General features: G+C 37.6%; 1 protein-coding gene across 1 annotated transcript; it reads right to left on the bottom strand.

Moving 5' to 3' along the window:
• Nucleotides 1–39398: 39398 nt before the first annotated feature.
• emc2 (ER membrane protein complex subunit 2) lies at nucleotides 39399–71529 on the bottom strand. Its single transcript, XM_051865536.1, has 11 exons — nucleotides 71458–71529; nucleotides 70242–70355; nucleotides 67591–67655; nucleotides 64892–64977; nucleotides 63430–63487; nucleotides 54538–54623; nucleotides 54311–54370; nucleotides 49665–49746; nucleotides 48676–48786; nucleotides 46616–46720; nucleotides 39399–39955 (listed from the first exon to the last, which is right to left on the bottom strand). Exons 1-11 carry the CDS (start codon nucleotides 71495–71497, stop codon nucleotides 39869–39871), a joined length of 894 nt encoding a protein of 297 aa, XP_051721496.1. The 5' UTR covers nucleotides 71498–71529; the 3' UTR covers nucleotides 39399–39868.
• Between the last annotated feature and the right edge of the window lie 560 nt (nucleotides 71530–72089).

Below are 72089 nucleotides of genomic sequence, written 5' to 3'. Positions count from 1 at the left end.
TTGAGTTTGAACGAGTATTAATGCTGCCTTAACATGCTATTGGAGATTTCCTATTTCCCACTTCTGAAGTCATGATTACGAGCTTGTCGCATTCAAGTGCTTTGTTAAAGAACAGGAATCATGGAGGACACCAGGTTTATTCTTGCCTAATTGGGAAAATTCATTGGTCCCATTCATTGACAACCATATAAACATTTACTGCACATCTAAATAGTCAGCTTGCTGACAATTCTAGTCAAATACAGGCTATTTTCGCTGTGTATAAAACATACAATGCAAATGCAAATGATTATTCATATATGAAAATGTGCACTAATTTAACAAGACAAGGTGATGTACTGTAGCTGTTGTGAAAAAAAAAAAAAAACTAATAAAAAATACCAGTCACAGCAGCAATTGTTCTCCCCTCCGCCATGTTAAAAGTTTATGGCATGGCCAACTCAGGAACTTGGGTTTCAAAATTATCCCTGAGCTTCCCAGTGGTAAATATGACTTGAGAGGGTGTTCATGTCCAATTTTTAACTAGAAATCTTGTATTTACGATAATTTTGATGGCATGTGAAGGCAGCATAAGACACTCCACGCTGTTCTCAGCAGGTGAAGTATTGTAAAGCAATACTTGTACTTGTACTTCATACTCATAAAGGCTGGTATGCTCTATTGTGTGCGAGACAGCAGATTAAACAAATCATACTTCATATTTTATTGTTGTATAATATATATTATTGAGATAAATTTATGCCACCTCCAGAAAAATGTTAAAAGTCATCAAGTCTTTTAAAAAGCAATTTAAAAAATTGTTTGTATTTTTAATGATATATTTATCAATATAGTAGTTATTTTTTTTCCATAGGCTATATTTCTCTCTCAAAAATTTTGTCCTATCATGAATGTACATGTAAATGTCATTCACTCAATCCTGATTTGATCAAAATCATCTTGCTGGGAGGCTATTTTGTGTTGCAAAGAGAATCAAAATACCTATTAAGATAAAAGTATTCTTTTTAGAAACTCAAAGACACGATTACATTGTGTTCCTTAAAAATATTTGTTGCTTTTTCATAGATTATGGAATTATGATGATAAATAACATCACAGTAGAGGCAGTGCTCTTTTCAGCTTGGAGTATGTTCTGACTGATGTTCTCAGCATGACATTTTAGTACTATTTTGATTGAGTGTTTGTGCTGTTCCACAGACAGATCTCATGTACTCACCACATACTCGCACACAGAGGAATGGACTGGCAGATGCATTTGATCCTCAGAATAGAGGAGGAGAAGAAACTAAAGGGATGACTTCAGCCACAAAGTCACTTTGACACAGCGAATGAGGAATCAGGTAACGGGATCAGGCTTCATTAGGTGACTTCAGGCAAGCTGGCAGTCAGCCAGGTGAGCTGGACGCACAAATGGACATTGATTTTTCAATAAGGGCCCCCCGAGCTGTCAGCCAACCGTACCACACCGATATCCCTCCTCCTGGGGATCGGCCCTCAGCTACCTGACTGGTGGGTCTTACAGGCACTCACACACAGCCCACCTGCCTCATTATACCTTCATCCTAACTGAGAAGCAACCATCCCAGCCCCACTTGGAGAAATTGATGTCTTTTTTCTGAGAACACAGAGAGAATTGTGGCCCAGGACAGGAAAGGTCAAAATCTGTTGACATCTCAGCCATATATTTTTGAGCTTGAGGTCTGTAGCGGTTGTGTTGCTGTTCCTCTTTTCCACGGCTGCAGGGGCCAGACACCTTTAATGTGTCCCATCCATCAGGCCGTCTCCTTGACCGCGGGGCACTGCTAATACTGGGCTGCCCTCCACCTGAACCCCCTCACCCAGTGGGAAGAAGTAGTTTGGAGAGGATTTATTCCATTGCTTTTAAATATGAATTTGAGAGTAACCGTCTACACAGCATAACTCTGAGTTTGCATAGAGAAAGAAGCAAATCTATGTGCCATGCTAAAATATGATGTCTCCAAAGGCATTTTGTCCAAATATCAACCTTTGCCAGTTGCCAGATTGCAATCAATGAGATTTGATAGATGTTACTTTCATCTTTTCGAGAAAGCCTCTAATAGGCCTTGGAGGAGAGCAGATGAGAAATCAATATTCACAGCATTGTAAAAATTATACAAGTTTCACTTACATGTAATTATCAGATTTCAAGCCGATTTACCCTGACACTGCTTAATGAAATCGATTATCTGTTGTGCAAAATAACAGAGGGTCTTGCGATCTATATTCAGGCCGCCGCTCCCTCGCAAGCTCATAAATTATGAAAATGCAGTGAAAAGTGGATAATAAATAATATTTATACTAGCTGTGAGGTATAAGCCATCAGGAACGTAATAAAACTTGACTTGGCTAATGCTTACTGAAACGGCGCTACTAATGAAAGGGCGCTTGTCAACAACTATGAGGTCATTGCAAGCCGTAATGAGATTACCTAATCGTAAATGTGAGAGTCAGCTCATGCAGATTTAGGGGAAGTAAAAAAAAAGTTAGGGATAACAAAAAAAAAAAAAAAAAAAAACAACTGTGCCAAATAACTTGCTCTCACTTTGAAAGATGCAGTTGTATACTTGTGAGGAAAAAGGTTTAATAAGAAATAAAGTCACAGCTGTGAAATCTGAAGTCACATTTATGAGATATAATGTCATAAATTTGAGATATTAAGTCAACTTTGAAAAATGAAATCACAACTGTTTTGATATGAAGTTTATATAAGCACAATTATGCAAATATAAGCTGTAAGTGTGAAATATAAAGATACAACCGGTAGAAACAAAAGTTGCTGTTATGCAAAAATATAGTCAAAATTATGAAATGTAAGTTGCAATTGTTATATGTCACAATTATGTGAAATAAAGTTGCAATTATGCAAAAATAGTTACAATTGTGAGATATAAGTTGCTATTCTTAGATATAAACTCACAATAATGAATAAATAAAGTCGCAATTATGTGAAAATAGTGAGATAAGTTGCTATAGATATATATTCACAATTATGATAAATAAATGTGCAATTAGGCAAAAATAGTCAAAACCGTGAGATATAAATTGAGATTGTTAGATACAAAGATACAAAGAAACAAAGAAAGATGGTGTACAATCACAATAATGAGAAATAAAGTTAGGGGCCGTTTACACACCGTTTTCATCTAAAAATGGATTTTTTTTTTATGCGTTTTGGCTGTTCATCTATGCGACAACGGCATTTTGGGGGCCTTTGGAAAATGGGTTTCAAAGTGTGCATGCGTATTGCGTGAACAGTCTATAGACTTGTTGTTTTTCTTTACAAAGTGACATTGCCAACTACTGGACTGGCATGCATAATACAGCATTTTACAGGCATTTTTAATTTTTGTGGATCCGTGTGAAAGGGGATCATTTTGACAATGTTGTCTGTTCACATTTACGTGAAGGAAAAACTTTTCGGCTTTTAGTACATTGTTGTCGTGTAAACGTATAAGATATAAAATCACATTGTGAGATAGAAATATACATTTGTTTGCTATAAAGTCACACTTAATCAAAAGTGAAAGATAAAAGTTACAATAAACAGAAACAAAGTCAGATTGTAAGCTATTAAGTCACAATTACCTTTTTATCTTTTTTTACTCTTAGGCAGAAATGAGTTCCATAATGGACCCAAGGTTATCTGTATCTCCTCATTTTGAATGCCATTCGATAACATTCCAAAAAGACTTTTAAGGCAATAAATAACAGGATGCATCAGTCGCCAGCTGCCTCACGGGATGTCAGGTCATGCACACAGAGCATGCAGCTTCTCCCTCTATTTGTCTAAAAGATTTACCATATTTTGAGTGTGTGTTAGAGAGATGGCAAAGTGAACACAGCACATTAATGATGTGAAACCATATTATGTCGGATGAGTGTAAATCACGCCCTCCTGCCGACGCCTTCAGGTATGCAGCAGACCATTTCGGAAATTAGCAGGTCATGTCAACAGTCCTCTGCGTGTAAAACTCCATACTTTCATTCGATATTGGGCTGTAAAAGAATCACCTACGGGTTTTTGGAACCGACTGTTGGTTTGGCATTGGGCGAGTGCAAAGTGTAATATTCACATCCAGCCAGACGTGGAGTTTTTTTTTTTTTAATGCATTTTATTTGAAAATTATTTGCCAAAATAATCTTTTTTCCCTTTACTGAACCCATCGCTCGCAGTAAAGTCAGCAGACTAGACGTAAACCTCTCTTTAGTGTTCTCTCTTAGTGTTCACTGGCTTTTATTGTGCCAAATTACTCATACTTTTGAATGTCATTTTTTTACTTGGATAACTATACAATGAACTGATTTAAAGTTTGGAGACCACCTGAAAACCATGACTGTAATGGCTTTTGCTGTATTGAGTTCACCAATACTGCTTAGAACATTATTTCCTATCCTGTTCTTTGTCAATACAAGTGTTATGCATAATTCATCCTGAAAACAGATCAAATTGGCCTACAGTTTCATGGTGAGAGAAAAGTCCTTAAATACCTAAAAGTGACCTCTCACAGGTTAAATAAATAGATGCTCATGTAATATTGGGTCATAATGTGTTGTTTTCTCGGTCGGAGCATCGAATTTGTGTGTGTGTTGGTGGTGGTGGGGGAGGGGGGTTGATTGGTGCGAACTTTAACCCAAGGGAATAATTTAAGAGTAGCCCAATTCCACTGGAAAACCGTGGACTTGGCGACACTGCATGCTGTTAAAACCTGCATGATGTTTTCTTTAGTGGAAAAAAAAAGGATTAATTTTAAAGAAAATCCTGAAAGTGAATGAGAAAGGGGAGTGGTAAGCTGCAAAATAACAATAGAGCACTGTAAAGGAATTATAAAAGTTGTCTGTATGACACATTCGGTATATTAAAAGTCTTCTGAATGCCTATATGACAGCTTGTGATGAACAAATTGAAATTTCAGTTTCTCACTGACATTCCTGGCCATGTTCATGAGAGAAGAGACAATGCCTTATTTGTGAATGAATGTGTGTCAGATCTTTTCAATTAATCAGTTCAATTTATAAAACTCAAATTCATTCACTCACTCAGTAAGTTCTCACTGAATCAATGATTCAGTCAAATAGCAGCTCATTGGAAGTGAACATTATCAATGAATAATGACTTACTTCAGTCTGTCACAAAAAGCTACGGTATACGGCTTCAGAAGTTTTGGAATTTAGTGCACAAGGCATATGGACTACTTTTATGATATTTTATGATGCTTTTGGGCTAAAGTGTAACCCAAATGTATCATAAAACATACATTTCGATAGTCCACTTTAGACATTCCACTAACTATAAATAACTGCAGCAACATGTCAGCTAACTCTCATTAATTTGCTACTTCATGTCAACTAACTCTCATTAAAGTATTAGTAGACTGTTAAGTTAGGGTTAAGATTAATAAGTTGATGTATTTGTAAAGTTACTTATAATCAAGTAGAATGTCTGTTGCTGGGGGACATTAGCACATATTAGGGGCCGTTCAAATATCGCATCTTTTGAAATAACGAATTTGCGCGTGCAAATGTAGGCGCGCGACAGGCACGCTCATAATGGAAGCGACGTGGTCGCGACGCGCATGCAGTGCTTTTTCAGGCGCATCGAGATGAAAAATTCTCAACTTTTCAGAATGCCGCAAGTGCACCGCAGGTCATGTGACAAGAACCAACTGATCAGCTTCGGCCTTTCCATAACAAAACATCGAAAGCTCAGCCAAACAGCTTATCATAGCTGTACAGGGTGGTTTTTATATCTCATCTCCATAAATATATCTAGTAGTAAAGCTAATGCAAGGGCTAGAAATCAATTTATCCTTTGCTGAAACTTCCTCGTCCTCGTGGAGAGCGCAGTTCATGGTTGCATAGCAACGACAGATGCCACGGGAGCGCAAGCACTTTGGTTAAGAAGGAGAAAGTGGCGCGGCCGCACTTTCCACGCATTTTTAGACGCTATGTGTGAATGGCCCCTTAAGCAGTCAGTCTACTAATACTCGAATGACTGGTAGTTGACATATAATTGCAAAGTTACTTATAGAAGAATGTCTAAAGTGGACTATCAAAATAAAGTGTTACCTGCTTTTGATTATTGTAGCTTAAAAGCTCCAGTCCCCATTAAAGGTAGAGTAGACAATTTCAGAGAGGCTAGCTTTGAAGGCATAAGATCCCACCCTCCCTTCAGAGAGCTCTCCAAAGCCACACCTCCTCCAAAACACATGAATGCGAACAGCCAGAGCAGAGTCTGCAAAGCGTTAAATTACCTGACATCTCAACACACCTAACATCACAATAATAATGAATGTAAACAATTTACAGAGCTCGGATTTGTACCACCGGCTGCTGCAGATTCATTTTGCCGTTGATAGTTTTGCCAGAGAAACGCATAAATCCGAGTCTGAGGACATGAACAGCTCCAAGTAGAACGTCACACCATCTTGCCATCTTGTAATTACGGTTACAACATGGCGTGAACTCAGCATAAGCTCGTTGTTTGTTTGCTTGTTAGTTTGTTTTTTGTTCAGGAGAAACTGTAAAACAAGTTTGTTTGCAGCGCTTGGTGACTGTCTGTCTATGCAATGATTTGATAAACATTTTTTGGTCCTGAGACTTCCACAGAAGATATACAGTATCTCACAGAAGTGAGTACACCCCTCACACTTTTGTAAATATTTTATTATATCTTTTCATGTGACAACACTGAAGAAATGACACTTTGCTACAATGTAAAGTAGTGAGTGTACAGCTTGTATAACAGTGTAAATTTGCTGTCCCCTCAAAAAAACTCAACACACAGCCATTAACGTCTAAACCGCTGGCCACAAAAGTGAGTACACCCCTAAGTGAAAATGTCCAAATTTGGCCCAAAGTGTCAATATTTTGTGTGTCCACCATTATTTTCCAGCACTGCCTTAACCCTCTTGGGCATGGAGTTCACCAGAGCTTCACAGGTTGCCACTGGAGTCCTCTTCCACTCCTCCCTGACAACATCACGGAGCTGGTGGATGTTAGAGAACTTGCGCTTTTGAGGGGACAGCAAATTTACACTGTTATACAAGCTGTACACTCACTACTTTACATTGTAGCAAAGTATCATTTCTTCAATGTTGTCACATGAAAAGATATAATAAAATATTTACAAAAATGTGAGGGGCGTACTCACTTCTGTGAGATACTGTATGTGCATTTTTTAATATTTAGATCACTTCTATTATTGATTGCTATCAGGGTGTGAAGAGAGTTTCAATGACAAAAGTTTAATTTTTGGTTAAACTATCCCTTTAAAGGTTGTGAGAATATTTCTTATTCAGCAACTGAATAGTTTTTCTTGACATCCTGGAAGATTTTTTTGTTTTGTTTTGTTTCAACATCAATTATCCCATGGTACTGCCCTTAGCAGCCTCTTTTTCATGTGATCTACACAAACACATGCACATATAATTGCTCTAAAATTCTCCTTCACTATCTGGAAAGGGTTTTGCAGCTCTTGGTCTGGAAAGCCACTGAAGTTGGCATTAAGCTGTTGGATGGGCCCGGCTCCCCTCACCTCATACGATTACCCACACATTTCTCAAACAAATTTCATCTGAAAACTGTCTAGATTCCTGTAGCAATTAAAGCATTTCTCTCATTCCCTGTTCCTTTTCCCCTGCTCCTTTGGCAGGAGGGGTGACCATGTTGGTCAAGTCATCTTGAGGCTCGCCAGCCAACGCTGCCAATGTCGATTTGCAGGGCTGCTGAAATCCGACAAACAAAAGGAGAGGCGAATTATTGTGCTGAAGGGAAGTCTGGGGTTCTCAGAGTGTCGAAAAATGTGCAGGGTGTGCCATTGTTTCTCAACCGCCAGTGGTGTTTTGGCAGGTCTACGGACCCTTCTCTTTCCTCCAGTGAAAGAGTCAGGCAGCTCTGTCAAAAGTCTGAGACAGGAGACACTGAGAGGACAAAGTGAAAACAAGGAGCATTTGTGGGCTAAGAGTGATGTTGGCGGAGAGATGGAATGGAGTTATGGAAAGAGGAGCTTTGACTAAGAATGAAGGCTAAAGACTGCCACATCACATAGGAGTCCAACATCCACGTATATCAAAAACAGCCATGCAGCAAATACCACAGACTCATGCAATACTGAATTGTGGTTTGTTTTGACATTAAAATGATTTTCAAGGTATTCGTTTAATGTATCATTATTCAACCTCATGATGCAATACAATGTTAATCGACAGAGGCAAGTGAGACTGTAAGTCTCTGACACATGCAAAGGACATTTCTTATTTTTCTTGTGGGTATGTATGAGAAAGACAAAAAGACAGAGAAAAATGGATGAGTAAAACAGTTCTGTACTTTTACATTTTTTCCTCACTTGGTGATAACTTCTTACATATGAACGGTCACAATCTTTGACCTTTACATGATCTTCAAATCACAACTGTCCAACCTGCTTGCATCATCGCTGATTTTAATAAAATAAACTTAAAATAAGTACAATTATTTAATAATATATTTTAAAAATATTAAAAGTACAATATGATTTTACCCATTATATAAAAAGAAAACACATAAGTTTTTCATATTTAACAATAAATACTTAACACTGCAATATACATTTATCAATAAATGTAGGGGTTTTAAGTATGATGAATTACATTTTTTTTTTCCAAAAATAAAATAATATAATATTATTTACATTTAATAATGTGACATATTTTATATAAATACATATGGATGGATTTAAAAACATCAAAGTATTGTAATTTATATTATATTCATATTTATCTACATAAGTATATGACGTCAACATACTGTAACTCCTTATCTGCAGGACTAAAGTGTTGCCTGTTTGATGTTGCAGGACGTTCCAAACACATTTTGTCAAGTGAACTTCTACAGATATCCCCTGCTAAGTGAGCAAGGAGCAGTGAACTGCGTAGGGACCCTGTGAAAAAAATACACTACTTTCATCACACTGTGTACATCACTAAGCTGGATTTCCATCCATATTTCCACGTGAAGCAAATCGTTTCAAAGATTGCACAAAACAATAAAAAAACAAAACAAACAAATGCGAATTAGGTGTGTTTCCATCAGGTTTTCAAGCAGATGGCGGTGGTATTGGTAACCTAGTAACCAACAGTAAATAAAACATCAGCGGTGTTTATTCACGTGGGTTTAATGTTCGCTATGTCAGAATTTATTTGGCAAATGTGTTTCCATCTCCCACTATTCGCTTTAACTCTTTTTCACACAAGCGAGCATAAAATCCTTTTTGCGAATTAAGGGATTTTTTTCTTCATTTCCATCATTCGTTTCTGATGAGATACTTAAAAATGTGCATAAAAACAGGGTAATGGAAACATAGCTACTGATAAGTAGGGTACACTTTAGAACTACAATACTCATCATCCTCATCACATACTACAACTCCTACAATGCTTACACAACTTCAATATATCTCCATTTAAACCTACAACATAGTAACAGGAGAGTTGGGGTTCAGTATGAGCTGGTGATTATCAGTTCCAGGTGGTAAACGAGTAGATCTAGATAATTATTAAATACCTGTATGATGAGGCCACAACATGCAGACTGGGAACATGAAAATATTCCCACCTCAGTGAGAGGTCAGAAAAGTTCGGACTATTTATTCCAGAGTTTTAGTGTTTGGATTATGTTTCTGTTTCTCATGGGGAAGGTTTACACCCGAAAAACACAAACCTCCTTGTTTGAACGCTCGAATGCAAATTGACTGAATGATGTTATACTGAGAACTTTTAAATGGCCACTGCGAGAGCCATGGAACGTACTAATATTACCTTTGAAAAGGATACATATTTTTGGAACGCCAGTACAGTGGAGCAGGCCCACTCAAACCTGCTTTAATGGACGCTAGAGTGGAGTTGTGTGTAATTAAGGGGAAATGAAAGTGAAGGCGATACTGACAGCAGCGAACCTCGCTGTGCTAATGTAACACAACACTTCTCAGTTTAACACAGCAAGAGCAATATGAAAAACATCTGTTTCAACATCTCCTACTTTCCAAAGCACTTTCTCAAGCTGATTGGTGTATAAGAGTACTGATTGTGTTTAGCTTTTATTTGGCTGTTGGGTAGGTTGAAAACGGTGAAGCTGTGGGTAGTGGGAATCTTTCGGTCTCAATTCACTCATTCGTTTTCATTCATTCCTCCATCACCATTGTATCTGAACTAGTTCACATTTTCAAATATTGATATTAAGAAAGGAAAAGGCTGGCAAGGTATGGTTTTTCGCACATAGAGAGGATGTCTGACAAAGCATCCCCAGGGAAAGGCTTAAATCTGAGGATAAAGCTCTGAAGTTCTCAACAACAAAATAAAACCTGGCTGTATCAACATGACTGGTTATAGGCATAGCGTAAGCTTAGGTAAGAAGTGCAGAGGATAGAGCAAAACAAATTGTTGGTCTGGAATTACAAACCGAAATCCAGAAATGTTGGGACGTTTTTTAAATTTGAATAAAATGAAAACTAAAAGACTTTAAAATCACATGAGCCAATATTTTATTCGCAATAGAACATGGATAACATCAATGTTTAAAGGGAGAAATTTTACACTTTTATCCACTAAATGAGCTCATTTCAAATTTGATGCCTGCTACAGGTCTCAAAAAAGTTGGCACGGGGGCAACAAATGGCTGAAAAAGCAAGAAATTTTGAAAAGATTCAGTTGGGAGAACATCTAGCAACTAATTAAGTTAACTGATATCAGGTCTGTAACATGATTAGCTATAAAAGGGATGTCTTAGAGAGGCAGAGTATCTCAGAAATAAAGATGGGCAGAGGCTCTCCAATCTGTGAAAGAGTGCGTAAAAAGATTGTGGAATACTTTAAAAACAATGTTTCTCAACATCAAATTGCAAAGGCTTTGCAAATCTCATCATCTACAGTGCATAACATCATCAAAAGATTCACAGAAACTGGAGAAATCTCTGTGTGTAAGGGACAAGGCCGAAGACCTTTATTGGATGCCCGTGGTCTTCGGGCCCTCAGAGGACACTGCATCCCTCATCAGCCTGATTGTGTCAATGACATTACTAAATGGGCCCAGGAATACTTCCAGAAACCACTGTCGGTAAACACAATCAGCCGTGCCATCTGCAGATGCCAACTAAAGCTCTATCATGCAAAAAGGAAGCCATATGTGAACATGATCCAGAAGTGCCGTCGTGTCCTGTGGGCCAAGGCTCATTTAAAATGGACTGTTTCAAAGAAGAAAAATGTTCTATGGTCAGACGAGTCCAAATTTGACATTCTTGTTGGAAATCACGGACGCCATGTCCTCCGGGCTAAAGAGGAGGGAGACTTTCCAGTGTGTTATCAGCGTTCAGTTCAAAAGCCAGCATCTCTGATGGTATGGGGGTGCATAAGTGCATATGGTATGGGCAGCTTGCATGTTTTGGAAGGCACTATGAATGCTGAAAGGTCTATAAAGGTTTTAGAGCAACATATGCTCGCCTCCAGATGACGTCTATTTCAGGGAAGGCCTTGTGTATTTAAGCAGGACAATGCAAAACCACATACTGCAGCTATTACAACAGCATGGCTTCATCGTAGAGGAGTCTGGGTGCTGAATTGGCCTGCCTGCAGTCCAGATCTTTCACCTATAGAGAACATTTGGTGCATCGTTAAATGAAAAATACGTCAAAGACGACCACAAACTCTTCAGCAGCTGGAAACCTATATCAGGCAAGAATGAGACCAAATTCCAACACCAAAACTCTAGAAACTCAAAACCTCAATGCCCAGATGACTTCACACTGTTTTGAAAAGAAGAGGAGATGCTACAGCATGGTAAACATGTCCCCATCCCAACTATTGTGAGACCTGGTGCAGGCATCAAATTTGTAATGAGCTCATTTTGTGCATAAAATTATAAAATTTCTCAGTTTAAACATTTGTTATGTTATCTATGTTCTATTGTGAATAAAATATTGGCTCATGTGATTTGAAAGTCTTTTAGTTTTCAAATTCAAATTAAAAAAAAACATTTCCGGAATTCGGGTTATATAAGTCTAAAATTAGAAGGTTACCCTTCCGCCGCACTTTTATGATTGTGCATACAGCCGTTGACAGAAGCCAGTGAATATAGTTTATTAAGTTTTAAATATGGATATTTTCTTACAGAAAACTATCACTTCACTCCAGAAGGCATTTATTAACCCACTGGAGTAGTATGGATTACTTTTATGATGGATGGATGTGCTTTTTGGAGCTTCAAAAACTCAGGCACAGCTCAATGCCATTACAAAGCTGGGAAGAGCCAGGATTTTATGTGTTCGGCTGAAAGAAGAAAGTCATATACACCTAGGATGGCTTGAGGGTGAGTAAATTATGGTATAATTTTCATTTTTGGGTGAACCATTACTTTAATAAAGAAAAAGAACTAGAAATAAAAAGGGTGGGGGATGAGACATGCTAAAGGGTCAAATTCTCTTCCCGACCATAGCATTAGAATCCCACTGTGTCTCCACTTTAGCACAGCACTCCTAAACTGCAGGACTCTCCGATCAGTCTGGACAGGCTCAGAGTCACCCAGAAAATACAAATATTATCCTTCTGAAACTCAATATGTGGGCATGACCATGGCAGCTAATAACCTGGCCCCTGCCCTCACTCCACACCTCCCAAGAGTAGATGGCGGCGTAAGCATAAACTCCCACAGAATGCGAAGAATGCCTTCACACTGAGAGAAGGTCATTGGTCACTTGAGGGTCTTCAGCAACTCCGTCCACTCGCACACACACCTCCATAACATACACACCCAATGCCTGGAACCATTGTACACTCAGATTACAGTGTTGTATAGTTTACATTTAGTGGGAAAAAATAGTTAGAGGTGTGTCTGCTTCTCCATGGGCTGTGGTTGGTGGCGCCTACATTGTTTCCTTCTGTTATTTCAGAGCTTAGAAATGGTTGAAAGTTGATTTTTTCTGGACGTTGGTGTGAGAGTGCTAACGTCAATCTGGAGGTCTACATCTTTTAGCCACATATCTGATCCTTGGTTTCCTTGACTTGCTTTCAAACAGTCCACGCAGAGATAAAACATGGTCAAGATAGAGTCACTGCCTGCTGTCAAATCCTGTTATAGAGTTTAAAGGAATGGAAACAGGCTAGTAAAAGGTACTGAAAAGGGCCAATGTGAAAACATAAAATGCAAATATTATTATAATATTATATAATTATTATTAATAATCATTATTATTATTAATTGTGTATGCATATATTGTCTATACCATTCAAAAGTTTGGGGTCTGTAAGAGATTTTAATGTGTTTGAAAGAAGTCGCTTATGCGCACCAAAACTGCATTTATTTGATCAAAAAATTAACAAACAGTAAAGCTAGCGATTTAATATAACTGTTCTATTTTAATATATTTTGAAATATAATTTATTCCTGTGATGGCAAAGCTGAATTTTCATCATTATGTCTTTAGTGTTCAGTATCACATGATCATTAAGAAATCATTCTGATATGCTGATTTGTGTTCAAGAAACATTCCTTCTTATTATCAATGTTGAAAACAGCTGTGCTGCTTAATATTTTTGGGGAAACTATGATACTTTTTTTTTTTTTTTTTTTGATGAATAGAATTTTTTTGTAGCAATGTAGAATCTTACTGTCCCCAAACTTATACCATTATACACTATAGTGTACTGTATATTGGCTGGAGTTGAAATCATTGTCAATAATCTGAAAAGAAAGTAAACATTAAAAAACACTGCTTTGTCTTAAGTATTTTATATTTCTTATGTGGGAGACAATTAATCATTTGTGAACCCAGAGTTTTTTGCCAAATACTGTCTAAATGGTCAAAACTAAATTATGTTTTGAACTATGCTACTATCCACTATATATGTCAAAGTAAAGTACTGCTTATTTTTTCCCTCTGTGCATGCAAAAGTCATGTTCTGTCTATCACAAGGAAAAAAGCAACAAAAGAATATGTCAGAAACCTTGCAAATCTCTGGTCTGACCTTCATATGTGAGTGAACAGCTCATGCCTTGAAGACTTTAAGCATGCATTAACAACAGTATCTCAATGCGACCCTTAAGATTCAAAGCTATTTAAAAAGACCAAAAACAGCCAAAAAACACAATGAGCTCAGCTCACTTTAACACATCCTTCAACAGCCAATTTACATATATAATCAATTGGGACCACCTCTGTGGTGCTTTTATTCATTGCACAAAAAAGGCGGTATTGATTGTGCTGTGAGGGATTGTGGTACATTACTTAGAGGTTGTTCCAGAGGCTCATGAGGACACACTAAATATAATCGCAGTCAAAACAATCAGCCCTTTTCTGTTACTTGAATGTAAATTTCTCAGCAGCTTATGCCTGAAAGCCCACAAAAAGCAGTCACTATTTTTACTTACACATCCAAGGATCTCATTGATTATGTCACGCTCATTGACATGAAACAATCGTACAATGTGTCTATTTTTGACTTTACCCACTCTAAATGTCTGTTGCGTGGGTAGAGGGCCACGTGACGGGGTTGAATGAACAGAAATTCCCTGATGGCGGTACTTTATCTGGAGTCTCTTGGACGTCATTGGATAATAAATGGCCAGGAGCGGGCCCAAAACCCAGAAACTTTTTCTGCCTGGGCCAGGCCCATAATGAAGGAACAGGATACGTTGGGAGGAAGCCCTGTAGGGTGAGTCAAACAGGAAGTGCATATAATGAGCGTATCCTCAGCAAACAATGTGTAAGGATGACCTGTTTGTTCATTGATTTGTATCTGATCTACTGAGCACCACATTTCAAATTGGGGAAATCGCATTGCATATCACGAAAACCAGTGTCACTGATGTCCAGTCTGCGCAATAGGTAGCATATTTGATTTGAGAGGGAATGATGACCTAAACTCTGGTCTGATACTAATATATATATATATATATATATATATATGATAGATGAAAACTTAAAAACCTTAAACAAAAATAAGAAATGTTAAAAATGATTAGAATGAAATAAAATAAGCTTAAGTTGAAGTACAAAAATCACTAAAAATAAAATAAAATAAAGCTAAATAGAAATAATTAAAATTACAAAAACTTAAACTAAATTTAAAATACAAACTGAAAATATAAAAATAAAAGTTAATTCAAAATAGTGATAAATACTGTAATAGTATATAAAATACTAAAATAACACTGCAACGCTGTAAAAAAGAATTGTTGGTTTAACTTAAAGTAAGTTATCTGGTTGCCTTAAAATTCTGAGTTCATTGAAATTAAAAATTTGAGTAAATACAATGAAGGCGACTGATTTAATCAACAGAAACTCAAAATATTATGTTATCTGAACCACATTAATTATCTAAGTTGGTTTGACAAAATAATTTTTTTTTTGATAAATCATGAAAATAATTTTTTACAGTAAATGTAGTGCACAAGTCGATGCTTTTTTGTCCTTTTTGGACATTTTTTTCAAAGAAAATTCTTAAGAGAATCTAAATAGAGCTTTAGGGGCCATTTACATGACACCATGTTCAACTAAAGATGCATTTTGGCCATTTAATTACACAACAGTGGCGTTTTAGGGGCCTGAAAATGCAAACTTTTGAAAACGGGTTCCAAAGAGCAGATCCGTGTGAACGGGGATCGTTTTGACGTCATATTGTCAGACAACGTTGTCATCTGTACGTGAAAAATGCAAAGGAAAAACGTTTATATTTTAGTACATCGTTGTCGTGTAAACAAACCCTTAGTCATTAAAAAACTTCTTCACTTTTGGCAAAGCTTAATATGAGTGATAAAATTTCACTACAAAATCTTAAAAATGGCACACTTGAGTACTTGCATTTTTACTTGTATTTTTGCACACTTTTATCAAGAAATCCTACCCTATCACTGTGTTCATTTTGGATTTAAATAATACAAATTGAAACACATAATCAATGCCAAAATAATTAAGCATTGGAGAATGAAAATCGAAATCACCATTGCCTTTTAGCTAGCGCTAAGAAAATGTATTAGCTAAGCATTTTTCCATGCCGTTTACCAAAGGTTTCACTTTTTCATTTTATTCGGGCTGACTTTGGCTCCAAAACGGTAGAATATATGCATTCCACAGTTCACTTCAGGCTATGTGAAAACATCTCGAGACTGACATTTTGATGCTGCTCTCACAGCAGGCCTTCGACCAGGCATCCTGAGAAGGAGGAAAAAAAGAAACCAAGAGTAGTTCTCTGGGAGAATCAGTGCACTCTTTTTTGGCTATGGCCAAGTCTGTTAGGGTTTGGTTTGAACAGCTCTCTTCAGAGTCTTTGATTGGAGGCCATCAGGAAAGACTAAAATTCAGGTCAGCGTGGACTCTCGTTGTCATGACTGGCTAGCCTGTGGCCTGCCTGACCGTTTGGAAAGCTGTGTACAATAACATTTTACTAAGTTCATAAACCTCTGGTGTATGTAAGAATCACTCTCCTCCATAAATCTGAAGGTGTTTAAGGCACTGCTGTGAAGTTGATGCTGTAAGAAAGGGAAACGTATGGAGGGGCAAGACTCCAATGAGGCACACGCGTCCAGATGGATCCTGCCTGAAATAATACACTTATTCTTGATATTAATCGAAAATGAACATAAAAGTAATGACTTTTGCAAGTCGGGCAGATGGAGCAAATCACCTAACGAATTGGATCTAGCCACTGAAAAAACATTTCACAGGTAGTATTTACAGGTGAGAGAAATGTTTTAGAGCAAAAAGTTTAATTTCTCTGGCTGTATGAAAGTCTTTAATATCACTGTCCCATGATTAAAAAGCACCGACTGGAGTTATAAAGTCAGCCAACCCTATGAGGATATTGGCTTTGACTTCCTAATAGGATAGTAATAGTCCCTCAAAGAATTTTTCCTGACTCTTTCTTAAGCAATTACATGAATGACGTCAAAACATCCCTTCCCCCCTCCCCCCTTCTTATTGCTTTCAGTCATCCGAAAGTCTCATGTGGTTTTTAACTTGTTCATGTACAGTGTGTCACGCTGCTACAATACAGATTTTCATTGCACTTCCTCTCATCATGTGCCTATGTAACACATAACACCTGTTTCCTCTATCCCTCTGCACAGACTATCCTGCTCTGTAGCTGTTTAGCAGTACAGGTTTTACTTACAATGCAGTCTCTAATGCACGAAAGCTCATCCCTTATAGCACAAAGTTTGAGACCCCAATGAGACCCATTTATAAATCAGCGTGAGTCATCCTTCTCCAGCCTGCCGGATATGCCCTCCCCTTATTGAAGTCCACTGCAAGACACACACATATAGGCTACACACGCATCTGATCATCCACAGATGTTCTGATCACAGAAGAATGAGAATGAATTATGGCTAACAGTTTGGAATGAAATGTAAGATGGAGAGTTCCAACCAGTAGGGCTGCACGATTCTTGCTAAAATGTGAATCACGATTTTTCTTAATGAGATCATGATTCTCTCACAAGATTCTCATTTTTTCAACCAAAACATTTATTGCAAAAAAAAAAAAAGAAGAAGAAAAAAAAGAAGTGCTGTCTACACAAGACGTTCATTTGTAATAAAGTGCTGGACTTAAAAGTAACTAAAAATGGTCTCTTTTCCTTATTTATTTATTATTTATTTTGGCTGTTATTTGTATGTGCGGCTGAGGCTCCCTTGTCCTTCATGGCTAACTCGTACTGCATTTTGTGGTGACGTTTGAGAGATTGGTGGTGTTACCTTATTACCAAATGTGAGTTTGAATATCATTTTGTGTGCCTTTTATAGCCATACTGAAAGCAACAATGGACAATTTACCTCAGCTCTTCAAAATAAAAGGAAACAAGAACACTTAAACTGTCAACTCATTGTGAACAGACATTTGAATTATATAACAAAAAATGTTTCAGTAATGTAGTATGTGTTTTTTATAATGTTAAAATGGTGTACTATTCATGAATTTGATTAAAATTGCCGCTTGAAATCCACCAAGTAAACTGACTAATCTGTTTAGGTCTGCCTCCTTGTTACACATCACGTGAGTGACAGCGGAACGTCGTAAATGAGGAAGAGAGGAGAGAAGTGATCGGGATTTATGTCTGAATCATTCGCTAATCTCTGACCTAATTGCTGAATTAATAGTGTTTTGTTTTACACTGTGTGAGCATGACCAATAAATTTGACTGATATAGCATCTTTGATTGTTGTAAAGTAAACAAGTGAACACATGAATGCAGCGTGATCTGAATACAGGGAAATACGCAAGTGAATCGCCGTCAAAGAAGATCGCAATCATCGCATTAATGTATGAATCGAGATTGTGCTCTTTTTTTCCGATTAATCGGTCCATTGCATTGTTATTTTTATAAACATATTTTGGCCCAATGACAATGAAATTATTTTGCTTATTTTCCTAGCATATTTTTGACCCACATTATTTACCCGATAAAGCCATTTTTATACTCACATTTGGTAAGGATTTAATTTTGAACCCATGGTTCCAGAACATTCTGTATTAATGCATCAAGTTGCTATGTTGCTGCAAAAGTCTCCAGTTAGACTAATGAACTAGATTTGCATAAGAATTAATGTGATTTATATCATTAATAAATGTAACTATAAAAACTTTAGTGTATTTTATTACATTTTTGTTGCATGCACAATATGCCACTCAGTGGTAAACATTTGTTTACATTACTAAACATTAGATGCAGTGTTGGGGAAAGTTACTTATAAAAGTAATGCGTTACAATACTGCATTAATTCCTAAAAAAGTAACTAATTTTAATACTTTCTATGGAATTACTTTTGCCTTACTTTTTCTCACCTGGGCTAGGCTTGCTTGTTTGTTTTTTAATGAATAAGGCTCAGGATGAAGGAAATGCAAATTCACGCCTGTAGTGTACAGTAGAGGGCGAAGCTCAAACAGACCTTTCAGCTGTGCTGCCATTCTGCTATTTGCAATAGCATAGGACGCAGGAGAAGAACCTCCAACACTCTTACTTCAGCAATACTTTTTTTTATGTTTATCAGAAATAATTTTTGCTTATTAAATGGTTGAACTGGATCATTGAAGGTCAGCAGCAAAGACATTGCTTAATAAAGTGAGATTAAGTACATAAAGTATATTTGTGTTATTTAACATATTTAATTATTGCAGGTTTGTGGAATATTCTGAGTTTGCATTTCACTGTTTTTGTTCATTTTGAGGAATACTTAATCTGTTTTTGTGCAAGTGAGATGAGTAAATGCATGTTCACATTTAGTTTAGAACTACAGTAACCATCATGTTCACACAGCGCACACGTCTATGCACTTACTCCCGATTTCTCTCAACATGGGGACAGGAGAGCTGTCAGTCAATAAATGGCAAAACAAAGTAACTTGAGTTACTTATTTGTAAAGGTAACTCAGATATTTTGTTGTAAATTTAAAAGTAATGCGTTACTTTACTCGTTAGCCTACTTGAAAATAGTAATCTGGTTGTGTAACTCACATGACTTCTAATGCATCCCCCCCAACACTAATTAGATGTAAACATGCACGTTTTAGAATATTTCATCATATCATTGGACAACATGACCAGTTTAACCATCTCACATTTTTTTTTACTCAGCATAAAATGATCACATGCTGCCTGGGTGGGAAGGTGAATTTAATCTTGCAGTCTTGCTACGTTCACACTGTCAATTTTTGGGATTGACAACCGCATTTACTTACTGGTGTGAGTCTCGTTCACACAGCAACTTGCAGTAGTGTCTCGAATTTAACCGCTGCACTGGCGTCTCACGTCCTTTCAAAGACTATAGAAATGTATAAGTCTTAAAGGGACTTTGGTCCTTTGCTGTTTCTCACGCATGATGACACGGAAAATATATGAAATTACTTGATGATATAATATGTTTTCAGATCTTGCAAGACTCATAAACAAAGACATCCGTTAACTTAAGTTATACATCATCATTCAGCATCAACATCAGCTTTGGAGTGAAAACCAGCACCATTTGGTGCAAGGGGGTAATAAAGCCCTGTGAGCATTATGCTCCTGGAATTTAAAAGCATGAGGTATGTGTTTGAAGTGATATTCTTTGGATTAAAAAAATGCCTTAAATAACAAAAAGAAGATGGAATCTTCAGGTCCAAAACCTCACTTAGAGGAGATATGGCAGAACAACCGCAGTGTTGTAGTCGAGACCAGCTCATTCGAGTCCGAGTCAAGACCAAGTCCAGAGAGGGTCAAGTCCAAGTCAAGACCGAGACCAGAGAGGGTCGAGTCCGAGTCGAGACCGAGACCAGAGAGGTTGGAGTCCAAGACAAGTCCAAGTTCACATAAGGTTGGGTCATGAGACAAGACCTAAAGAAATCTTCAAGAATATGTAAATGTTTAGTGGAAACAATAAAATTGGCACCATTCTCATCAAATATACCTTGGCATGTCAATTAAACATCAATTTAAAGAAATATTAACATACAGTAATAGTCATGAAATATTTTTAATGGGACTCGAGTGGACTCAGGAATGAGTCCGATTCCTAATATGTTCGAGTACGAGTCAATTCTGAGTCAATATAAACACAACGTCCATGACAAGACCAAGACCATTACAATATGGTCTCGAGACCGAGTCCGAGTCTCGAGAACTACAACACTGCGCAGGATACCTCTGCAGTATTAAAAGCGCAGTGCAGATATGTGCTCCATGAATGTCCATAAATAGTGGAATACAAGCCAGTTCAAATGGTAACTGAGAACAGGTGTTTTTGACAGTTCATAACTGTATATGGAATATTTGAATACTTTATGCGTTAACAAATAAGAATAATGTAGAATAAAAAATAATATTTAGATTGCCATTCCACCTGTTGCAGGCAAATTCCACGCTCTCTCAGCTCTATCCAGAGAGTGCCGTCACTTGTAATGAACCTCTTTAGTAACTCTGCACCACTCCTGCTGTGCTAACATCTCTCCAGGAGACCTGGTTCACACAGATCCTTCAACTACAGCTCTTAATGTTCACAGTTTAAACCTGATGAGCAGGCCCACACACAATCTGAGCATGCAGAAGTCCACAGAAAACTCTGCAGAATTTGAATGCCCGTCATTCACAAAATAAACATCCCTTCTGCCCCTTGAATATTCGGTTATTAAATATTGTGGTTGATTTGATAGTGCTTTCAGCTACCAGTAAGTATAAATGGTATTTCAGTTATTTTTAACAGATGTTTAAATCAATTTAACCATGTTTTATGTTGTTTTTGAAGCTTGAAAGTTTTAGTCTCCTAAATTGTTATTGCTTCCTTTTGTGTTCAAATGAAGAAAGTCAATAGGGTGAGTAAATAATGACTTGTTCATTTTTAATTTTTAAATATATATTTGTGTGTGGGTTTGTTTTGGAAAAACACCTTATAAATGATACTAAATGATGTTTTTGAAAATGTAAAAATGCTTAAAATGCTTTCTGTGATGGATAGGTTTAGGGGTAGGGGTAGTATTTGTACAGTTTGTACAGTATTGTACAGTATAAAAATCATTATCATTATCCTCATAAAACATGGAAACCCAACATGTGTGAACTATCCCTTTAAGGTTATCGGAGAAATAAGGTTAGAATGCAGTTACGTAGTTATTTGACATCACTGCACAAAAAAAAAAAAAAAAAAAAAAACTACAATTGCAACTCTGGACATTGTCGACAAAGAATTTGGTGATCAGTGTTAAATTTAATTTACCCTTAACGGGAATTGCATATGTAATTGATTATTAATGAAAACTCCAACCACACTGACAGCATGAAAAGAGCAGAAGAACAACATGTCAAAAATAACTGATGTGAATAACATTCCAGGATGGCCTTAGGTTTCCCACAACCCAGTAAAGCTGTTCCCATCTCTTTATTAAGTTGGAAATCTAAGAGAGCAGTTTAAGTGGACACAGAGAGCTGGCATTTCATTGCATTACTTCCAGAACATCGTGAGATTGTTCAGGAAGCTGAAGTGGGCTCTTGGCACCAATAAGCTACTGAATTATTAAAGGGGTCCTGTCATACTTTTTTATTAGTATTTCTCTTTGAGATAGCTTTTTTTGCTCCAAAAACAATAATTTACTTTTTTATTATTATTTTCATTTTCCACACATTTTCTGCCCTTTCTGTGACCATTAAAATGAATTTTTTTCCACAAAAATATTAAGCAGCACAACTGTTTTCAACAATAATAATAATAAATGATTCTAGAGCAGCAAATCAGCATATTAGAATGATTTTTGAAGGATCATGTGACACTGAAGACTGCTGAAAATTCAGCTTTGCCATCACAGGAATAAAATCCACTTTAACATACATTCAAATAAAAAATTGTTATTTTAAATTGTAATATATTTTGATCCAATAAATGCAGCCTAGTGACCATAAGAGACTTCATTTAAACACTTTAAAAATAGATAAAAAATATAGGCTAATGTACATTATATTCATATCATATTTTTTAATTGCCCGTACTTCATCAACAGCTCTATCCTTGCTATAAAGGCAGAACAAACTTGTTAGGTTTATTTTGGCGCTCAAATCTCAATAAAGCTGTACTTATTAACTTTTTCTTCCTTTTTGCGTCAGCTCCGCATCTCGTCACAGTGACAGAGTGAAAAAGTCACCATGCACCACAGATATTTGGCTGGTGACATCAACTCAAGTCTGAAATGGCTGCAGAAACCACGTCTTAGCCGTAGTAGGGTGGTGTAAGTTGCCAGGCAGCATCAAGTGTTAAGACAAGCAGAGTGAAAAATGCCAGCACTTGTCCTGTCAGAGGTGAAGAATGGCAGGGCTGTCTACAGGACGTTGTGGGTTATGGAGCTAGGCTCATTAATCTCGTCTGACTGCTTTGTGCGCTAAGCCAGGGTCAGTGTGTGATCTAACCCCAGCACATATGCAGCAGGGTTGGGCTTCACTGTAGCAGTGAGCCCCTATTCCTCCTCTACATTCCCATACCAGCCGACCCCAAAACATCTCACTCTCCCAGCCCAAAAATGCTCTGGCATCCGTATTTTTCCTCAGATCAAAAACAAAAATTCCGTATGGATCTAACTTCACAGTCCAAGTTTCTGCAATCTCCTCTGGGCCTTGTATTACAAAGTGAGCATAGAGAGATGTTCTTATAGTTCATATGCTGGAAGGTACCAGGGTTATTATATACTGTGAGGGGGCAGTCGTGGCCTAATGGTTAGAAAGTCAGACTGGTAACCTGAAGGTTGCGAGTTCGATTCTCAATACCGGCAGAAAATGACTGATGCCCCCTTGGGCAAGGCACCTAACCCCCAATCGCTCCCCAGGCGCCACAGCAAAAATGGCTGCCCAGTTTAAACAGCTAAAGTCTTTGTTGTATATATTATATTATATACAACAGATCTTTCTGGTTCTCGAATCTGATTGGCTGAGAGCCGTGTGATATTCTAGTGATAACAGCACTCCAACCTTTTCCCACCGTTTCTATCACTCCGCTTGAAGTTACTATTATGGCGGCCGAGCAAATCCACCGCATTTTTTACAAATACTACACTTGTACCACGAACTGTAGTTTTAAGAGATTTTTAGGTGAGAATGTAGTTGTTTAGACCTAAAATATGTGACTCATATTTAATCATATAGGGCCTATTTTACAATGTTATACTTTTTCTGAGACGCGAGCTGTTCAACGGCCGTTCAGTGCTTGTGTACCCACCAAGAACAGCTTCTGAATCACAGCCGTGCCGATATACAGCCATATAGCATGGTTACTTGTGTGATATATTATATTATATTATATTATATAGTTTTGTGTAGTTAACAGCAAAATGTCTTCATAACGGTTTTCATTAACAATAATAACCTCTAGCTGGTCTATGCTTTGGGTTCCAACCTAGTGTAAGAAGAAAAGACCAGCAGTACTCAAAGGCATTAATGTTTTTAAATGACATAATAACTTTGGTTTTTAATCCATCCCTCTTGAAAAATGAGTCCAATTTGGGTTTTGAGGAGACAGCCTCATCCTACCACTGGTTGTGGTTTTGTCCCTGAAAGTTAGTGTAGGCCTATGCGCTTTCCATCTGTGGGGAAGGTTCACTTTTGTATAAAATCACTAGATTTAGTAATGACATTTGGTTAGGGGTCAGATGTCATACACTGAAATTGATCTATTGATCTTATTTTTGGAGTTATTAGACAAATTTCTGTTTGCATAACTGTCTGAAATATTAAGTATATTCAAATACTTGATATTTAAGGACCGATATTTGATATAATGAACAGAAAATGGCACTTTCCTACAAATTAAATGTCTCGATAAGTATTCTGCACAATGTGGAGTCATTTTAAAATTGCTAAATAAAATGGAATATATGTACCTTATCCAATTTACTCTTTATCCAATATACTCTTTTGCTGTTTTGTTTATTGTGGTTTCCATTTTTTCCTCATCCCATTCCTGTGTTCCAGTCAGTTTCTTAGTATGTCATGGCTTCATATTCTTATTACAAAATTTGTATTACATAATGGCATAAGTTGGCATAAGCAAACACACTGTAGGTGGGCTATTTAGACAGAGTCATCTTCCAGCGGCCTTTCATTACCATTGTTTTCATTCAACCATCATTTATGTAACCAGCCAACCACTTAAAGTGTTTGGTTTGTTGTCCAACTCCTGAATAGCTCTTTATTCTTTCAATTTTCATTCCAAATGCGGTAAATATTGTTGGATGTCTGTATTCACGCAGAACTTGAGAATCTCTAATTACGATTTGTATTATCCTTCCATCAAAAACAATCAGTTCAGTCATGAGAAATTAGTCATGGTCAATAGAATATGTGAAAAAGTATTCTGAGGCTGATGAATACAGAAAACCAAAGATTTAATATGTACATTTAATAAAATTTGTGCTCATCTACAAAATACATGTTTCATTGATCGTTTACAATTAACCCCTTATTCAAAACAATGAATTAACTTTGCTGCTTCTACGGATCCTCGATAACAACAGCAGCGAGCAGTTTGATTTTATTATGTTTGGCACTTCTCAAGCTGTTTATTCTGGTTTCTCAACATAAAAATTATTGAACTGTAGCTTTTTTTGGCTGGCAGACTCTTGCAAAAACAATTATTGCTTTGTAAAATATACAACAAAGAGCACAGTGTATCAATTACCACAGTTAAGCAGGAAAAGGGAGAGAAAAAGCAAGAGAGATGGAGCATTTAGAATCATTCGAGAGAGTATTTAGCCCTAATAATTGTGTAGGATAATTGTGACAGTGAATCCTGCAGTTGGCCACGTGCTGCTGATGACTGCGGAGAAAGACAGAGACTGAGTGGAACCCTTCACTATTACCTTGGCTGTTTGCGGTGGTCCCTTTGGCATCTCACTTTCCCACAAACAGATGGTAATCTCTCCCGCCTGCCAACTATTTAGTGAGAGGAGGAGCCACAATATGCTCCTTGCACCAATATTATAGCATCAACGGCATCTTCGGCATCACTGTGGATTGTCTGTCTGTCTGTCTGTCTGTCTATCTGTCTATCTATCTATCTATCTATCTATCTATCTATCTATCTATCTATCTATCTAAAGTTTGGCATTTTTTATGCTTTTGAAAGAAGTCTCTTATCCTCACCAAGGCTGCATTTATTTGATCAACAATGCAGGTGTATTATATAAAAATTTTAATTATATTATATAATTATAGAATATAATAAATTACATTTATTTGTGTGATGGCAAAGCTGAATTTTCAGCATCATTACTCCAGTCTTCAGGGATTAGTTCACCCAAAAATGAAAATTCTGTCAATAACTACAACCTGAATTCCAGAAATGTTGGGACGTTTTTTAAATTTGAATAAAATGAAAACTAAAAGACTTTCAAATCACAGAGCCAATATTTTATTCACAATAGAACATAGATAACAGAACAAATGTTTAAACTGAGAAATTTTACAATTTTATGCACAAAATGAGCTCATTTCAAATTTGATGCCTGTTACAGGTCTCAAAATAGTTGGGACGGGGGCATGTTTACCATGGTGTAGCATCTCCTCTTCTTTTCAAAACAGTTTGAAGACGTCTGGGCATCGAGGTTATGAGTTTCTGGAGTTTTGGTGTTGGAATTTGGTCCCATTCTTGCCTGATATAGGTTTCCAGCTGCTGAAGAGTTTGTGGTTGTCTTTGATGTATTTTTCGTTTAATGATGCGCCAAATGTTCTCTATAGGTGAAAGATCTGGACTGCAGGCAGGCCAATTCAGCACCCGGACTCTTCTACAATGAAGCCATGTTGTTGTAATAGCTGCAGTATGTGGTTTTGCATTGTCCTGCTTAAATACACAAGGCCTTCCCTGAAATAGACGTCATCTGGAGGGGAGCATATGTTGCTCTAAAACCTTTATATACCTTTCAGCATTCAAAGTGCCTTCCAAAACATGCAAGCTGCCCATACCATATGCACTTATGCACCGCCATACCATCAGAGATGCTGGCTTTTGAACTGAACGCTGATAACACGCTGGAAGGTCTCCCTCCTCTTTAACCCAGAGGACATGGCATCCGTGATTTCCAACAAGAATGTCAAATTTGGACTCGTCTGATCATAGAACACTTTTAAACTTTGAAACAGTCCATTTTAGGTGAGCCTTGGCCCACAGGACACGACGCCGCTTCTGGACCATGTTCACATATGGCTTCCTTTTTGCATGATAGAGCTTTAGTTGGCATCTGCAGATGGCACGGCGGATTGTGTTTACCGACAGTGGTTTCTGGAAGTATTCCTGGGCCCATTTAGTAATGTCATTGACACAATCATGCTGATGAGTGATGGAGTGTCGTCTGAGGGCCCGAAGACCACAGGCATCCAATAAAGTTCTTCGGCCTTGTCCCTTACGCACAGAGATTTCTCTAGTTTCTGTGAATCTCTTGATGATGTAATGCACTGTAGATAATGAGATTTGCAAAGCCTTTGTAATTTTACGTTGAGGAACATTGTTTTTAAAGTATTCCACAATCTTTTTACGCACTCTTTCACAGATTGGAGAGCCTCTGCCCATCTTTACTTCTGAGAGACTCTGCCTCTCTAAGACATCCCTTTAATAGCTAATCATGTTACAGACCTGATCAGTTAACTTAGTTGCTAGATGTTCTCCCAGCTGAATCTTTTCAAAATTTCTTGCTTTTTCAGCCATTTGTTGCACCGTGCCAACTTTTTTGAGGCCTGTAGCAGGCATCACATTTGAAATCAGCTCATTTAGTGGATAAAAGTGTAAAATTTCTCTGTTTAAACATTTGTTATGTTATCGATGTTCTATTTTGAATAAAATATAGGCTCATGTGATTTGAAAGTCTTTTAGTTTTCATTTTATTCAAATTTAAAAAACATCCCAATATTTCCGGAATTCAGGTTGTACTAACCCTCATGCCGTTCCAAACCCGCAAGACTTTCGATCATCTTTGGAACACAAATGAAGATTTTTAATGAAATCTGAGAGCTTTCTGTCCCTCCATTGACAGTCTATGCAACTACAACTTTCAAGCCCCAGAAAGCTCTCAGATTTCATTAAAAAGATTGTGTTTCTGAAGATGAACGAATGAACGAACTGGTTTAGAACAACATGAGGGTGAGTAATTAATGACAGAATTTTTATTTTTGGGTGAAATATCCCTTTCATTGTCACATGATCCTTCAGAAATCATTCTAATATGCTGATTTGCTGTTCAAGAAAGCATGTCTCATTAATGTTGTTCTGCTTAATATTTTTTTCAGGATTCTTTGATGAAGAGAAAGTTCAATTTTTCTTTTTTTATCAATTTAATGCATCCTTGCTGAATAAAAGTATTGATTTAATTTAAAAACGTTTCAAAATATACAAAATAAGAATTAATATTTTTTTTTTATATAAATATCCTATTTAAAATTATGCATCTTAATTTAGTTTACTAAAATCATAATTTATGAACCAATCACAGTCAAATAAATTAATCTATAATAGCACATGTTCTGCTAGTGTGGGATGAGAGAGGGATACGATGAAAGGAAGTGGATGTAACACAAAGCAGAACGACTGATCCGTATGGACGTAGATTTCTTTCCTCGGTTAAATCGGTGATATGAAATGGGGCGGGAAGAAAGAGAGATTTACTGCAAGTATAGCACATTCCAGACATATGCTTTAAAAAAATGGAGAGGGATGCATTTCAAACATAAGCCTAATAGCTGGCAAAGAAACAGTTGTTTAGATGGGATTACATGACTCTGTGACAAATATGGGATATCCACAATATCACAACAGGCCACATCAAACATTTCAATCTCTGACCTGGCTCACGCTGAAAGAAAGTGTTTGTCAACACGAACAGACCGTGAACTGTCACACTGATCCTTGTATGCCTTACAGATGTGCAAGAGAATCCGTCTTGCCAAGCAGAATCGAACAAACATGAAGGTGAGACAGGGTGCTGAGGCCGTTCAGATCATATCTCTGGGTTTTTTGAAGCCTTCCATGTTTCCCAATTATTATTTTTTAAATTAGCAGTGGCCAATTACCTCAACTTGTGTGGAGAACCTAAACATCTTCCATGAGGAAAACTAAACAGCCTACTGGTAAATCAAACCATGCATGTCCACAAATCATTTCGGCACATGTGGAAGTCATAAATAATGCTGTTGTTGGGTTAAGTGCAGAGAAGACACTGAAAAAAAAAAAGAAGAAAAGGAAAAATGTTGAAACATAATAAAATTATACCAGTGGCCTCTTCGTTTTCTGAAAGGCAACCACCACTGTACGAGGTTATTTTCAACCAGGATGTTACAATCCCCAAACCTTCATCCAAACAACATGCTCTCTTCACCACAAGGGGCAAGAAAATTTGTTCCAAATAATTTAGTTTTATTATGATTAACTGTGACATTTGACATAATACTAAAAGACTAATACTAAAAGTGTGTTTGTACGTGTGCATATATATATATATATATATTCCAGCAAGGTGCTGGAAACATTCCTCAGAGATTTTGATCCATACTGATATGATAGCATAATGTGCATTTTCATTTAAAATGCATTCTAAAGATCAAAATAATTTGTACTAAGGAATTATTCACAGTATTCGGAAGTGCCCTGCATGATAACAATTCTGTGCGTTCATTGTTATAATATATTGTTTAACTGTATATCAGCATGTCTAATATATACACAGATCAGGCATAACATTATGACCACTGACAGGTGAAGTGAATAACACTGATTATCTCTTCATCATGGCACCTGTTAGTGGGTGATATATATTAGGCAGCAAGTGAACATTTTGTCCTCAAAGTTGATGTGTTAGAAGCAGGAAAAATGGGCAAGCATAAGGATTTAAGCGAGTTTGACAAGGGCCAAATTGTGATGGGTCAGAGCATCTCCAAAACTGTAGCTCTTGTGGGGTGTTCCTGGTCTGCAGTGGTCAGTATCTATCAAAAGTGGTCCAAGGAAGGAACAGTGGTGAACCGGCGACAGGGTCATGGGCGGACAAGGCTCATTGACGCACGTGGGGAGCATAAGCTGACCCGTGTGGTCCAATCCAGCAGACGAGATACTGTAGCTCAAATTGCTCAAGAAGTTAATGCTGGTTTTGATAGAAAGGTATCAGAATGCACAGTGCATCGCAGTTTGTTGCGTATGGGGCTGCATAGCTGCAGACCAGTCAGCGTGCCCATGCTGACCCCTGTCCACCGCCGAAAGTGCCAACAGTGGGCACGTGAGCATCAGAACTGGACCACGGAGCAATGGAAGAAGATGGCCTGGTCTGATCAATCACGTTTTCTTTTACATCATGTGGATAGCCGGGTGTGTGTGCGTCACTTACCTGGGAAACACATGGCACCAGGATGCAGTATGGGAAGAAGGCAAGCCGGTGGAGGCAGTGTGATGCTTTGGGCAATGTTCTGCTAGGAAACCTTGGGTCCTGTCATCCATATGGATGTTACTTTGACACATACTACCTACCTAAGCATTGTTGCAGACCATGTACAAGTTTCGAGGAAACGGTATTCCCAGGATAATACGTTCTGCCACAAAGCAAAAATGGTTCAGGAATGGTTTAAGGAGCACAACAACGAGTTTGAGGTGTTGACTTGGCCTCCAAATTCCCCAGATCTCAATCCAATCAAGCATCTGTGGGATGGGCTGAACAAACAAGTCCGATCCATGGAGGCCCCACCTCGCAACTTACAGGACTTAAAGGATCTGCTGCTAACATCTTGATGCCAGATACCACAGCACACCTTCAGGGGTCTTCAGGGGGTTCACTAAATGCCTCGACGGGTCAGGGCTGTTTTGGCAGCAAAAGGGGGACCAACACAATATTAGGAAAGTGGTCATAATGTTATGCCTGATCGGTGTATATATAATCAGCTTACCTAGCTAATTATTTTTTATTGTTGGTGTTTTATTCAGTTTTAATATCCTAAAGTTAGTGAGAAGGGAAAAAAAACGTAGATATCAATCTGCATATGCCACGGACATCAGTTATACTCATCTTTGATAGCTCCTTTGAAGGCATCCTGAGTAAAACAACTCTATATTTAATGAAGCACATACAAAAGACCTTGAACAGAAATGACAAAACCTGTTAGAATACCCCCATAATCCCTCCCATCCAGCAACCTGTCATTCATCACTGGAATTAGCAAATGACAAAAATCCAATCAATCTCCAATGGACAAAATCAAGTTTCGCCCTAAATTTTTTTTGTTCAAGAAGCTGTTTCACTCGGATATACATCACAATAAGTAAGATAAGACAATCACAACTTCCGTTTTATGCCAACTTTAAGTTTCACAACATCACGACTTTACAAATTCAGTGTACTAGTTCTTGTTGTGCTCTTATATCAACCCAGTATCTTTTAAATACTATTTTGTTTTCCAGGACTGCCAAAACACTGACCCTTTGTAGCTGAACTTTTTGAAACACTAATGTGTACAAAGGAAACCGGACATGCAAAAAAGTACAGCCAATACACAAGAAAGTTATAATTGTCACCATGCCTTCAAAGGGGTTGAGATTCAATGATTTCAGGAGCAAAATCATACTGCTGAGTCACAGCTAAATGTGTGGGGGCATGAGTGTGCACATACACGGAGACAGCTAGACGTAGACTTGTGTTGTTCACAAGATATCCTAACCAAGAAAAGGAAGTGTCAGCATCAAAGGAGGTAAATGTAGTGAAATTCCTTTCACCTCCAATAGCTGCCATTATGAATTCTACCTGGCACATGTCTAAGACTCCTTTGTCCTTGAGCTGAAAGGCATCATTGTTTTGAAAGAAGAAATGAGGAGCAGAGTGAAATGCTTGTGAAGAAGTTAGTGCGAGAACAGAGCTGGTGTTTTCTGAAACTTAACACGAACATCTTCTCATATCAACTCGACGTGCCTCAACCTGAACGCTATTCACAAAACTAAGAGGGTCTCGGCGAGTTTTTCTTACAAATGCGGATATCTAGTTCCTGTTTGTCGATTACATGGACTGTGTGAGATTTATACAGCGACTTTTCAGGGTCACAGGGTATACAGGATCGCCTTTTTAAAAATATATAATTTTCACGATGCGGTGTCACGAGGTTTGTCTTGCAAATGTCATCTATCTAAACAACATTCTAATAACATTTAAACTCTGTATCATCTGGCAGTGTTACCACCTTAGGTAACAATGCTTTTTTGCAATCATCTGTTTATGTATGCATGACTAAAGGTGCGATCACATTAGCAGGCGAAAACGTCAGTTTTCTAGACATTTTCTAAGAAGCACTGCTGTTCACACAGAAGTCAGTTTCAAATCATCAAGGAGATTTCGCAACGAGTTTAAGTTGGTCAGCCAAATTTGCCACATTGACCAAAAGAAGCTCTGCTGTTTTTTTACTAAAATCGATAACTGAGATGTAAATTGCCATAGACGCAGTTAATATTAGAAAGTATCAGACTCCTGAATGCCATGACTGACCAATCAGAATCAAATATTCCTTAGAGTAATGAAATAAATAGAATTAAAAACTTGAATATGTGGCATACTTTTTACCCTTGATTAGGGGCATCAGATGCCTCAAATCCCCTATTAATTTTCACTCTGCAGTAGCAGTAGTTCTTTTTATTGGCTGCAAGGCCTCGCATGGGATGAGACACTTGCATCTGAGCCCAGAAGATAATTTACTAAGAGGGCTGATGTCTCAAAGGACCAGGCCTGACGGGAAAAGCTGTCAAAAAATTGGGATTCGAAATTTGGAGTCTTTTTGTCCCCCTCCCATAATCTGACACATGTCATGTGCTGTGATATACTGCAGGACTTGTTATGACAGCACAGATAGAAAAAGAGCATGCAGTCAACCAGTTTCCATCAGCTGAATGCAAGCAACTTGCTTCAGAAGTACAGTGAAAAAAAGATCATGCATAATTTACAACTTCTGAGGTAAAACTGTGATGTAAAAAACGGACAGGTCTGGGAGAATATATAAGTTGGAATTTGTACGCAAGGTGAAGGAATAAACCTCATGTTACATGTCGAATGTAAATATTGCAAAGTAGTTTGATTTCTCTGCATATTTCTGTGGTGGACTCTGGCTTATAGAACACATCGTAGAATTTTTATTTCCATCACATTATAACTATATTATTTCTTTTTAAGGCAAAACCACGGTGTATAATTTGCCAATTGTTGGGGAGAGCATTCCACTTTGGGCTAATACATGTTTCATGAATATAAACAATAAGATTAGCATTGGCTCTGCTAAATGGCACTTTTTTTTTTATCCGAATTCCCCGTTCCAAATGTGTTCTTATATTGAAATACTGCAATCTGAACAGCCTTGCTTCACTGATATTAACTGAAAAAAAATGTTTCATTGAAACTTGATTTAGCGATGCATCATGTCCTGCAGACAGACTAGACTAAAACGACAAACGCAAATAACCTTTGATGAAAATGGATTTGAGAGACTTGCATTTTGACAAATTAGATGTGTATTTATATAACGCTGGCATTTGAAAAGCAACACTCATGTGTCTGTCTTCACCAGAGCAGAAAACTACCTTTTGCGATAGTCATTCTAAATCAATAATGACTGAAAATAACTATTTTACCCAGTAGTCAATATGCTCTGGTATTGCATAAATGCTTGGACAGTTCAGTAAATGAAGGGTAAATTCATAGAACAACCTTCTGCTCAGAAAAAAAACCAAGGGCCTGTTTTTCATGGCTAGCCCTGTACTTGAAGGATCATTAAATACGAAAACACATTGTTCCTGGAAATCGTGCATTTCACTTTAAACAACACAAGCATCCAAAAGACAGATATCAGAGATGTTGAGTGAGTCCACATACTGTAGGTTCCTATGCATTAGGAAATTGGCCAGATAGCAAAGCATACAGTGTTTTATAAGCATATGAAACTTAAAGCTGTGAGGCACAATAATATTGACTGTACGTAATCACACGAATAGACCTTACTGGCATCGATTTTTGTCATCAATACATTTTCAAATAGAAGCATGCTTTTGATCTGTGGCTTTATAAAGCTCATGAAATTCTTTTGATGGATGTTGACGTCTTGCTGTCTATGTGGAGAGTTTCCATGTCGGATATCAAAGAACCTAGTGGACTCGCTCCAGCCAGAGAGAAAGAAAGGATGGAGGCCCACAGGAACTGCTGTGGTCTGAGAACATCATCCTGTCTATATTTTTATTTACTTATTTTTTTTGTAATGGAAATATATTCACATATCCAAAATAATAAATAAAGATATAAATAAAAACAAACACTTTGTCCAGGTGGCAGGGAAGAAAACTGCAAATAAAAGTAAGAATTCAGATTTATTTACTTTATATCAATTAGTCGTGTTTGAGTTAAGCATCTTCCTAAACTGATGCTGTCCACCCTGAATCCACCCATTTGATATAGTGGATACATTTCAGCCAAACTTTTTACAAGACCAATATCTCTGTCATGACAAATCTCTGAGTGTTTGGCATGGTAATGGATATGACAATATTGATATGTTTGGTCTTGGCAGAATAGATCTGCTATGCTGCTGCAGAGCAAGTACGGGACTTGCTACTGCCAATACATACACGACACACTGCTGTGAGCAAGTAAGACATGCTGCTGCTGTACAATATAGTATACATTTATTAACTGCAACAGATCTATACAGGTGGAGCTGGGGGAGGTAGAGGGTTTCTAAAAGTGCGCCGCAGCTGCAATAGCAAATGTTGACTAAGTACATGAAGGCTGAGCAGCGAGCTCATTGGCTGCTGATACAACAAGAACCAATCAGCTGTGCCCTATATTGATGTGATTGCAAGCAGATTGAGTTAAAGACCTATCAGCCTGTGCCATCTAGAGTTTTATGACAGAACTTTGCATTTGCTTACAGCTTTGGTGTTTAAAATGATCTTTCTTTGAGATTCAGAGCATTCTTTGCATCCTCTTCTAATTCATATAAAAGTTATATGTAGTATATGTAGTGAGCATCGACCTGTATTACTTGCATACTTACTGTACAACACTGTATTTTAATGCATTTAAAAAATACAGAAACTGAATGGATTTATGATATTCTGTTGATGATTCTTGAACATGCATTGTTCCACCAATATGGACTGCAAATTTTACTGAACCACTGTAGTCTTATTTTATCACTCTATCCTGCTATCCTCATTGGACTCCAAGTTTGTAATCCCTATTCAGAAACATAATATGGCAATATATTTAAGAAAGCAAAAACAGCATTTCAATATGTCATGTAGGTTTGGAACATCATCAAGGTGAGAAAATGATTAAATAATTTTAATTTTTCGCTGAACTATTCCTTTAAAGGTTTAGTTCACCCAAAAATGAAAATAATGTCATTTATTACTCACCCTCATGCCGTTCCACACCCGTAAGACCTTCGTTAATCTTCGGAACACAAATTAAGATATTTTTGTTGAAATCCGATGGCTCAGTGAGGCCTCCATAGCCAGCAATGACATTTCCTCTCTCAAGATCCATTAATGTACTAAAAACATATTTAAATCAGTTCATGTGAGTACAGTGGTTCAATATTAATATTATAAAGCGAGAATATTTTTGGTGCTCCAAAAAACAAAAACAAAATAACGACTTATATAGTGATAGCCGATTTCAAAACACTGCATCAGGAAGCTTCGGAGCATTATGAATCACCGTGACGAATCAGCGGTTCGGAGCGCCAAAGTCACGTGATTTCAGCAGTTTGGCGGTTTGACACGCGATCCAAATCATGATTCGACACAAAAGATTCATAATGCTCCGAAGCTTCCTGACGCAGTGTTTTGAAATTGGCCATCACTATATAAGTCGTTATTTTTTTTATTTTTTTTTGGCGCACCAAAAATATTCTAGTCGCTTTATATTATTAATATTGAGCCACTGTACTCACATGGACTGATTTAAATATGATTTTAGTACATTAATGGATCTTGAGAGAGGAAATGTCATTGCTGGCTATGGAGGCCTCACTGAGCCATCGGATTTAATCAAATATATCTTAATTTGTGTTCCGAAGATTAACGAAGGTCTTACGGGTGTGGAACGCCATGAGGGTGAGTAATAAATGACATTATTTTCATATTTGGGTGAAATAACCCTTTAAATACAAACAACAGACTTAAATCTGCATTTCTTATTTACAAACATTTCTTCCTCAAAAATTCAATCATTAAAAAAAGAAACATTAAAGATCAGGAATCAGAACTGAAATGTTAAATTGACTCAAGATTCCCAATCCTACACAACACACAAACACCAAGTTGGTGACTCTGTTCTTCCATGATTAATTGTATTCCCAGAAATGAAACTGAAGAAGACACACCTCACTTTGAGGCAAAACATTGTTTCTTTAATGCATGGTGCATTGTGACGTGACTAGCCAGGGTTAACATGTCTCATTCATCTTCAGTCTTCCCAGCCTCATCCCTAAACCAGAGAGAGACAGATGTGCCGAGGGGGAAGCCCCCTGCTTCAATTCAATTCTCTTGCCAATTCCAGCAACCCTGGGAATTCTATGGGGAACCATGGGGATACTCCCTCTTTCCTCACCTTCTTAGGGCTCTCTCTGATCATTGCGTTTCTTTTCGAAAAATAGCACAGAGAGAAGTCACTTTCTACATATGGAGATTTATCTCCATTCATCGTCTGCGGTGCTGAGTGTATGGATTACAGATGATTAATACCTTCACTGACTCATCACCTGGGGAGTATCCACAGGGGCTTAAGTGTGTAATGCACAGCAGACATTCAAGTGACTCCTACCCGCCTCGATCCACCCTCATTTCACATGCATTACTATAGAAGCCTGTTTCTGCCTCAGAGGAGAAAATAAAAAGGTTTTGTAACAAAGCCACACTGTGAGATACAGGACTTTTACGATAACTACAAATATTAATTGAGATATTAAGTAACAATTTGAAGAAACAAAACTGAAATTGATAGATCATAAGTAAAATTTTTAAATATTAAGTATTGTGAGATTTAAAGTTGCGATTATAAGACAAAACATCACAATTGCCAGATATAAAGTAACAATTGAGGAAATAAGTTGCAAATACGTGAGTCAAATTGCAAGGAATATCACAATTATGAAAAATTGTGAGATAAAAAGTAACAAATATAACAAAGTCTCAATTGCGAGACAGAGTCATATTGCGAAATATTGGCATTTATGAGAATTACGAGGTTTATGAGAGTCATAATGCAAGATATGAAGTCAAATTGTGAGATATTCAGTCACATTGTGAGATTGCAATGTCACATTGTGAGATATCACAATTATGAGATAAAAATGTGAAAACAAAATATATAAAGTAACAATCATGAGGAAATAAAGTTGCAAATATTGTGTATTATGAAACAGAATATCACAATTATGAAAAATTGCAAGATAAAAAGTAACATAAGAGGAACAAAGTTGCAATTGCGAGAAAGTTATATTGTTAAATATCAGCATTTATGAGAATTACGAGGTTTATGAGATAACAATGCAAGATATAAAGTCATATTGCAAGATGTGAAGTCACATTATGAGATTGCAAAACAAGTCACATTGTGAGATCACAATTATGATAAATAGTGTCAATTACAAGAAACAAAGTCGCAATTGCGATAGTCATATTGTGAGATATAATCACATTGTGAAATGTAAACTCAGTTATGATAAACAAATTTGCATTTGTAAGAAATTATTTTTATTTATTTATTTTTTTTTTTACTGTAGGCAGAAAAGGCTTATATATTAAAATTCAATGGACCAATTCACAAGCTTGCTGTCCAGGTGTGCGTCTAAGGTTGAGCTATGTCATAACCTAAAGGAATTAGACATTTTGATGCTTTGTCTTTGACCTCAATGGCATAGCATTTAAACGCTCCAGCTGTTGGACCTTTCTGGCATGAATGGGAGTCTGGTTCAGCTGATTTTCCATCTTCCTAAGAGGCACCGCAGAAATTAGAGCTGTGATTACTGGAACACTAAATCAGATGCAGCCGTTTTCACTCTGTTTTCGTGTTGATGATGAACGACACTGTATACACACATTCCCATAAACTGCATTAGCAGCTACCTGTACAAGCGTTGCATGTTAAATTAGTATATCTCATGTTGCACCGTAGCACCTTGGCAAATTCTTTTCAAATGTTGGATGACTCTTCCAACTTCCTCTTTCTAAAAACTTTTTTTCTTGTCTTGAAAAGATTTCTAAACTTGGAAGAAAGCAAAAAAAAAAAAAAAAAAAGAGGAAAAGAAAAACATCCTCCTGTCTACAGATGGCACTATTGCTTTTAAGTTGAAGGCCAGTTTCGAGTCTTGCACATCACTCACACATCAAAGTGATTGACATGTTCTTTTACAGACCACTTACAAGCCTTTAATGACCTTTACAAGAGAGGGCATTGACTTCTTCCATTCCTAGTTGCCTGGGAGACAAGGATCCACATGTAAATGATATTCTCTCTCAAATGAACCATCCTTGATGGTTCCTCAAAAAGCTACACTTCAATGCAGCGGTTCCTGTAAAAATAACCGCTCTGTCAGTCTCCCTCCGCGGTCCCCAGGCTTTCGTCGGTTCTGCAAGCTTGGAATGCAAAATCAAACGCAGACACATCCACTGACCAAAGTATTAAAACTGATGAGTAAATGACTTTCACCGCTCCCACTTCAGGCTTTCAAGCCCCTTAACAAGTCAGTCGGTCCACGAGGGGAAAAAAAAAAAAGAGAGGCAATAAAGTCAACGCTCAACTTTTCCACCGGACTGCATGTGAAATTATGAGACAATTGCCACGACTTAATAAACAAAAGAGATGGAAGTAGCAGCTGAACCGGCACGGGTGAGTGAGAAAATAACGCTCCTTTAGTCCTGAAAGCGATGTGACCGTTACAAATGAGTGCAGTAGGAAACCAGACCTCCTTTTCACAACATCTCTCAATCTTTCCCTCTCTCCCACTTGAGAAAAACCCAGATTTATGCATTGAAAGTGCTTTTGTTTTAATTACCGGCGGAGCTTTCCTGACGGTCTTGCTGTAATTGAGGGGCACGAGTCCCAGTCGGATCGTTGGGAGCGAAAGACTGCCTGCTGCTCAGCCTTCTTTTAATGGGAATTTCTGTTGCTCCTAAGTATTTCAGCAGATCCCCGCAACCGCCCATGGGGTAGCGTGAAGCTGGGGCTCTATCGGTTCTTGAAGCCTTCTGAGGGCACATTATTATGACCATATTAAAGGCGATTATTATCCTCTTTATTGCCATTATCATTCAGTGGTCCAAGGGTGGTCAGAATTGGCTTCTAAACGCTCATTAGCTTATAGCGGCTCGGTGAGTAGCTGATCTTCCAGCTGGGTTATTGAAAACGACTAGCCAATGCATTTCTAGAAACAGGGCAAGACAGAAGAAATGATCCTTGGATATCAATGCAAGAAACAGATAATTGACCAGTGAAGACCTACCAAAACATTGAGATGGTTAGTCAAAAATGCAGTCCTTTATTTTGTTAAGAAAGAAACAGATTCTTAGCTGATCTTCCAGCTTGGCGATGAAAAACGACCAGCCAAAACATTCCTGGAAAACAAGGCGAGAAGAAGAAATGATCTTTGGATATCAATGCATGAAAGGGATAATTGATCAATGAAGACCGACCAAAATATTCCTATGGTTAGTCAAAAAAAAAATAAAAAAAATGCAGTCCTTTATTTTGCTAAGAAAGGAACAGATTCTTAGCTGATCTTCCAGCTGGCCGATTAAAAACGACTAGCCAAAACATTCCTAAAAAACGGCAAAACAGAAGAAATTATCCTTGAATATCAATGCATGAAACAGATAATGAATTATCAATAAAAACCCATCGAAACATTGCTAAGGTTAGTCAAAAATTGCAGTCCTTTATTTTGCTAAGAAAAACAGATCCGTCATGACATCAGTTTCTAGCACATACAGTAAGCACATTTCCATCTTCTCACAGTTTACTCTCCAATCAAACCCTTATAAACTACAAGAACTGACCGAACTAGAAACATTACACAGATTTTCCTTTTTACGCTCACTTCCGTTGCAGACGCATTTGATTCCACCACTCGTCCCAATGATAAGCTCTTAATAATAAATAAAGGAGTGCTGACAGTTGAATCAAGAAACGTGGAATGGTTTGGGGTGTCTGAAGCCTACCCGGAGACCTCAAAACAATACAAAGATGGATGAACTGATATAGAGGTGGTTGGTTTGGGTGGTCTGGCCTGTGGGTGGTGGTGGAGTACTCTAGTGAGCAGGGAGAGCTGCCATGGTGTTGTGGTGACAGAGGTTGAGGGAAGGGGGGGACAGAGCTGAGGTTTAAGACATGGTGATCTGCATGGACTCCAACATTTCCTCCACCGCCTTCACCGAGCATTTGTTCTCCTTCTTCCCACGGCCTGCCATCTAGGAGAAACAGAGAGAGAGGGGTTGATGAAAGGACATCATTCCATTTACAATGTTTTTGGACGTATTACGTTTTAACACAAACATTGTGAAGCGTCAGACTCCATAAAATGCTAACGCTAAAAGACAAGTATTTGTGCACGATTGCCGTATTTTAGAGGAGCTGCATTCATGAAACACTTCAGACCGTTTCTAAGAGGGTGAAGAGTACGTAAAGACCACTGTTACAAATCTTTGAACCTTAAGGCTCTAGCCCGATGTGCCTAAATTAGGAGATTAACCCATTTTTTGAGAGGTCCCAGTGATAGAAACCTATATTTAATTAATATAACCTATATATAATTACCATAATATAATTGCTAATTATATTGATAATGATAATTAGCACAGTGACAACAAAAAATAAACTACATTTTTAAATAAAATTGATGACTCATGTTGCTCTGCATACTTTTTTTCCCCCAAAATTAAATGCTTTCTTAATCAACTTGATCAACTAACTTAACTTAATGCTAACTTAATGAACTTGCAACTTTATTTTCAAAGAAGCTAATTTTAGCTGCATTAAAAATTGACTTGATGGCTCAAAAACATTTTGAATAGTGATGACGTCTCTGCCCGCACTTGTAGAGTAATTGAGATGCCGCCGCAGGTCTCTCTCCCTCTCTCCTTGTTCGCCCTATGAGAGTAAAAGGATTGGAGGGATACTACGGCCTAATGAGTCACCAACTAACATGCTCACTCACAAAGACCCATTAGCCGACGGACCCCATGGCCAAGCATACTTACTCACGCTCTTGCCACATCCGCTGTGACTCATCTGCAAAGAGTCCCTCTGCCTTGCGCAAACTGGACAAATTGAGCATATCGGCCAAAGCTCACTTCTCTATCCTCCCCTCTAGCAATTGACATAATAAACCAATCCACTATCCATTAAAGGCTGTGCTCTTCATTTCTCCTCATTAGTCACGTCTGACGTCTGCAACGTATCCTGATCACCACAGCAGCTCCAGCAGAGGAACCAATGGAAGGTGTTTAAGAGGTCAAGGTTTGTCTGGTTAGCATAGCCCAGGGGTGCTCAATCCTGCTCCTGGAGATCTACCTTCCTGCAAAGTTTCGCTCCAACCCTGATCAAACACAACTGAACCAGCTAATTAAGATCTACAGGAGCCCTTGATAATTACAGACAGGTGTGTTGGATTAGGGTTGGATCTGAACTCTGCAAGTAGGTCGATCTCCAGGAACAGGATTGAGCACCCCTGGCATAGCCCCATTAACCCTGGCTGGTAGATGCTGGAACTACACCAAAATGAGCATCATGATGAGCATCACTAACATTGTTTTCTGAAGAAAAAATATTCTGTTTAAAAAAAATCCAATCATTGTCAGTAATGTTTGGAAACTCAAGCAGTTGTATGAGCTGAAGATGAACAGTGACACCGGTGAACTGAAGCGCTTTGCTAGCAGGTTAACTCATCCAAACGAATCTTATAAATATGAGATTTATCAGATATAAAATGTAAATTCATTCCTGTGATGGCAAAGCTGAATTTTCATCAGCCATTACTCCAGTCTTAGATTTAACATCATCCATCAGAAATCATTCTAATATACTTATTTGATGCTCAAGAAACATTTCTTATTATTATCAATGTTGATGTAACACCAGGTGAACTCAGAAACTAAAGAGAGCTGGATGCAAATGCAGTGTGTTTAATAAATCAAGATAAAGGTACAGAACACCAGAAAATCAAGGAACAGAACTGATGACACCGTCGATACATCCATTCATGGACAAGACCTAACAATGAACACAGGAAACTCTGGAGTTTAAATACACAAAGGGTAATTAGCAAACAAGACAGACATGGGAACAATCAACAAGAAAACTACAAACTGACTATGAAATGGGAATGGCACCAGACAAGAAATAACTTCCCACTGAAGTGCCTTGAAACATGCAGCATTATTCAATGTGTTGATGTAATTTCCACTGAAATAGGAAGACAGGGCGGGACATATCAAACAGCTCTTTTCCTTTTTTAAAAATCGCCAATAGCGTTTAGTTTATATCATAGCTCGGCCAGAACCGTTGAACTCAGTAAAGCTGCAGTTTCCTCCAAATCTCTAACCGTTTCTCCTCTTAATCTCCTACATATCGCTTTAAAATATAGCATTTGATGCAGAATTCAAATGGGTCCGATACGTTTTCTGGTCTGTGCCGACTCACGCATCTGAGCTATCGTGTCTCTAGAGCGGAGCAGACTGTGTGCGGTTCACGGGACAATAACGTGAAACCAGACTTCATTTGCCCCAATGGAAAGCATATTTATATTGTCTGAATCGTTCCCTATCCCCTATATAGTCACTGTGTGCCATTCACCATGTAGAAATTAGTATATGTTTGAACAAGTGATTGATTGTAGCCACAGCATATATTTGGGGGCGGGACGCTCTACATTCTAGAGAGCATTTGAAAATCTGATGAGAAGCTGAAGTGCAGCGTGGTCATCAAAATCATTGATCCATATTGGCGGAAGTGAGAGACTAAATTTTAAATGCTTATATCTTCTAAATGCAATTTTTTTTTTTTAAACATTTTGAATTATTATTATTATTATTTTTTTATTTTTTTTTTTAAGATTCTGTGATTTAAATTTAAAGGATATTTTGCTAAAGAGACAAAAACTATGACTAAAAATGGGCCCAGATGATTAGCTTTGGTGGTTCCCACAAACAAATATGTCAGATTTCAAATTGCGGCAGCCGAACAACTGCCATTGAGATAAATGGAAATGCTAACAGACAGCTTTCTCCAGGTATTCTAGACCTCCTTGCAGGAAATATCTGTATCGTAATGGGCTGTGGGTGCGCTTGTAGAAAGAAGGAGCCAGCAATCCCAGTGAACTCATTGGGTAAACAGAAAAAAAGCACACAAAGCATGGCCGAGAGAGCATGGCAGTGCCGTTTCTGGGCTTGGCAGTGCATATCTGTGTCCTTGCAAGTAATTCATGGGCCCCGCTGGACATGTACATATACAGAGAGACAAATGTTATTTTCTTACTGGGAAACATCGCTAGATTAATAGAGCTGATATGTGGTCTAAGTGCCAGGCGGCCGTTCCCAGCATTCTCACAAAATCCCCACATTATTGTGAAAGTGAGCTGTGTGGTTTCTTCTGAACATTGGATTCCATCACGTTTTAAATGAGTGCAAAAGTCAAGGGCATCTACAAATGGCACAGAGGACTACTCGATGTTCAGCAGTCCATGCATATCAAAGCAATTAGACATGTACACATGCTGACTCAATGCCAATGTTTCCATGTTTGCATTGATCATGGCTAACACGCGACCCGGTAATTGCGAGCACTCACTCATGAAATTAAGCGATATGTGTGTGCCATTTGTTTCTGATTGTTAGATAATGGACCGACCCTGATGTATCGCTCAGTCTGCTGTGAGTGAGGGCTATGGCTTTACGCATCAGAAGCCCTGTGTTGCACCCTAATCCATCAGCAAGGTGAGTCATCCGTCTGTATGACTATTATGAAACGTGGACTGACTCAGGACTTGACAGCCGCTGTGGCTGAGTGATATCAGCAATGAATTATTAGCTCTATATTGAAAGAGAGAAGGATAAAGTTAATGTATTTATGCCCAAAGTCAAAGACAGAAAGCACTAAGAGGAAAAAGGAGTGATTTGAGTAGAGAATGTGCCATCAAATTCAATTCCAACAGTTGTCTGAGGACGTCAACCGTGGCCAAAAAGTGACTTGCCTCTACCATCAAATGAAGGTATGCTAAACATCAGAGATTGGAGGCACCATTAACCTCCAGAAGACCTCATCAATCAAAGCTACTCTGCTAAAGGGTGACTCAACTTCTCTTTGAAAGACCTCAGAAGTTCTTCAAAGCAAGGAGTACAACAGGTTATGTTGACCTCTCAATACAACTAAGGTGCTTTCAGGTATAGTGAATGAAGCTAAGGATAAATGGCTTATTCTGAACAGCCTTAGGTTAATTCTTACCTGCATATTCAATCTCATTAGAGGGCACACATGATTCTCACACAGTATTTCAAATTTCCAGTCTCCTCAACATCAACAACATCAAAACCAACATCAAAGTCTCTGACTCATCTTGTATGTCCAAAAAAAAAAAAAAAAAAAAAAAAAAAAAAATCAAAGTATCATATGTAATACCTCCCAGAACCAAGTGTCAACAGCAGATATCTTTGTTGTTTTGACAAAACATTGTACAACACCTTGTTTTAAAGGGATAGTTTACCAAAATTGAAAATTCTGTCATCATTCTGTCTAACCCTCATGTTGTTCCAAACCTGTTTGACTTACTTCTGTGGAACAAAAAAGACATTTTGAAGAAAGGTTTTGTCCATACAATGAAAGTCAATGAGGTCCAAAACAACACTGAACCAAAAGGAATTGTATTGTGCAGATGAAAACAAACAAAACATAGATTTGGAATGACATGAGGGTGAGTAAATGATGACAATTTTCATTACCCCTATAACTACAAGACATGCATCAAGTTGAGCGTTAAAGGATTTTTCTGTCCTCACTGAATGCGAAATGTTGCACAAAGTGACTACCAATCAGCCAGATCAATCAGAATGAATTTTTATGTTTAAAATAAAACTACATGGAGCATGATTTCTGGCCTATGAGATTTCACTGTGGAAGGGACTACCAGGCGCAACGCGACAAAAATAGAAACCAAGCACCGTCACAAAGTCTTGACGCATGATGCTGCTGACGCTATAGTTAGGACACAGTGTCAGAATGACTGCAATCCATAAGCAATGACGTTCTCCTGAGTAAAGTCTCTCCTGAGGCATACGGATCAGTCAATTGTGGAGAAAGATACAGAAGACGATTGCGTAAAAAAAGACAGAAGGAATGAAAGGAACATTAATATCCATTTATTGGGTGGTCTGGAAATTCCAACAGAAAACCAGCCAAGATTTAAAACACCCTCAGGGTTGGAGACCACAAGGTCAACGTGTTACTTTTGTAAGTGAAAAAAAGTCCTTAAAGGGTAAAAAGATTTTTTTATAGGTCCAATCAGTATTAAAGGTATAACTGACCCAAACAATGAAAACTGGCATTATTTACTCTCATGATGTGCAAAGCTTTAACTTACTTTCTTCTCTAGAATGCAAAAGAAGATATTTTGAAAAAATGTCTCAGGATTTTTTCATTCATACAATGAAAATCAATGGAATCAAAAGTTGTTTTGGCCCTCATTGACTTTCATTGCATGGACAAAAACAGTTCTTTAAAATATCTTCTGTTGTGTTCTACTGAAGAAGGAAAGTTATACAGATTTGGAACGACATGAGGGTGAGTAAATGATGACAAAGTTTTCATTTTTGTGTGAACTGTCTCTATAACAGCAAGATCCAGTTCATTCTGATCAGAGTTTGGTCTTGTGGCATACATCTGAAGAACCCCTCTTTGGAACTGACACGCATAACAACATGTCAAAGGAAAGGGGGCTCCATCTAGAGGGTGTGACAAGAGTCCTCCAACCGCACAGGAAACACTCCAAGGGTACGCTTGTATGTGTGTGTGGCCCCTGATGGCCCCACTTGCTGACTAAGGACCCCTTTATTACACTTTTAACTGTCAATCCTTAAATAAGCAATGTACATCACCCTGATGGCAGTTAAGATTTCTAATAAATCTATAATATTTACATTGCGAACCATGGCAACATTATAAACCACTTTAGTGATACCATGCGCACTGCACTTCACTTTTTCCTCTCTTCTGCTATCATTATTGCCTCCCTTTGCAGCCGTGGTGTACACGCTGCATATTTTCCCCTTGCTAACTCCCGAGGCCTGTGTTTGGCACCAGCTGTTATGCTTCATAGGGATAGTGGCGCTTTAACATGCAGACATAGAAAACAGCTGCGTAACACAATGCCAGGCCCTGTGGGCTTAAGTCAACACATTATCTGCGCTCTGCCCAGGCACGCGTGTTCAGCACAGACCCAGCGTGAAGGCATGGCATACGCTCACTGTCTGGGGATGTGCTCCTCTGTCTGTATATCAGATTGTGCCTTGCAAGAGAGAAAAAGAAAGAACCTAGGCAGCCAAATGACATTGCCAGTAACCAGGGCTGGGTGGTATGACTAGGTAGAGATTCTGCTGTACCACAGTACATCTGTGGCAAGATTTATATGATCCAAAACCAGCAGAAAACAGTAATAAGCGTAAACATAACACAAATAAAAAGTGTGATAAATACACTACCGTTCAAAAGTTTGGTGTCTGTAACATTTTTAATATTTTTGAAGCTCATCAATGTTAATCAAAAATACAGAAAAATACTATGAAATACTGTTTTCTCTTTTAATGTATTTAATTGATGGCAAAGCTGAATGTCAGAAAAATACTATGAAATACTGTTTTCTCTTTTAATGTATTTAATTGATGGCAAAGCTGAATGTTTAGCAGCCATTACTCCAATCTTCAGTCACATGATCTATCAGAAACAATTCTAATATGCTGATTTGGTGCTTAAGTAACATTTTTATCAATTTAATTTCCTAAATGTTTTAAACTTTAAAATGTTTAAACATTTTTAGGAGAGTTTTAGGTTATACCGCCCAGTAACTCATGCACTCCTCTCACCTGATAGGCTCTGCTAATCTGAGAGGTGGCCCACGCGGCGTACTTCACATTGTCCTTCTTCACCTTTGCGCTAACTTTTGGGCTGGCAGCGATGTGACTCGCCGACTGCAGGAGAAAAGTACAAGAAAGAGACAACAAACAAGGGTGAGATGGACCACAGTGTATCACCATTCCTAAAAAGCATCAATAAAGAGCCATAAGATAAAAACCCATCGGCTCCCACTTAAAGCCCACATAATGGAAGGGTGGCTAAACCCTGATGGCAATGGAGGGTATTTTTTAAAGGGTGGAAAATGTGAGGGTTTTGAGCCTGGTTGAGTAGTGAAAAAAGCCTAGGCGCTGGGTTAACGCAGTCTGATGCGTCTCACATCAGAGATAGGAAAGGCAGTGCTGACAGGCCTGGGAGTGTCAGGGAGGCGGCGTGTGAACGGCATAGCGCAACGTGAATCATGCTCTCCAGCCGCTACAAGATCTCCATTCCACAACCACAAATCCTCCATCTTTCCCTCGTTATTGCTATTAGACCTGCTCAGCAGAGCTTGCAGGACTCTGTCGGCTAGCATGAAAGCCCTTCCCCATGGATGTGCTGAAACTTTAACTACACACCAATCAAACTCTTCTGTTTTTGGCAGCAAATCCCTCGGCTTCTGGATTTTGGGGTGTGTAAGGTTGGTCAGATGCGGCAAATAGGCCATGTTAAGGAAAATTTTCAGTCACTCGATTCACAATCTGTTCATTTTTTTGTTTTATTCATAGTCTTATGATGAGAATATCCTTTAAATTTAGTCAATATTTTGTAATTTATTCATCAATTTTACTCAATGTAAACATTTTAGCAGACAAGAAAGTGACAAATTAAAGCAAATATTAATTTTATATATATTTAAACATGTATGAGCCAGCTTTATTTTAGTATAATTTATATATTATAATAGTATTTATTAACACTTATTAATTCATTAGCTTTTTTCACTTTTTAGTTTATTTTAATTTGAGTTTAAGTAATCTTTTTATGTGCCCTTGTCATTATTAGTTTTGTGATTTTTTTTTTTAGTTTTAGCAATTTTATTACTTCAACGTAAATATTTTATTTCAGGTAAGTGCACAAGCAACATTTTTAATTGTTTAAAAACTAACAAAACTAGTTTTTCCTCTAATATATATATTTTTTTGCTTTATTTCAATTATCAAAAATATTTTTAATAGTTTTATTTAACAATAACAACATGTGAAAACCATCCTTGTGAAAACCTGTTCAACTTAAACTTTAGTTCACTTGTGTATCTGAATAATTTTGTGATAGTAGTTTTAAAATAGTTGACATCACATTGCACATTTTTTGGTTCGCCTTCATTATCTTATATATTTTCATCAGTTGACAAGATCGGTCACAAAATCTTGTGTTTTATCTCATGTTTTTGCCAGGAGGTGCTCTTTTCTCTACATATGACTGGGAAACAGGCGATTGGTTTTGTTGTACTGACCGACATCCTTCTATTGCCGGTCTTGTCACATGTGCAAATCGCACATCAAAGACCGCTGATGACTGTCATGGTTCTGTGTTTGAACTACTGAAGCGTGTGTGTGTGTGTGTGTGTGTATGTTTGAACAGTGGGCCTGTGTGTGGCTCCCTGCGCACCCTCTGTCGGCCTTCTGCCCCTGGCTGGCTGTTTGTGTTCATATGTCAAGAGTCACTTACAAATGATGCATTGGTGTTAATGGACAACTTCCTGTTTAAATAAATACAGATGAAAGGCTTATTCAGCACACATATTGCCTGAACCTTTCCAGCAGAGCCACGTGTGATGGAGGGGTTGCCATTTCTCTACCAATTCTTTTATTGTCAAAAAGTTTGTTTATTTCTGAAATAAACATAGAAATGCCCTACAAAGTGCTGGTGGGATACGTTACAGCAAAAAATTACAAGTCAGAGTTTTTCCAACACAAGGACTGGAAACACAAACTGCAACTGCCCCTGTGTGAACCAATCATAGCCTCTGTATCCTTTCACGTTCATAAAAAAAGCAATGGAGAAGGTGTCTGTTTTCTGAACAACTCACCATGTAAAGGCCGAACAAGGCCCTCATGTTTCTGTTGTTAAGCTTCAATGCCTGCGCAAAATACTTCCTGGCCAGCTCAAGGTTTTCCAGACCTCCCTGGGTGTACTTTACCTGGGGGAGATGGCAGAGGAAACAGAAAGGTGATGTTGTGTTATAGGCACCCTTAAAGCTGACATGAGTGCTAAATAAACAGAACATGATCTAAACAAACAGGATTTATCCTATACAAGCATACAACATGATGGATGCAGCAAGTCAGAGAGTGCAAAGTTGAAGGGACACAAAACACAACGTGAAAAGTTTCTGTCTGTTGAAACGCAACAAAATCAAACCCAATTGAATATATTGAATGTTGCACCAATGAGATTTTACGGTGGGTAGGGGCAACCCAAAATGATATGACAGAAATAGAAACTAAGTGGCCGAATTTTTTTTATTACGGTCAAGGCTAGCTTGGAAAAGAAAAAAAGAAATGAACAAAAACTCAGATTAAAGGGATAGTTCACCCAAAAATGAAAATTCTGTCATTAATTACGCACCCTTTAACATAGAAGATATAAAAGGATATGACTAAGATACAAATAGCTGATGCCAACTTGTATCTTTATATATACTTTTTTAAACCCATTAACCTCTTCTTTCTAAACCAATCAACAAAAATTCTGACTTTTTATCCATTATAAAAAATAAAATTTAATCAAAAATAAAAACATTTTCAAACATAAAACTACAAAAAACTATACAAACTTAAGTTAATAGTTTGTGTATATTTTTTTCATATTGTTTGTATGTTTATATATGGTTTTTATTGAACAGTTTTTATGATTGTCACTCTTATTTTCTAAAAGCATAATTATATCTCAACAATTTAAAATGTACTGCTTCAGATGGCATAGTTGAAATAATGCTTCAAATGTTTGTTTTTTTTTAAATCACCTTAATTAAATTGAAAAGAACATTTGTTTCAGGCATGAAGAAAGAAATCATACCTCAGCGTACTGTTCACAGTACAGGTGATTGTGTGGGTTCGTCATCATCAGCTCTTCAAGACAAAAAGCTGCTTTTGCATAACTGTGGGAGTCAAACAACATGAGAGGGAGAGGAAAAAAACAATGAAGAACACACATACACATATAAAATATCTCCCAGTAGCTTTGTGGCTGATTACGCAAAGTGATGCTCAGACTCGTTGACAATCTGGGACTGGACAGTTTGAGGTTTCTCTTTCATCATCTTTTATGAGGGTTAAAGGGATAGTTCAGCCAAAAATGAAAATTCTGTCATCATTTACTCAGCCTCAGGTTGTTCCAAACCTGTATACATTTCTTTGTTCTGCTGTACACAAAGGAAGATATTTTGAAGAATGATGACAGAATTTTCATTTTTGGCTGAACTATCCCTTTAATGGAAATGTATGAACACCCAATATGGTCAAATGATGAACGGAGCTTTGCAACAGAGGTGACATTTCTGCCCTAGATTTAAAGATGTGCAACAATCTGTCCCTGGGTTCTTCATTAACATCTCGAGGCTGTCTTGAGGTCATTCTCAAAAGCCGTTCCCACATGAGATCACTGCTGAGCCATTGACCTCACACTAATTTACAGTTTCATATCTCAGACACTCTCTTCCTTATAAGTATACAACATTGGCCTGCACATTTCCCCATTGCTCCCACCAAAAAACCAAACAATTTCAAAAAGAACTGCAGGACTATTACGACAAAGCCGCAAGACACAAAAATGAGCCAAATGTATCTAAAAGCTGTGGACGGGGTTGAAAGACTCGTTACCGTCTCGAGTCCCCGAAACCGCACAGCTTTTTTAGCTACTGTTAGGCAAGCTTTCTGTCTCATTCCATGCAAGGTCCACACATCGAGTCTCGCAATGTACGTGCTCGCGCACACATATCAATTTATCACGACACATCAAATCTTAAAACAGAGCTGGAGCGTGTCCAATAGAGTTGTGGATGCTAATCTTATGGCTAACAACTGGTGGAAAAAACGTGTTGACGCAAACAAGACTTTTTTGGTGGGAAAAGGGCATTGCCGTTGCTGACTCGCAAAGAGATGATGAGCCTATCTAGCCGTTTAGGAAATGTTCAAGGGACTTTAAATGCAAAAAAAAGGAGAATGAGAGTGAGAGAACAACACATACAGTCAAAGAGGTTGAAGGAGTGAGCCAGTGAGATCAGGCCACTCAGAAGGTTGAATGCTGCTTGCAATTACCATTTCCTCTCCATAAAGACTTTCAGATGTGCTCCTACTATGGCATAAACTGTGGTGGAACAATGCAAAGAGTGAGAGAGAAATAGACAGATGGAGACACAGAGAAAGCAAGGCAGGCATCAACCCACATCACTGCTGAACTCAACGCCTACTACCTGAGCATTCAACATACACGGCCAACTCTAGCAGCGCTCCATATATGGATGCCTGTTTCTGCCTCAGAGTACAAAAAAAAAAAAAAAGATCTAACTGTGTCTGTGTGTCACAATGTGACTTTAATTGTGAGAAAAGGTTTAAAATGAAAAAGTCATTGAAAGATATAACGTCACACTGTGAGATAAAGAGTCAAATTGGGAGGCAAAGTCATGTTTTGATTGATAAATATTAGTCAAATTTTGAGATATAAAGTCACATGAGATTTTACGTCACATTGTGAGAAAGTCAAATTGGGGAAAGTCACATTTGGAGATCTTAAAATAAAATTGTAAAATATAATGTCACATTTTGATATGTAAAGTCAAATTAAGCAACCAACTCAGATTATGAGATATAAGGTCACATTTTGAGATTTTAAGTCACATTGTGAGAATCAAATTGGGGTAAGTCACATTTTGAAATCTAAAAATCCAATTGTGAGATATAAAGTCACATTTTGAGAGAAAGTCAAATTGTGAGATATAAAGTCAACTTTTTAAATATTAAGTCAAATTTTGAGGTAAAGTCACATTGTGAGATTTTAAGTCAAACTGGGAAACAGTCACATTTTGAGATATAAAGTCATCACAGAAAAGATTTGTGCTTAATCGAGTTAATTTTTGTATTATAATCAATTGACAGCACATTATATATATATATATATATATATATATATGTGCTGTCAATATATATTATATATTATTTTTAATCGCAATTAAAAATACTTACGTTTTTAATATATTTTATAATGTAATAATTTTGAAGTTAATCGCCAAATTACAACAACATAAAGAAACAACATAAAGACAGTATATTTTAAATACTTGTTTAATGGCATATTTTTATGAATAAAGGCCAGTATCACTGATACTAATACAGCTACTGATGTCTCGATAAAATTTATTTTTTTCCCCCCAATTTTAAACAAATTACAGCCATTCAACATTACAGTGTAATTGAAAGCTATGATTTAACTTTTATTAGGCTTCAAAAATATAACAACTTTTAATTTAAGTGAACTTAGAACAATCCTCACATAAAACCCATAATAAATGTCATATTTAGGCTACCTGTGCCCTTCCTACCTGTCTAACAGACATAAACTGCATGATTTATAGCCTAAATTAAATATAGATTAATCATTATTAAAGCTACAAAAGTTCTTTAGTTAAGAGCAGTGAGTAATTTTCGCTGTTACCATTGTTCTTTCATTATCTTCAATGACTTTGGTTGCTGTCCCTTTAAGAGCTGCCGCTGCTGCACATGACGCAGATCTCACACGCGTCCCACTTTCTCACAACTCTTTGCTTTCCTTTAAGACTTTATTTAACTCATTCAAGGCTGCTCTTATGAGGATACTCAACAAAACAGAAATTTTTTGCATTATTGTGTGTGTTATTGTTCGTTCAAGCGTGACAGAGAACTCAATTCTGGCGCGCCATCCATGCGCACCATAATGGCGTGCGTCTTTTTGTGCTCTAAGGCACAAAAACAGACTTCCACATCCATCTCCTGATGAACCTAAACCTAAAACTGTGTTAGGATGACTGTCTAGTTGTCCAACAACAAACTAGCCAATTAGTGATGTTGACTAGTGAGTTTATCAAGACTGCTTAATATTGAGCTCCATCCAACTGATTTTGAAAGAATCACATCTTTATCTGTGTTTGGTTGACATGATCAGTCAACGTAATTATGCTTCCTTAAGAATAACTAGTTTACTAGTTATTTAGACAACCCACTGATCAGTGGAAAATATGTAGTTTTGGACATCCCTACCTAAAAATAGCATTTAATTCACTCAAGAAACCAGTTTGACATTTCTTTACCAGTATTTAATTGTCACTGAAAAGCATGATCTACTAGTGGTCAATTTGTACTACGAACTTAGTGTAGTAGATTGCCGCCCATCATAGCTGTGTAATCAGCTGTTTGGGTGGTGTTTGTTTCTCTTCATCTTGTTTTGACTGGTTGGGAGAATGGGTGCCACCTCATTCTCTTGGGAATTTCTCTTTTTCCCTTTTCTTCCATTCTTTCACAGCGTGGAAGAGAGATGTGATAATGCGGGCTTTGCCGGAAGAGGAGGGGAAGGGGAAAAAGTGAGTCTGTGACCTGAAATAAAGAATAGAAAAAAAAAGGGGAAGAAAAAAAAAAAGAGTGACACTGACACACCTATAGATAAGGGGTTGTCAAAGAATGGTGTGATATTAGAAAAGTTGGGCTAAGCGGGCAGATAATCCTCTCACCCCTGGATTTCCTCTGTCTGCCACAGCAATAAAGCCCTTTACACAAAACCGTGAGGTATCTAATAAGCGGTGCTCTCACCAAGCGCCTGCATTCCTACGGCCAGCGGCCTCTGACCGGGACAACCAACTTTTTCTCTCTCACACACACACATTATAACACCCTGTAGCCCCCCCTCATGAACAATAAGACCAAAACAATTAAAGAAGGATGGAGGAGAGGAGACACAGACACAGACTTGTAGTTTCCTACAATCCTGATGCCTGGCAGAAAGTAACCCCTGGCAAAAGAGATATCAGCAGGGGAGCGCAGTCTTATCCCAGGAGTTGGAGAGGGGGCTCAAGGAACAAATCCTATTATGGCCCTACTCCATGGGACAAACAGACACTGAGCTTTAAGCAGGGCCCCTGGCTGAGACTGGTATTTCACTGTCTTTTACTCCAGAAGGTCCCACAACTCTACAGCAACCGTCGCATGTCAACCAAAGGTCCTGAGAATGACCTGCGAGATGGTGGTGAATGTGACCTCATAACCCTCGTAAACTTCACATTCCGTACGGACAACTTCTGGACATCTTACTGACACATTGTTGACTGATAAATCGATTTTTAGCTGATTTAAATGAGTTTTTCCCTACCTACACTACAAAAATGCCTGTTTATTTACACACAATGATGCATGTTTTAAAAATAATCTCTTTATTTCCTCATCAAATTCTTATTGAGTAAATTATAAGAATAAATTCATCTGAGCAAATTGAAACACATATATTATTGAAGCCTTTCCCTTTTTGCCATAAAATATGCCTATTTTTATAGAGACTGGTATATGTTCTAGTTATGTTGTTTCTGTATGGGGGTCAATTTGACCCCACACAATTTGATTAACCCTCATGTTCTATCAACTTCTATCAAGTATATATAAAAAAAATAAATCAACAGAAGAAATTAGGTAAGAAATCATTACTCATGCTCATTGATGTAGAGTTCTGACAGCTCATGCCATGCTTCCTGGTCTCCCACAAACCTGCAAGACAGAGTAGTGGTAGTTAGCTCATCAGAAAGGTCACTGTGGACAAAAGGGGGTTAGGGAAAGGCGTGGGGGCCAACTCAATCAAATGCAAAACCCATTTTAATTAAAAAGTAGAGGGGAAGGGAGGGAGGGGTGTCTAAATCCTCTTGTAAAACACTCACTGCTCCAGATATTCGTTGAGCTCGCGAATGGCCTCGCTGCTTTTGCCCTGCGCTCGCAGGATGGAGATCTTGCGCTTCCTTGCTGCCTGTTGGGTTGACATCAACAGAGGATTAGGGCTTTAGTGTTTCAAGTGTTTGTGAGGAACAGAAAAGAGCAAAGAGGGAAAGAAAGAGGGATGTGTAAATAATCCTCTGGGGTTCTGGTGATCAGACTGTAAAGACAACAGGGATGGCAGAGGCACCACAGTCTAAGAGTTGGATTCCATCTCCATCTTACGAGTTTCAATCAGACAAATACTGACTTTGAGAGTTATACACATAAGACATTGATTTAGAGACATGTTACAATGACATTAAACATTGTCACCAAATAACGCTACGGATAGCACATTTGGGGTGGTTCTTGCTTATTTTTGACCTAGTCTTGCAAAGGCAGACTTCTGACTTGTGGCAAAATGTCCTCATGTGTAATTATTTTAACAAAGAACTAAAAAATGACTTAATTTAACCTTTTTCTAAATTAGAATTTTAGGTTTCACCAAATTTTCTTGTGGGCTATTTTAGTTTTGAATTTTTAAATTTTAGATGGGACATTTTACAAGCAAGATTTTGTGTGGCATTTTACAGATTTTACCAAAAAAAAAAAAAAAAACGTGTTAAATGTCATATGTCTAGAATTCATATTAACAAATTTCAAAACTACATTATACTACAATTTTTTAAAAGTAAAATTTACAAAATTCAAATCTTTTAAATCTTCTAGCTCCATGAAAAACACCAAGAGAGGAAAAGAGAAATGTACAGAAAACACTATAAAAACAGCTAAAAAATAAATAAAATAAATAAAAAAAAAACCTATTTAAGCATACAACCCTTGACCAGGATCGTGGATGTTGGTATCAACAACCCGTGACCAGGATTGTGGAATACGGTATGCTTTAAAATCTTACAACATCACCCTTTTTTATGAATTCTGAAACAAGACGTAATGGAGGTGAATTAAATGCTGTCAGTTACTGGGCAGAACTGCACATGTAGCTCTTTTTTCCTCCCCTGAGGCAGTGTTACAATAAACACCCTTGCACCATCAGATTGTCCAATATGACGTTTCCTTGAAAGCATATTATTACTGCATTCAAGTCGTAAGTAATATAGCAGCAGATACCAAAAAGTAATGTCTTTATCAGATTAGAAAGCTTGTGGATTCTGGCGCACAAGCATTAGCGAAGATGCTGCTCACATTTGGAAGAGCAAGTAAAGACCCATTTCAAGTGGTGAAAATAACACATTGCCAAAGAGCCATGGGCCATATGCATTCACATAAACTTGCATAGCCCAGCTTGAATCAGCCGCAAATAACGTCCCGCCTTGTTCCAACGCAGAAGTGACCTTCAGGCGGATTAGAATCTCATCAATCTGAATCAGAAAGTATTACGCCAAGTCCGACGACTTTTCCAGCAGCGCCTCTTTTTTCCCTCCGCTGGTGAAAGGAGAGCAAAGAGCAGAAGCTTTACCGTTAGAAGTGCCCCAGATATTATTTATGAACTGGCACTTGATAGAGTGGGTCTTCCCTACTACCACAGCATGGACCAAACTCCATCAAGCCGGGCATGAGTCACGTCTGAAAGGCCATAAATCTGGAACTGCTATGATACCACCGCCACTCCAAATCCACTTATCCATCAACCAGGCGGCCAGACGAACCTGCTCCACTGGCTGCTTGAGCTAAGGAGTTGATGAACTGCCAAACCCCTACTGTACGCAAGTCTGATAGTACTTACTGGATCAGCGGAAGACATGGTTTCACATTACCAGGCTGCAGATGACAGGTGAAATAAGGCTACAGCTACAACCTCAAGCTGTTTGGATTACTGCACGAGTTCTGTATCACTATATAACGTTATCCTCCAGAAGTATTTAAAGAAACTGTGGAACGGAATCAAACAGCGATTCCAAATAGTTTAAGCTATCAAATTTTATTGTTAATGTTCAGTTTCTGCCAACTAACTGATTTCTTTGTACTCTGCACTGAACAAGGCGGAAGACTGTTTGCGACCGCAGGTTATTTACTCGGCCCCCGTATCTGTCTTTCGTTTCCTCTTAGTGCACTTGGCACCGACAGAAACATACGGAGGCTGGTAGACCGGAGAGTCTTACGAAACTTTATTAAACAATGAGCTATTCCAAACCATTTCAGTCTCTTTATGTCTTTCCCTCCCTCTCCCTTCTCTTTCGATGTGATCCAGGAAAGGCCAGCATCTCATTTTCATTCTCTTCGTGATTCTTTCTTCTGAAGCATTTCTGAGTGGCTCTCACCGTGAAGGACCTGGTTGCTTCCATCAACCCCTGGCTCCACTTTCAGACTGCTGTTGAGAGCCCACCTCCAGGGATTTCAAAGGCAACCGTCGTTCCCACAGGGTGAAGAGGAGTTGACTCTCAGCACTGTGGTGTACCGATATGACCCGACTTCAAATTCATCCTTAAATAAGAGAATTACCTGCTATTGGTTTCAACATATCCAGACCAAATCTAAGGTCTCAGCAACGGCTTAAGATAAACATGATCAGTAACAGTCCATGAATCATTTCTAACAGTGTTCAAAATGATTAGAATAATGGTCTCATAAAGTGTCATTTCAAAGAAAGCGGTCATGTTTTCAAAATAAATTCTAAATGCAAGTCCAAATTTATGAGCATATCCAAATCTTCTGAAGCAGCGTTAGAGGAAAATTTCAGCCAAAAATTATAACTCTGTCATCATTTACTTATCCTCATGTCATGTGTTATTTTAAAGAATGTTTCAACTGTGTTTGTTTATACAGTGAAGGTCAAATGGGTGCAAAGCAACACTGGATCCCACTGACTTTCATTGTATGGAGAAAAAAAAAAAATCTTCAAAATATCTTCTTTTTGTGATCCACAGAAGAAAGGTTTCTAAAAACTATGACAAAAATGTCATTGGACCGAAATAAAGTCCGTTCAGAAAAAAAAAAAAAAAAAAATCTGTTTGACCTTTAACTACATCTTGTTCTGCACTGTAATTGCATGTAATTCTAGAGGTCAACCTCAGGAGAATTCTCATTGACCTCAATTGCTTTCACAAGCACAACCATGTTTATCCTGCTGAATTACAGGCAGAGTGAGAGTGCTGAAATTCCGTGAGTAGAAAGAAAGAAAGAAACTGAACAAATCTACAGATGGATATATGGAAGGAACAACAGATGGATAGAAGGACAGACAGACAGACTAAAATCAACAGATGGATAGATGGAAGGAACAATAGATGGATAGAAGGCTAGACAGACAGGTAGAATGAATAGACGGAACTAATGAACGACAGACAGAATGACAGATAAATAGACATGATAGAAGGAAAGACAGATGATAGATAGACTGAACGAACAAAATATAGAGGCAGACATACAGACAAAACAAACGACAGATGATAAAACAAATTACAGATGATGGAACAAACAAATAACACAGACAGACAGAAAGATAGAACAAATTACAGAGAGGTAGACAGACAGACAAACAGAGAGTGCGCGAGAGAGAGAGAGAGAGAGATGATAGAACGATCGACGGATGGATGGAACAAATGACAGACAAACAGAGAGAGACAGATGATAGAATGAATGACAGATGGAACAAATGACAGACAGACAGTGAGACAGACGGATAGATGGAACAAATGACAGACAGACAGTGAGAGAGATAGTAAGAGAGATAGAGAGATAAAAAGACAGACTGATATGAGCCAGGAAGAATTTCTCCAAATCATTGCTGTAGGTATTGGACCATAATGAGCAATGGAAGGGCTAGGAGTTCGAACATTTTTTGGACACCGCCATGGCAGAGAAACCTTGAGCAATTTTTGTTGATTCAACAATTTTGGTTAATGGGTACCACATCTATTCCACAGCCTATAATTACAACAGTTCAGTTTCCAATCTCAGCTCCGCATGCTGGGATGCCTCACAAGTCCTCACAGTAGTCGCCAATTTTCCGCCATTTTCTTGGATCGTGCCCTCATCCCATTCCACTGAACATGTTAAAAAACACAGCGTTTAGATAAGCCTTGCATTTACAGACAGGTGACCTAGATGATGTCATCCCTCCAATACCACAACCTCTTGTCACCCCGCCTGCTATACCCAGCCAGAGGGGAATGGATTGTGGGAAAATACGGTCTAGTTGCCACTGCACAATGGCTCCGTTTTCTTCCATTCCCCTCCTCAAAACGTACAGGATTTAACGGGAGGTGACTTGTTTTTGGAGATCAGGAAACGGGCAAATCCTTTTCGGGGCCATCAGAAATATCTGGGCTGAACCTAATTGTGTCAGGGTGGTTCACATGGTTCTCGCCTACACCCTTTCCACAAGTGGGCGCATCCTACCAAGCCTACCAATGCTCCCGTCAAGGAGCATTCAGCATGAAGATAAGACATGGGAAATTTATGCGTTTCACAGTGAAAACATGCCCTTGATGGCTACACTGATGGCCCGTTTTGCCACCTAATCAAGTTGATAAATCCTCAAAGAGCAAAATCCCACGGCATTTCACAGAGCGATCAAGCAAAGCTTTAAGAATCTGTCAGCCCATTTCACTTCATTTCCCAGACTTCCTGGTGCAAAAAAAAAAAAAAAAAAAAAAAAAAATGACGGCTGTCTGAGTGATCATTCACAAATGCACATTTCCTTTTAGGAGATGATGGCTGCAGCCGGTTTCTGCGAGAGACTGATGAGGTAATGAGACGTGGTTGGACAGTATTTTCCAGTGATTTTTCTGCTGAACTGAGTGTAAAAGGACCATTTCATTATATTGATGATGACAATTCAAATTTGGGTTAAATGACAGTTCATAAATAAAAAGCCCAGTTTAACAATTTTAAGCTTAAAAAAAAAAAAAAAAAAAAAAAAAAAAGGTTTACCCAGTAGATTTCACAAAAGGTATGCGTTTCTGCATAGAACTGCCTATAAATACTATACTTCACAAATGATCTCTACTTGCAGGTGTTTAGTAATGGGATATCATATTTCTCCTCATGGATTTCATTACTACAGCAGATAAAGTTCACGTAAAATGCAACACTTTGATGGGGACGTTTGCAAAAATCACATTATTGCCACACTCTTTCCCAAACGTGTTTGGCTTGGATAACAATAGGACACGGAGAAACATATTTCCCCGAGGGGAAATTTGTTTCATATCTTTTGAATGTTAACAGAGGGGCAAAGCGATATGATTACTAGATTGTGAAGAATAATGTAACCGCACTGGTTTGATGATATCCATTTTGCGCCGATCTTCTCAACTTCCCATTTACACGCCATTAAATGTGCTTGCAATTTAACCTTGATCATGGGAATAGGGAGAGTGCCTCGGTTGAAATGCACAAAAAACAAACAGAACAGACCTCTCGTTTTCAGAGGGGGAAAGACTGATGGGAGCGTTTCAGTCCAACAGTAACAGATAGTTAAATAAATATCAAATGGTAATGATATAACAAATGCAGGGACGAGAGGACGGAGGACAGGCCATTTTTTGCCCGCAAGATGAAGATAGTGATAGCTTGAAGCAATAGTTTAAAATGAAAACCCAAAAATGAAAATTCAGTCATTATTTACTCATCCATTCCAAACCCACTTGACTTTCTTTGGTGGGACACAAAAAGTGAATTTTTGAAGAATATCCTGGCCACCTATCAATGTAGCAAAACAGAATGTGGATTGGGGCTGCCAAGCTCCAAAATGATAAAAAAGCACCATAAAGTGGCCCCTAAAGTGGTTCATAGTTCTTGCTCTCCTTGGCAGGTTTAGTTCATACGAGAAGTAGCGATGTCTAATAATGTGAACAGACTTTTTTCTTTCTAGTCAGATCTTTTCAATGAATCAGTTGATAAAAACGAGTATGATTGATGTGGTTCTTGAGTTCAACTCACTTACTCAATGATCCAGTCATAATGGTTAACAGCCCAATGAAGGAGAAGATTTTCAGTGAATAACACCTTAAATCTATCATATGACTTCAGAAGATTTTGAAAAATAGTGAACAAACCAAATAGACTTAAACACTCCCCATTCATTGCAATTGCTTGCAAAAGAGTAACTGGTACATTATTAAAAGTTTCTTGCGTTCCATGGAAGAATGAAAGCCACACAGGTTGGGGACAAAATGAGGGAGAGTATGTGATGACAGAATCTTAATTATGGGTGAACTATCCCTTTAAGGGAGAAAACAAGCAGAGAGAGAGAGAGAGAGAGAGAGAGAGAGAGAGAGAGAGAGAGAGAGAGAGAGAGAGAGAGAGAGAGAGAGAGAGAGAGAGAGAGAGAGAGAGAGAGAGAGAGAGAGAGAGAGAGAGAGAGAGAGAGAGAGAGAGAGAGAGAGAGAGAGAGAGAGAGAGAGAGAGAGAGAGAGAGAGAGAGAGAGAGAGAGAGAGAGAGAGAGAGATCACTGGGGGGAAGGGGGTCCTGCCGGAGCACACATGAGAGTTTATTGACTTTGCCAGCAAAGCCTCCGTGTGTTCAAAACAGATGGACGGTGAGGTGTGGAATCTGCGCACAATATCCAAACAACAGAAGTATCTGCTTTTCATGCACACTTTGCCAGCCCAGAGAAAATGTTTAAAACATCTAAGCAAGCCCATGTGTAGAGACAGTGCAAAAAAAAAAAGTGTTTTGCATCTACAGAGAAGGGCCAAAACAAATAGGGTTATGAAAACACTTCAAAACATTTATTTTCTTGCATGGCCGCACAGTCCTTATGTAAGAATGAAGGGCAGGTACAATATGTTTTGAGGTGATGGTGGAAAGATATTGGAAAAACATGGAGCATACTTGGATTCTGTAAACCACTTCACTCAATAAATAATCAGTGAATAAAAAACAGGCTTCATGTGTTACGCCAAGGCAAGACAAATCAATAGCGAACTGGGCGAACTACATTTGGGCTTTTAAACCTAAGTGATCTTTAAATAATAAATAAGTTTAAGACTGAACCATACACTGCAAATGGACAATTTATCCAAAATTAAAAATTCTGAACCTCACCACGTGAATGACTGTCTTCCATGGAACACAAAGTAAAATGTATATGTATGTATTTATTTATTTATTTATTTTAAAGAAATTAATACTTTTATTCATCAAGAATACATTAAATTGATCAAAAGACTGGAGAATCACTAAAGACTGAAGTAATGGTTGCTGAAAATTCAGCTTTGCCATGATCACAGGAATAAATTACATTTTAAAATATTAAAACATTTTAAATTGCAATAACATTTTACAATATTACTGTTTTTACTGATGGTAAGCACAAGAGAATTTTGAATGGGAGAATTTAATTCATTATTCACTAATCCTCACCTCTAGTTGACTGCTAACTGGATCATTCTACTAGAGACCAAAACTAGTAGAAACCATTCACTCGAGAACAAAATCGATCAATTTGTGGAAGAATCATTAAGACTGTTTTTGTGAACTAACTCTCTTTAAAAAGAACATCTGACTCCAAAAACTAGAGATGCACCGAAATGAAAATTCTGGTCCGAAACCGAAACTTCAGGAAGCACTTGGCCGAAAACCGAAACCGTAAATAAATAATGAATTAATTAATCAAACTTATTTAATAATCAGCACTCAAATATTTAAAACTGAGTTGTACAAACATTTAAATTCCACATAAAGCAGTTTTTATATAATTTTTTTAATAACAGAATTGTTCTACTCCAGTTTGTTGGTGAAATATAAACATTTAAATGACAATAAACTGTAATAACTTGCTATCATGACAGATTTATTCAAACACATCGCTAAGTAAAAATATAATGAATACAGTGCATATATTTAGCAAAATGCTCTTCTCCAGAGTTTTTTTTTTTTTTTTAGATAACTAATGAGTTTATGGACACTGAATAGCTTTCTTGAGGTAAATGTAGCGTTAAGTGACATTGTATAGCCTACAAGCTGTTTTATTGCCATCTTTCCCCGGGTGATACACTGATTGAGCGATTACATGAGACAGGATTCATTTCAATTTGTTGTAATTAAATCTTTCAACATACCTTCTGATGTTCACCCACTTCATACTGTAACTAGTAAAGAGGAGAGTGGGTGATCGTTTTATGTGTGCTTGATCCGTGCTGCCGCCTAAACTGAGGTGGCTACAGTGATCGGTTACGCTGTATTAATTATAATCAATAAAATCAAGAATTTTAAAGTTGAGACTTTGCTTTATATTAAAACTAATAAAGCGCAAAGCATTTTGCGATTATTGAATGTCAGGCGTGTTACAAATGTTATCCAAGTTTATCCAAGTTGCATGCACAAAATAGACGCTGAACACAGTCAAAATGTGCTATTGGAGAAGCTCTAATTAAACATCTGTTTCAGTCACTGATTTCGGCCCTCCAAAACTTAAAATAGCTGTTTCGGACAAAAAAATTTCGGTAGCTGAAATTTCGGTGCATCCCTACCAAAAATGACTGGTTTTGTGAATAAATAAAATGTTATGCATTTGAAATGACATGAGGGTGATTAAATGAAGACTGAATTTTAATTTCTGGATGAACTATTCCTTTAGGTTATCTGAAGGTTAAAGGTAAAAAAAACCGAAGGGAAAAAAATTAGCACCCCTGAGACCTCTCTATGGAGTCTCAGGAAAAGCGATAAATCCCCTTCTTCAAAAGACAAGGCATTTATTTTTGCTGAGGTTGCCACAGCCGTGTTTAATGCAACTGAAGTCCATAAATCAATGGTCTTTGTTACCTCACACACTTGTGTGTACTGCGTTTATGTGTGTGTGATTTTAGCAGCTGAGGTCACAGAGGGGAGAAAGAGTACAAAAATGAACTTTTTAGACAGCAAGTTTCAAACACATTTTTTTTCTTACCGTATTTGTCGGGTCATCTTGTAGAATTGAGTCGTACAGCTTATTGGCATCCTCGTACCTTCAACGGAGAGATCATGTTTAAGGATAAATAACAGGAACACCGGTCATGTGAAATGAGGTTGAAGAGCTATCAAATAAAGTTCACAGTAACCAACTTTTTGTATACAGAACGGCTTGTTTCTATAGTGACACAGGCTACGTATCCAAGAAGCAGAAATAAACAGCCATTACCGTTAGAGCTCAAATAGCAAGTGTTGTGCGAGGTTTACTAGCTCCACAAAGAGTGTAATCCACAAACATGATTGCCTGCACTTTGATTTACCTCTAAACAAATCAGCCTGAACTTCCACCACAAATCAGGCATCGTTTCGAAGTGCATTTTGCTTAAAAGGCATTCCGAAGCAAGACGTATATGAGTTACAGATGCAAAAAAATAAATAAATAGATTCGACGGGCCCTTCAACCTGAACTGAGGGTTGGACAGCACCATGTGTTTGAAAAGACGTTATGAATTACGATGCTGATCTCATACAGTGTTTTCTGAAGAATGGGAGGACAATGCCAGAAGCACTTCACTTGTCATGTCGAATGAAGGATGAAAGCTTGTTTTTTTACAAGGGACAACCTGCACAGTTAACGCTAGCACAGCCAAGGCAGCCGGCCTTATGATCAAAACCTGTTTCAGCCCGCAACCAAAAACAGAAGCAGCTCTGGTTCCTATTATCATTGAGCTCCAATGCCACTCCTCTTCTCACATCCACATTAGAGTTCAATCACTCTCTGGCACATCTCAAATGGCACCAGCCGCTTTGACTTGCTCTATTTATGTAAGATTCAGCCATGTGGGAGCAGAGGGGAGAGTTTCATTTAAGCAGAGCGTCTGATGGCAATTAGACTCAAATTTGCAGTTTATTTAATCTGACCGTGCAGGCGCAATCACTCACAATTACGGAACAACCCCTGGCATAACTGATAAACACGTCGTAGATATGGTGACCAGACCGAAATCTGAAATCCTGCTGAAATTCTATACATTAACATCAATTTACGACTTTCTTAATTGTTTGCTCAAACACTGAGAGAGGGCAAAATTCTCTGGGAGAGGAAACACAGACCATAGGTACTATGTTTACAGGTCTGACCGGCCTTGTTTTCCCAACCAGGGAGACAAAAAGCGAGAGAAGGGAAAAAAAGCACAGAGGGACCCCCAGAATAATAGCGGGAGAGACCACTTCCGTCTTTGGAATTCCTCGCTCAGGCAAAAGAGCCACAGGACTACCGAGGGCTGAACCATTCTCTCTCGCTTTTCCACTTAGCAGAAGGAATGGTGGCTTGCAAAATAAACAGCCTCCCTTCCCACGCATCCTGCCACTTACGTCTCAGACCCCCCCCCTAACCCCCCACCCTTGTAGCTAATCCAAGGCCGTGGTGTTAAGATGGTGCTGCGGTGTGTGTATCTTACCTCTCCAGAGCCTCCAGCCGCATCCCTGCTAATCGCTTCACTCTGTGACTGTCTGGAAACTGCCTTTTCAGCTCCTGTAGGCAACTCTACACAAAGAACAACAACAACAACGGTGGGGTTTGACCATGCGAACATTTAACTTTTACTCCACAAATAGGTTTTCCAAACATTCTCCATGTCTGTCATAAAGAAAATCCTGTTCTCATGCTATTGGTTGAACCAATGTGGGTATCAACCAAAAACAGCTTAGTTTTTTTTTTTCTCTGCATAATAAGATAAAATATTCAAAATATATTTATACATTTTAAAATGACTCACTACTATTCAAAAGTTTGGAGTTGGTAAGGTTTTTAAAATGTTTTTGAAAGAAGTCTATTCTCAACCAGACTGAATTTATTTTATCAAAAATACAGTAAAAACTAATATTGTGAAATATTTATATATTATACTTCTGTTTTCTATTTTAAAATATTTTAAAATGTAATTTATTCCTGTGATGGCAAAGCTGAATTTTCAGCATCATTATGTCACACTGCTTAATATTTTTGTGGAAACTGTGATCATTTTTTTTTTTTTTCAGAATTCTTTGATGAATAAAGTTCCAAAGAACTGCATTTATTTATTTTTTAAATAATGTAAAAAAAAATAAATAAATAAAAAGTCACTTTTAATTAAATTAATGCATCCTTGCTGAATAAAACAATTCATTTCTTTAAAAAAAAATTGTTACTGACACCAAACTTTATATGATTTTTTTTTATTAATATATTATTTATACAGAACCTGTTTTCATAGATTGTTTTTAACTAGAACAGATTAAAAGTTTATTTTATGAACAAAAATAATTACTTCAACAGAAATACTTCAAAGATTGGTATTTCAGGAGTTGTGATCAATAAAGTAAGCCTGATGCAAAAATAATAAAGAATAATTACATTTATTTAAAAATATATATATTTTGTTTAAAGGTTATATAGACAATTCAATTTTTTTACTATTATTTTATATGTCAGGCTTTACAGGGCTAACATCAACAAAATACTGACATAACTAAACATCAGCCATGACTATTTGCTCAATATGAAATAAATTCATATATATTTTGCACCACAGCTTGAGTGACTATGCAAAGCCTGCTGGATTACAGACATATGAAAATTATACTACAACTCTCAGGGGTGATGAAATGTGGGCTTTGTACATTTTTCTCATCCACAGCATTTAAAACTTTATAGATCTACTCTAAAAAGTGTGATGTGACTAGTTTGACAAGACAATATTACAGCGAAGGTTTCTGCTAACCATAAAATGAAACAGTAACTTTCCTGTCCGTGGGTGCCATGATAAACAGGTTGGCTATACAGCTGTGAGGGAAGACGTGAAAAATTGCAAGTGACGTGGGTGAGAATTCAGAACACTGCACAGCGGGATCCCACAATTCCACACTGGCTACTATAAAAAGCAGGGGCAGGATGCTACTTTTACCAGTTCTTTCCCACTGAGATGAACAGGCCCCTGTTTTTTTTCTTTCTTTATTCTTTTTTTTTTTTTTTTTTTTTTTTTTTTTTTTTTTTCACACGCTCATGACTTGGTGAGGAATGGTTACTGTCAAATCCAATGTTTTCCTGGTTAGGATGGAAAGTTTGCTCTGTGGCGTAGCCCGGCTGACCCATCATGCTCACAGACGGTTTTTCCCGCTGTTTTCCTAGCTGCTGGTTAGAACCTCAGAAACTGGCTACTGTAAGTGTCAAGTCAACAACGATCCCTGATCACTGAAAATCATGCCTGATTTAAATTTCAAGCCAATTGTTTTTCCAAAAGCAACAGGCAAAACAGTGCATTTTCAATGGGCAAAAAACATCTTAAAGGGATAGTTCACCCAAAAATGGCAAAAACCCTCAAGCCATCCTATGTGTATATGACTATCTTCTTTCAGACGAACACAGTCGGAGATATATTTAAAAATATCCGGGCTATTCCAAGCTTTATAATGGCAGTGAATGGGGGGCATGATTTTGAAGCCAAAAAGTGCATTGGGGGGGTTAATAAAGGTCTTCTGAAGTGAAGCGATGGATAGAATAACCCCTGACCCGACGCATGACATATTGATGAACGCGGAAGCACAGAGGATAGAGCAAACAAAACACCGGTCACGAATTAGAAGTCTAAAATGAGAGATTTTAAAGAAAAATGTCGGTGGTTTTCGATATAAGAGAAGAGGAGCTTGAGTTTGTTGCACAGCCCTATTTGTTTAAATCGTGAGAGGCATCTATGCTTCCGCTACTCCTACATCCTGCGTCATACATCGTGTCACGGGTTACTCTTTTGGCGCAAGTCGACTTGCGCAGTATGCATATGGTCGTCTGCTGGAAGCTAGTTACTTTAGATCATAAAGTTTTAAACATGGATACTTTTCTTACAAAAACCCATCGCTTTACATCAGAAGCCCTTTATTAACCCCCTGGAGCTGAGTGGAGTACTTTTACGATGGATGGATGCACCTTTTTTGGCTTCAAAATCAGCCCCTCCGATTGTATTCGTCTGAAAGAAGAAAGTCATATACACCTTGGATGGCTTGAGGGTGGGTAAATCACGGGGTAATTTTCATTTTTGGGTGAATTATCCCTTTAAGCTTGATGAGCAGTGTGCCCAGTTGCATAGATGAGAGACTGCGAGAAAGTTACTTAAAGAAAACTCACCCAAGCCAGATCGTCACGACTGCAGTCCAACGCAGCGATCATCACCTGCTCGTAAATTATCCAAACTGAGCACAGGAGACAAACATAAAATGACACCATATTAGTAAGTCTATTTTTCAACATGGTAGCAAAGATGACGAATGAACATCTAACCCTTGTGAACTCCTTTCGAGCAAACTGTGACTTTCTTCTCTGTATCATTAGAAAAGACAATCTTTAGCGTCCGTCAGCGACACAGTTTGTCTTCGTAATCTCCGGGTGTGGGCGAGCTGGCAGGTCTCATGGAAACGGTCAGGAAATTCATGCCAAACAAAACGAATTCGCTGAATTTTGACAAGAAAACCTTAGCGTATTCATCAATTTTATGTATCAGTTCAGTCAAACACCGCAAAGGGTGAGCGAATTTCACCCTCTATTCGTCATGACATACGTTACGTGCTGAAATTGCGCAGCTATCGTTGTCTCGGTCCAAAAAGTGTGTCTTTACTTTGACAGATTACAGGAATTTTAAATTCCTACAATTAAATGCTTAAGTCATTTCCAAGATGGTAATGTTTAACGTTCAACTGGCAACTGTAACAAAGCGAGTGGCTTTAGCTGCTCTATTTACTATAAAGAAAACTGATTAGTGGGCTTGGCTAATAGATCCAATTAATGAAATTAATGCTCCATGACAGACAAGTGTGTTTTGACAAGCAAGCCCAAGTCTATCGGCTGAATGATTTCAAATGTGCTAATTGAGAAAGCACAATAAAATCCCACCGAACAAGAAAAAAACTGATATGCCAAAGCAAACAAACGCCTCAAGTTTTTTGAGCTGTTTTTATGATTCCAAGTCTTGCTTTGATAATTACCATCTTGTTTCACAGCCAATTTAAGAGCTGGTTTCAATAAAAACAAGCTGTGTAAAGTATTTACCCTGCTCTTTACAAACAGTATGAATCATAATCACAACAAAAAAATAAAAGTTTCAGTAAAAATTCGACATCATGCATCAATAAAACAACTCATCACATGGCAAAAGAGAGCACTCTTTCACTCATCTTTGCTTCATTCTTTCCTTAATTAGATAACAGGCCCACCTAGAAATCTGAAAAGCTTCCACCACCAAAACCATCGTTATTTTTTTTATTTTATTTTTTTTTTTGCTTGCTTGTATGAACACATGTATTGCAGTAAAAGCCTTTCTGAGGACTGTTTGGTAACTTACGGCTTGGCTCTTTCATTGTTGTTTGCTAAGGTTCCTCAAACAGCAGTGTTGTTATCTGATGAATAGCCAAAAGACGTTTAATAATAGTTATTTGAGATTACATGAGGTTTTAAAATAATAATATGGACGAAGAAAAAAAAAATGCCTAAATTTGATTTGAGTAGAAAAGAGCCCAATTTCTCCAATTGGTAAACCAAAAATTGTCAACTATAGGAGTGAGTTTTAGAGCCAGTATGAAGGATTGGATCACCTCTGAGTTAATGATTTTAGCTGAAGAGAGTCTTGGCTTTAGTGGCTATGTTTGACAACACGATTGCAGGACTTCATCTGCTTGTCTGGCTTAGAAACCCATAACTGACCAAAGCAAATAAATATTAAGCCCTCTGAAATGTTTCTCTTTCCACTTTTAACCTAATTTTAATGTCAAGAGAAAAGCTGAAAGGTCTTTTTGTTATCAGATCTTTAAGGACAAATCAAGACAGAAAGAAAAAAGAATTGGTGCTCTTCCCGCCTTCTGCAATAGTCATATTCAAGCGGTCAGATACTCAACTCTAAGACAATGCTTGTATTAAAGAAAGAAATAATTCAGTGCTCAGCAACTTCATGTTTTTTTTTTTTTCAGGTTTTCAGATACAAAAGCTATGCCAAAAAAAGCTGCTTTTGAGACAACTGAATATAAATTTGTTCAAAATACTTAAGCAAAAGCACTTAAAAAAATTTGACATTTAATGTTGAAATCTGCCATAGACTGCTTATTTTCAAAAGACTATGTTGATTATATTTCCACCACTGAACTTTTGTTACTCAGACTGTGCTAAAGACAGCAAAACTGTCTGTACTCACTTAGTGAGGTTTAAATATATTGTTTTATTTATAAAAAAAAAAAAAAAAAAAAAAGTTTTTAGTGGCAGTAGTTTAAAGAGTGAATTTAGAGGCAACTTCTCAGAGTGTTTTATCTCACATTTTAAAGAGTACACCCTTTCCAAGTAGTTGCACTCTAAATTCATCCTCTTTAAATCACTGCCGCAACTGCCATCAAAGCATAGCTTTTGTAACAAAATCAGTGCCTTTAATAAATTTCAAGACAATTACTGTCAAACTTCAGATCGCCTGCTGTGGGTAATGTTCCTATTAACTGTCTAATGGGAATATAACCTCAATGTTTTGTTAGGACTATGATGGTTCCATGCAATAAAAAGTTATAGTTATTCAGCCTATTTATTTATTAAATATCTGTCAGTTATCCTATTGAAGGGTTGCGCTTAGTATATGTGCATACGAAACACATCTGATCGGTGTCAGGCAGAAATCACCCTAAACCGGTCCAATTATAAACGCCATTAACTTTAAGAGCTGTATAATGCTACAGAGACTGAAGGTTCTTCATTATTTATTACTTCTTATAAGTTTGCTTTTGTTTACTGTAATTGTATGTACTTACTGTCATCTCCAAGTTTAGACGCGTGCTCATTTATCAGCTCTTCACCAACATCCACGATCTGCTCACTGTTCCTGTAATTCTCTTCTCTCCACTTACGGAGTTTGTCACGCATCTCTGAAATTCAATAAAGAAACACATTAGGCCTTGGCTGAAACTTTATCACCAATTTATTTCATCATCCATCAATTATTTATTGTGAGTATAACTTGTACTTTATTCATCTTCCTACTTTTAAAAAAAAAAAAAATCATTATACTGATATGTTTCCTGCCTACTATACTTTGTATAACTTAATCAACACAAAAAACTTTTTAGAACAGTTTATATAAGAATAAAACACCCTGATAATGACATCAGATTGTCAGATTCTGATAATGGTGTCAAAACAGCCACAAAAAATAAATAAATAAATAAATTAAAAAATTGCAATAAAAATTAATTACGCATCTAACTTAAAATAAAAGCACAAAGAACATACAGTGGGGGATAAAGGTCTAAGAACACTAATGAAAATACTTCTATTTCAGAATTATAATTGATTTATTTTTATTCTCAATAGAAATTAAATTATCAGTAAAACCATATGAGTGAAATTACATTGTCTTAGTATTTGATATCCACTAGTATTTGTTTTTCTTTAATAATAGCATGCATTATTTAAGAAATCAAGTTGTGGGACATGTTTTATCTTGTGTATAAAGAGCCAGACATATATAATATCATATCAGTTGTTAATAATGTCAGTGTTCATCTAAATCTGTATTATTGCACTGAATTAGGATGTCAGATTTATGGCAACAAAAGATTTATTTGATAAAAACAACGGGAGATGATTATAGTCAAGACAACTGATTCATTCTTTATTATCGGACTGTAGATGACCAATATGACATGCAGGTACACCGCTTATATTTCAACATGATAATTTCTATAAAAAACAATATGATAGTTAGATACAGATTGCAACCTAAACACCGTAACATATTATATGAACGTATAATTATGTCTTTCTAGAATACAGATTTTGTTACTAAGCTGTACAGAAGCTAACAGGCTACCTAGATCGCCTGCTGTTGTCTTTAATGAAAAGCACAAAACAATAAGGCATTTAGTTCGCAAACCTTTACAAAATGTGTAACTTGGGTAACGGCTGAATGACTACAGATAAATACTGAATCAACTAATAACAGCTGTTAACGAAAACAAAGTCATTTACCTTCCCAAGAAACATCGTAGAGCTCCGATATAGACGACATGTTTTCCTAGCTCCACCTTCTGTGAGCTGATTGGTGGATGACAGTGACGTAAGAGTTAACGCCATGAGAAGGGTCAATAAAGGGCAAAGGCCAAATCCAGACAGTTTTTTTTTCTTTTTTTTCATTCAAACAATACAAAAACGGACCTTACAGTTTTTCCTTACATAGAAAAGAGCAGCAGCAAGAACAGTTAAAAAAAATACGAATTAAAAAAAAAAGACATTAATTACTATTAAAAGAAAGATAATGGGGGAAAATAGACAGCTTGAAGGATATATATTTTACTTTAAAACAAAATCTGCCAAAAATCAATGGCAATGAAATAATTAATAATTATAAATAATTTATTCATTATTTTTAATGATTTAAAATTAAATATTTTAAATAATTTTAATATGAATAATAAATCATATATAATAATATCAATAATTATAACTAATTCTGTAACTGATAACTGTTCTATGCACTAAACTAAATTGGATTTGGTTTTATCTATCTTTGGAGTAAATTCATAAGCTTAGAGAGTCTTCGTAGCATTTCTAAAGGTTATTGTGGCTTTATATGCTGTCTATTTTCTTTCTCTATGTGCTCA

The sequence above is a fragment of the Ctenopharyngodon idella genome, chromosome 16, assembly GCF_019924925.1.
Source record: "Ctenopharyngodon idella isolate HZGC_01 chromosome 16, HZGC01, whole genome shotgun sequence".
Classification (NCBI taxonomy): Eukaryota; Metazoa; Chordata; class Actinopteri; order Cypriniformes; family Xenocyprididae; genus Ctenopharyngodon; species Ctenopharyngodon idella.
This window is presented reverse-complemented; position numbering and strand designations above follow the sequence as displayed.

What these genes read in the sequence shown, in the direction of transcription:
- emc2 (XM_051865536.1), bottom strand. Translation starts at nt 71,497, where the DNA reads ATGTCGTCTATATCGGAGCTCTACGATGTTTCTTGGGAAG. An exon ending in GTCTAAACTTGGAGATGACA is followed by an intron (nt 67,656 to 70,241) that starts GTAAGTACATAC and finishes TCCTGTGCTCAG; the next exon opens with TTTGGATAATTTACGAGCAG. An exon ending in ACTGTGAACAGTACGCTGAG is followed by an intron (nt 48,787 to 49,664) that starts GTATGATTTCTT and finishes CATCTCCCCCAG; the next exon opens with GTAAAGTACACCCAGGGAGG.